The sequence below is a fragment of the Vigna umbellata genome, chromosome 1, assembly GCF_029865625.1.
Source record: "Vigna umbellata cultivar VRB3 chromosome 1, Vumbellata_1.0, whole genome shotgun sequence".
Taxonomy (NCBI): domain Eukaryota; kingdom Viridiplantae; phylum Streptophyta; class Magnoliopsida; order Fabales; family Fabaceae; genus Vigna; species Vigna umbellata.
In genome coordinates, this window is record NC_142165.1 from 54,021,432 (window position 1) to 54,074,702 (window position 53,271).

A 53,271-nucleotide genomic window follows, 5' to 3' on the forward strand; every position below is an offset into this window, starting at 1 on the left:
TACCACCTCACGCCTCTTGCCACGTCATCTATGTCTTCTCCACAGAAACCTTAATTTCCAAACCCTAGCTACTATGCGCTGCCACTGCCATCCTCGTCGACAGTCGTCCCCTCAACCTTTGTCGTGAACCTCCATGGTCGTTGCAAGTCCTATGTCACTCTCCTCCTTCGTCAATCGCAAGCAACCTGCAGAAGATCAAACCACAGAACCCAGAATTGCGCATCTACTTCTCGCGCGAGAATCTACTTCATCATCTTCTCCATGGCAGCCACGCGAATCACACATCGCAATCGCGATTGAGCCACGTTTAAGCAACCACAAAATCATCACAGACGACGAACCAATTCGCTAGTCACCGCTGTCCGCCACTTCGCCAGCCACAAACAACCTCTGAAAAACGTGAAAACGAGAACACACAAATCACAACAATTAAACTCCCAAATCATGAACCTCCTTCAGTTCGTTCATCTCTGCGCCATTGATGAAGCTAACCTACAAACAGAACAATCAAACCCTAAATCACAAAATCCCAAAATCGAGCAAGCAGAGAACATGAAATCTTCGCATCACATCTACACCAGTAATGAGAGGCCATTAACGCAAATTCTCAGTCTGAACCCTAACCCCAATATCGCAACAGAACGAAGGGATAATAGGAATAATCCAATCCTCAAATTTACAGCAGTTTGGGACCAACAAATTACCAATTCGATTCAACCCTTTTGAGCGTAGATACGCTCCAAGCAGAGAGAAATATCCTATAAATGTTGGTGCAAGGCACTTAATAAGATCTTCTTCAATGCCACTTGTAATTGTAACAACTACATCAACCTGCACATTGCAAAACACATACAAAAAATAGGAAATTTAATAACTTGACTTTAATTTACTATTTAACCATGATGGTGTGAGAAGCATTGAAGAATACCATTGCAAAGGCTTGAATTGGCCTTCGAACAAGGGCAAGTAACTCACCATGCGATGTTGAAGAAGAAACCGAACAATGTCTCTAACACCAGAGGAAATAAGATTAGAAGTGAAACCCAAAAACACTTTACAAGTCACAGATTTTCGGTACTCCAAGTCCCTCTCATGGTCACTGCAATCCTCAGTCACAGCTTCATCAACTAGCCTCTAATCTAGCTTCAACCCAAAAATCACAACTCAATACCTTAACATTCTCAGTCATAAAAGGAAGAGGGGAAGGAAGCTTCCTCCTTGCCCCGCGAATCAGAACGGAGGGATGAAGAAGAAACACACCCTTGTCGCGTCCCGCCACGCCTCCGTCGGGCTCTCGTCGCCTCTGCCGTCAACCCGCGTATTTTAAAATTGAAAATGATATAAATATCCACGTAATAATCTCATACTGTGCCACGTCGTAATTAAAGGACACCTCAGCATGCCACATTGTAAGAAAATTAACGTCGTCCACAGCAATTAACGGCAAGGGCATTATTGACTCAATTTTACCAAAATAGGGACCCAATTGAGAACTTTCAAAATACGAGGATCCAATTGATACAAATCTTCATAAATAGGGACCTCCGAAGACATTAAACCTTTTATTTAATATTAAATTTATTTTTTCAACAATTAAACTTAACATTATTTCTCAACTTAATGTTAATTAGAGTTTTATTTTTCAACAAGAATGTTATTTCTCTTATCAATATTTTTGGGATAATTATTTTTGTTGACATTGATTAATAATTCGCTCAAATTAAAAATACATACATATAAATAAATTTGTGTGAATGAGTATGGATGTGCATGAATGGGTGTGGGTGTGTGTGAGTGTATGTGAATGTGTGTGTTAGGAGTGAGTATGCTCTTGTGCATGTGTGTGGATGTGAGTGTGCGTGCGTGTAGGGTATATGTGTGTGTGTGCAAGTACATGTGTGTGTATAAGATAAGTTAAAGCTTTTAGCTCGCTTAACCTTAATAAGTTAATTAATCGTCCCATGTTATTTCTGTAGGCCAATGATAAACTAGGCCAAAATAGGCTAAACTAATATATCCTCACTTCTTTATGTATGTTCTTTATTATCCATGATTACATTAAATAAAAGAACACAATAAGGTGAGGACAATCCATGAAGGTTATAGTCGACATTCTTCTATTTATCTTTGTGATCGCATACGAACTTTATACGATTCTTACACCTCTTTTCCTTGCGGCACCTATCACACCTTATGTGGTGAAGTGCTCGAATATTGTGTTAATGTCCCTTCGTAGGGTCCATTTGCCCTTGTGTCCGAACTCTAGCGACACTGAGTCAGTGTTGATTGAGTGGAATCTCATTTTCTTCTTAGGGGTAAGCTTTGTGTTGGCTCTTATCCTCTCGATCATTTATGTCGTTTTGGACAAAACAATTTAGGTGACTAACTTGAATTAGTTCCTTAATATTGTCTTTAAGGGCCTAACACTCCTCAGTGTTGTGTTCGAAGTTTCAATGGTATTGGTAGTGCAAACTTTGGTCTGTGCTTGGAGGTGTTGGTGTGCATCTAAACAACGATAGGAGAATTCACGCTTAGGGCTTCTTTTAATATCCTTGCCTTATCAGCATTCATGGGAGTGTAACTAAAAAATCACAAGCCTATTTGGATGGGGGACTACTAAACAACTTCTTTTAGTGGGCTTCTTCTTGATCTATATCTTGTTTCTCACTTGACTTTAAACCTTTTTTTATTCCTATAGTTGCATGAATTTGGGTGCGTGTTGTCGTAACTCATCTAGGCCTGCAATCAACTTCTTAAACAAGTTGTCTATGAAAGGTCCAGATCTTAAGGGCGTGACCATATGATGCATGGCTACATTTGGGTTGAGACCCTTTATATTAAGGGCCACTTTACTAAATATTTCCATAAACGACCTGAGCGACTTAATACGTTTCTATTTTATGTTAATCAAAGATATAGATGTCAAGTGGTGTGGTCAACTTGTTGTTAACTACGCCCCAAACTTGGTGACTACTGTGTTAAACCAGTCTATGGAGAGCGGTGATAGTTGCATGAACCAACTTAGTGTCGCTCCCTTCAACGATGTGGGAAAGACTCGACAAAGTATCACATCCTTTGAGGTTAACATTTTATATATATATATATATATATATATGTGTGTGTGTGTGTGTGTGTGTGTGTGTGTGTGTGTGTGTGTGTGTTTATATTCACATGCTAAATCGAGTTAGTGGTACCATCGTATCTTTCTAGCGTTGACATCTTCCATCCGCTTGGGAGGGGGACACCTAGTATACCTTCAATGAATGGATGTCGATGTACAAGACTCCCATAGGTCCTATTAAATGTTGATAACCGTGGGTTGGAGTGAAGGTGGCTCTCAGCTTTGGTTTGAGGCATGGTGTAGTGGGACCTAGTGGGTTTATGCTCCCCGCTTGTCTAGACACGGTCAATTTGGCCCTCCTCAACTATCCTTCTAAGGTGCATGTTCTTCGCCTACAAGGCCTCTATTTCCTCAGCATTCTTCCTCTTCAGTGTCTCAAACTCCTTCCTTAACTCCCACATCATGTCTAAGTGGGTTGGTTATTTGGTTGTCCCACTTCCAACTAGGCTACCTCCATTCCTCTTACCATGTTCCTCGTCGTCACCATGTGGTCTTGTTAGGTATTCCATGAGTCCTACGTAGAATGCCAAAATGTTCTTGCAAGACCTTGAAATTCCTAAGACCATTTGACACTACCTTTTCTAGATCCTAGTGTGTGGTCCTATAATGCAATTATACAATATCAACCTTTTCAATAGGTTTTTGGTCAATGTCGAAAGAGGGAAGGAAGGGAGAGATGAGTACTTTCCAAAAGTGCTCCCGTGATAAGTTAGTAAGGGTATTGTAGGAGTTCAAACAATACCAATTCACTAGAAGAATATAACCTTTTAACCATTACTTATTAAAGAGAGTTTGTGGGTCTTTATTGTAAAAGAAACCCAATCACTTATTAATCTCTTATTATTATTTTTCCTATGTTTAAAATAACTATAATCTAAGATTGGTCTGACTACAACACATATGTCACCGAGGTAGAGAAAATTGATTGTCATGTTTAGTCCGAATAGTGTCTAATTATAGTACAACTATCACCAAGATCTGGACATATTTATCTTATGCTGAGATGTAATTAATCACTTAACAATTCACTTTATATAAATTTATTTCAATATAACATTACATTTTGTTCTTAATAAAAACTAGTGAGGTTATATTAATAATATATTTTATATAAATTTATTTCAATATAACATTACATTCCATTCTTAATAAAACTAGTCAAGTTCTATTAATAATTTTTAGAAAAATGTTTTTAACAACTTTTTTTGACAATTTTTTGATAACAGCTTATGTGGTAGTTTTTTATTGGTCCGTTTCAAATATACGGACCAATAAAAAAGTAACACGTAATTCATTGTCAAAAAATTATTAAAAAAATTGTTAAAATATTTGGATCCTAATTTTAAAATATAATATCTTTTATTATCACTCTTAATCATAACATGATTATTCTTTATTCTTTATTTGACTTCAAGCTAACCTATAAGTATCTTTTCATAGCCAAATATTGTTTATTTAACTTTTCTGTTTTTTTAATAACCAATTTTTCCTTACGTTCGGAGGTATTTATATATAAAGAAAAAAAATGATTTAGATCACTTATAGACTATATTTTCGAAAGAAGATCAATACAAAATGAGTCGAGTTAAGTTTAAGAGATATAAAAATAGCTATAAAACTATTTATAAAAAAATAAAGAAGATATTTGCTAGGTTGTAATAAATATATTTCTTATAACCTTTATATGTTATTATTTATCCCCTTTAACCTAACTTCTATTTTATCTTATGTAGTCTATATTGTAGCCAATGCAGAATGCATTATTGTTTTGCATTAGATGCATCACGAGTCGAATTTAAAATTATATTACATACATTTCATAAATTGAATTCCTTTACTAATTACTCTATTTGCATATCTTTTTTCCATATTGTATTGTCATCTCTTTAATAAATAAGTTATTTAAAAATCAATTTAAGTTTTAGAAAAGTAATAATTTATTTGTTTAAAATGTTCAATAAAAATAATATTTTTTTCTATTATAACATAAAAGTGATTTGATAAAAATATTAGAAGCTAATGTTACTTAAAATAACAAGTAAAAAAGGCCACAAGTTAATAAATTTGTTAACAAAAAAAAATAATCAAATCAAAGAAATTCTTTTAGTAAGAAATTAAAAAATTATACATGAAAAAAATCTTACGTATAAATTATATAAACTCTAAATAAAAATAAATTTGCATTTGCAATTCAACATTCATATTAAATTTTACAATCACTTATCATAATTTTAAATTGGTTATATAATTGACATGTAACTTACAACTAAAATGGAATAAGTTTTTTTAGTATTTTAAAAATATCTAAAAGTTAATGTTTAATCATTTCATAAAATACTACTTAATTAAGAGAGAAAACTGAGTTTTAAAAGTTTTAAATAAATACAAAAACATGATTTAGCAATTATAACTTAATAAAGTTGTTCAAATATAAATATAAATATAAATAATTTGTACAGAATATTATTTATACAATTATTATAAAACTGTTTCAGTCAATTGAACATAAAGAGTCCCTATTCCTACGAGCCACGTCTCATGTGCCCACTTCTTATTAGTTTAATCAGAAAAATCACACCATGTTTTCATAAGCCAAAACTCAAAAAATTAAGAGTGTTTAAGTTTTGGAAGTTGAGAATTATTGCTTTGATAGGGTTGGTAGCAAAAGAAGATACTCTCCCTCCTTACAAACACTGGACGCCGCAGCTTTGTAGTTTTGATCTAAGCATTCTCTGCACTTCAATTTAACAATGTCTATAACCCATAATTTCACCACTTCACTCTCTTCTACTTCTTCTGCTTTCTTAGCACCCTCTTCTTTCAATTCTAGGTATTTTTACTTTCACTTGTCCCCTTCCTTTTTGTGACTTTTGCTTGAAAAGATAAATAAAATTGGATCCTCCTACCCACAAAAGGATTTTTTTGCTGGGTTGATTCAAAATTGCATCTTTCTTCACTTTACTGTTGAAAGTGTTGAGTTTTATTTATGGGATTCCTTTGGCTGCTGCAGGGGACATGTTTCGTTGCCTGTGAAGAGCGTGGGCATTTGCAAATGCATTGCGACACCCGAGGCTGAGACTGGTACCTTGAAAACTTCTCTTTTCTATTTGGAAATGGAAAATGATGTATGGATATGGCCATGCTAGTTGATACTTACTGAGAGAAAGAGAGCTATGGAACAATGATTGGTGTTAAGGGAGAAATCATGATGTGGAAATGTGCACATATTTTCCCTTAAATTTTTTGGTTATTCTTGTGATTAACCAATGCTATAATGGGGTGCATACCTCTGCTTAGTGGTTCATTTTTTACAATGTTTTGGTTGACAAGTTTATGAAATCAAATTCTTGATGGTCATTTCCTGGCATTTAGTTTTATAGTAATGTCTACGTTAGAAGGGTTGTTAAATAGTTTTGAAAAGGGCATACTAGCTGGTGTGTTGACTAAATATTAAAGATACGATTGAGTGAGATATCGTTTATATGTCTTCCTTTTTTCACTTTGAAGGCTACAAGACAAGGGTCACTCGCAATCCAAATTTGGGGAAACTTCAAGCTGGCTATCTATTTCCTGAGGTATGCAATGCTACTAGACCTTTCTTGTTTTGTTATAGTTCTCCTTTCTGGTTTTGTTATAGTTCTTCCTCAGATATGTCATTTGATGGTCTGATGGACAGAGGAATAAGGATAGGATTGAAATGTACATTATAGAAAGAAATTTAAGAATAACCATAGTTAGCTGTGACAGATAATGATTATGGGGCTGAGAGTTTTGTAAAGTCTGTATATAATATTTTTCCTTGGGGATGCTGGCATAGGAAGGATTGTAGTAATGTAAACAGGAATGCCGTGTGAAAGGAAGATTTGTTCCTTTTTAAACAATTGTTGAACAATATTAATTGAGGTTTATTCGATGGAAAAAGTGTTCTATCTATGCTTTTTGGGAATTATTCTGTTTTTTTTTATCAAGGCGCGTATCAAGTTGGGTCCGACCTGCTGGATCCCCACTGTGAGGGATCAGTATGGAAAGTTGTGTCACTGGTTTGGAAAGATGGGTCAGTGAACAAGGAAAGGTTATGGCAGAAATGAAGAAAAATCTATACATTGTTAAGGACAATCTGCCGAATATGAAAGAAATCAAAGAACTCCTTTAGGAATTCAAGAAAGGAGAGAAATCCTCAGAAGGAGGGGCAATATGAAAAGGTTGAAGACTACATCAAAGAATTTAGACTATTGGTTGTTATAATTCCAATTGAGTTCTAAGTCCCACATTGGGTAAAAATGAGAAAATAGAGCACCATATAAGGATGAAGATTCATTAACCCATTGCCTTAAGGTTTTAGATTGAGAGTCAATTCTTTATGTGGTTGTGCTCAGGTCTCATTGGTGTTGTATCTCCCTAGTGAACCCCTCCATTGATAAACCTAACAAGTGGTATCCTAGCCAGGTTAGGCTCAGATGTGTACAATAGTCCTTGTATCGAAAGTAACCTAACAAGTGGTATCAGAACCAGGTTAGGCTTAGATGAGTACAAAGGTCCCTGTATCGAAAGTATTTATGGCAAAATGTTCTAAGTAAGTGTGTCAAGATGAATGGCGGTACGATAATGTGGAAGGGACTCACTCTTGAAAGGGGAGATTGTTAGAATTCCAAGTGTGAGTCTAAGTCCCACATTGAGTAGAAATGAAAAAGTAGAACACCATATAAGGATGAAGACCCATTAACCTATTGCCTTAAGGTTTTGGGTTGAGAGTGGTATCAATTGCTTATGTAGTTGGGCTTAGGTCTCATTAGTGTTGTGTCTCTCCAGTGAACCTCGTCCCTTAATAAACCTAACATTGGTGTCACAAGTCCCTCCAACACCAGAAGATCAATTGTTGGAGTATTTCCAATATTTGAAACTAGATTCACCCATAAGATCCAATGGAAATTGCTCAAGATGTGGAAGATGCTATGCAAGAATCATGACAGTAGGTGGATCATGTTGTAGCAATACCTTAAACTTTCGATATAATGGAGGGAGTGGGGTTGTATCATGGATTGAGACCTTGAAAAACACTAGTAATTCACAAGGGGCAAATGGTATGGGCAACACAACGAGGATGAGAATGCAAGTCATCTCACAAGGATCAAGAATTGGGGGAATGGAACCACATGATTGAAAAACAGAGGAATTTGAAACTTGCCATATGTAGAGCATGTGAGGAGAAGAAAAGAAGGAAGATGTTTTCACTATAGAGGGGCATATAGCTTAGGATATCATTGCCCAGAAAAAGAATTTGAGAGTTATCATCTTGGCTGAAGATGAGGAATTTAGGGACTTCATGGATGAAAAATCAAATGAGGTTAGGGAGTATTTGGAGAAAAAATTAGGAGGATTTTGATCACGAATTTCATTGTATATCTTTTCTACAAGCGGTAAGATCCCACACTATGAGGCTGCAAGGAAGAGTTAAGGGAAGACTCATTTTGATCCTGATTGATAGTGGAGCAAATCACAACTTCATTTTGACAAGTTTGGTGCAATCACTTGGCTTGTAATTTGAAATCACGCCACCCTACAACGTGAGATTGGGAGATGTCAAACACAAGGGTGTTGCAGGGATGTGGAAGTGCAATTGGAAAGATTCAAGGTCTAGAGGCATTTTTTTTCTTTGAATTAGGAGGGGTGGATCTGATCTTAAATGTAACATTGCTAGGAAAGTTAGGCGAAGTCAAGGTAAATTGGAGAACTCTAACTATGAATTTCAGTGATCATGGCTCACTGGTTAAGATTATGGGCAACCCAACTTTGGTAAATCTCTTGTAACCCCACAAGCTTTGAAAGAAAGAAACAAAAATTGAGGTTGTTTCAATCATATGGGGACTGAAGAATGCCGAGCTGGAGTCTGGAGATGAAAGGACGAATCACCTTAATGAGAAACAACAGAGAGAGTTGGGAAAGATTCTAAAAGCTTGTAAGGGAGTTTTCTGTGAACCTAAAGTGTTGCCACCTCATAGGATTAATCTCCCTTGTATCTAAAACACACATAGGATAATATATTTATAATGAAGAATGATACAAATATATATGGCAACCAAACATAAATGTGGTAAATAGAAGATATTGTTAAAAAAAATATCAACAATATCTACCAATATCAAACAATATAAAAAATCTGTTTTCCTAATTGACATAAAACATAATATATCTAACAAAGATGAAAGAATGCATTTCATTTATAGGGAAATAACAAGTTATTGAGTATATTAATGATAACTTTTGAACATTTTCTACTGCATTTTTCATAATCAATCTCCTCTTTTTTCTTTTCTCTCTAAAAGTCAAGTCATTTCTATTTCATAAGAATTGATGCTCTTTTGGGGACACACATGTTACGCTAACAATAGATCCCCTTTGTCAACATCCAATAATATAATTTTTGAAGGAAAGACTGATTTTGTGAAATGAGTTGTCGTAGCAGTATTTTGCTCTTGAAATTTACACTGTTTGCTTATTTTCATTATTGTGTTTTATTTGTATAGAATTATGTAATGATTAATGAATTTTGTATCTCTCTCTCTCTCTCTCACACACACAGACACGCAGTTAAACTTTGAGATTAATTCTCTAAACATGTAAACTATGTTTCTTCCTTTCATGTCACTGACCACAGATTGCTAGGAGAAGGTCTGCACACTTGCTGAAGTACCCTGATGCTAAAGTTATAAGCCTTGGAATCGGTGACACTACTGAACCTATTCCTGAAGTCATAACTGATGCAATGTCGAAGGTAAAACTTTGGTGTGAACAAGTTGATATATCTTTAATGCTAGCACATTCGACAATGAACACTTTTTTTTATAGTAATTATCATTTTCCCCTTTTGAGGTTGGAGCTCTATGATTAACGATGAATTTTGTTTGTAGTACCATGTGTCAGTTTTTTAAGTAGCTTTAATTTCGTCATCTTTATAATTCCTTTCATGTCTAATTGCATTTGTTTCAGTTTATCTTTTCTATATCATAAGTAATATTTTGTAGGTATATATATTTTTTAATCTTAGAAGTGTTAATTATGCATAATATTTTACTAAATTAAATAATGCCCGCGCTTCACCTATTTCCATTTAAATACTTGAAAATGTTGTAATTTTCCTTTTTGTTCAGAGATCACAAGCATTATCAACTATTCAAGGATATAGTGGGTATGGTGCGGAACAAGGTGAAAAGGTATGTTGCTTTGACATCTTGAGGAGGTCTTTTCCATTTTCCATTTTGGGTCCTTCCTCCCAATTCGTCAAATTGAAGGCCAGTTATACAGTTTTCCACCCTTGTAAATGGTTTCTAGACCTACATGTCTATTTTTTTGAGTTTAGTTTACTGTATGGTATCAATTCTGCATGCGGATTCCTTTCTTTTCTTGGTCCTTGAAATATTTAAGGAAGACAACTCGATATTTTCATCTCATGTGTGCCTGTTCAGCACTATATCTTAAAGAAATTTTACTGGAAGAAGTCATGCCTTGAGCCTTGTAATAAATTCGGGTCAGAAATTTGGCCATATTGGCTCATTTTTTTAGGATGGGTGGTTATAAACTTGTTTTTCATTTAATCATTCATTATTTTATGTTTTTTTTAATTTATATATTACCTTTGAAAATTCTGAGAATTGGGATGACAGGAAAACCCATTCTTTGTGATTATATATAAAATGTTTTCTTTGTAATGAGGGCTGTGAGGTCACTAAATTCATTGCTTGCAATTGGTGTTAGTGTTTACCCTTGGGGGAATTTGGTTGGATAAAGACATCTCTAATCTATGCAGCCATTAAGAAGTGCAATTGCTTCAACATTTTACAGCGATCTTGGCATAGAAGAGGATGATATATTTGTGTCAGATGGAGCAAAGTGTGATATATCTCGTCTCCAGGTTCATTTATCTTTTTCTTTTTAATTTAAATATATTTTGTGCCTATCTTGCTCTCACCTGGACTACTTATTCTGATTCAATTTAAAAATTCTCCTATGTGGGGAGTAGGGTGTGGATTGCATGTTAATTGGGCATCTTCTACAATCAGTAACTAAAATTTTCTTTTATTTTCATTTTTGTGACAGATTGTCTTCGGGTCAAATGTAAAAATGGCTGTACAAGACCCTTCATACCCGGTAATTCATATTTATGTTGTTGGTTACAATTATTGTCTCGTCAGGTGCTTAGCTCTCTCATTTATGCTTCAGTATGCAAGAAATGGTCACTTGGGTTTTGTTCCTATTGTTACATCTCTTTGTTTTACTAGGTCAGATGCTGACTGAGTTTAGCTTATGCATTTCCATCTTTGCTCTATTATGAAGAATCAACAAGTTTCTTCATTTTTCTCGTCAAATAGGAGGACTGGGAACAATGATTTTTTTTTCAAGAAATGCTTTTCAATGAAGTTACCAATCCTTGACTGAGAAGTTTGTCTATTACTTAAGCAAAAAGGGCACTTGGAACATAAAAACACCAATTAATGTCTTTGATTAATGTTTCATCTTTGATTCATATTTTCCTTCATTATGAAATTATTAACATATATAATTATCTATCTTATTATACTGGACATTGTTGTCGCTCTATCTGATGTTGGTAGCTAGTTCTTTGACAGTTCGCTGGAATGAAGATTGTAACTATGGCTTTTGCTGCAAACAAATTTTAGAAGAGCAAGAATAGCCTTTACGCTACTGCATATCTAAATAATTATGAATATTATACGCTTATGAGAGCTTTTAACTTTTTATTCTTTTTCTGTTGGAATATTTTATTGTTACTTCATTTTTACAAGTTACAACAAATAATTACAGGGAATTGGTGTATTGTTTATGTGGGCTTATTTATTATTAGCCATGTTTGGTAACTGATTATGTTTGAGAAATGGTTTTTTTTTTTCAAAATCCTCTTTCAAGAAGCTATATAATCAACTGTGTTGAAACTTTGGTTGAAAAAGGTTTGTAGACATTCAGTTTACTATCTAGAATTATGCAACACTATATTGAATTCTTTTGGAAATGAATTAGATGTAAATTATGAATGAAATAATATATAGAAAATTGGGAAGTGATGAAACACCAGTTTTATTCTGTTCATATTTCTAGCTCTTTCTCTTGTTTCTGTTCTCTGTAAATAGTGGAACTTTTATTTGCAGGCCTATGTAGACTCAAGTGTAATTATGGGCCAGACTGGCCTCTACCAGAAGGATGTTGAGAAGTTTGGAAACATTGAATACATGAGGTGTAGTCCGGAAAATGGTTTCTTCCCTGATTTATCTTCAATTTCTCGACCAGACATAATCTTTTTCTGTTCGCCAAACAATCCTACTGGTGCTGCTGCAACAAGGGAACAACTGACCCAACTTGTTCAGTTTGCTAAGGACAACGGTAGTATAGTAATCCATGATTCAGCTTATGCAATGTATATTTCTGGTGACAACCCACGTTCCATCTTTGAAATTCCTGGAGCCAAGGAGGTCAGTCTGTCACTGATAATTTGATCTTTAAAGACTGGTATCTGTTTACTCTTTAACAATGATTATGATCTGTGGAATGCATATGGTGGGTTCTTGATTAGAAATTAATTGCCACCATAACATGACATGAATATTTGTATCAGGTGCTAGATCCTAAGATTCACATCCTGTCCGAATAGCATTTTACTCCAAGTTTATTTTGCCACAAGTCTCATGCCTTCTAGATTTGGTTCTTGCAATAGTTTTTTACTTCATGAAAATGTCATGTTTTACGTACGAGATTTATCTAAATGATGAATCTTTTTGCTTGCACTGTGGTATATGTAGGAGGCCTTGATTGCTCATTTCCCTACAATATTGTTACAGTTCTATTTAGATTTCATCTCGATAAACACTTACAAAAGAAGAAAATACCATAAATGTGTATTTGCTTCTGCAAATGATTTCTACTTTTGTCTATGATGCAAACTATATCCTGGATGATAACTATTTGATATGCCAAGAGGATTGCTGGTCAAGGTTTTTTATATGGCAAAAAATTTGTAAATCAACAAATAGTCTTCTTTTGATGTCTGGTTGAATAATAATATCCATAACATCTTACTGACAATTGCAGGTTGCCATTGAGACGTCATCATTTAGCAAGTATGCTGGATTCACAGGAGTCCGATTAGGTTGGACTGTGATTCCAAAGGAGTTGCTGTTTTCTGATGGATTTCCTGTTGCCAGGGACTTCAACCGTATTGTATGCACTTGTTTCAATGGTGCATCAAATATTTCCCAGGCAGGTGGTCTGGCTTGCCTTTCACCAGAAGGTCTTAAGGTCAGTTATTTTGTTTTCCTACTAAATTTCTATAACAGACAAAATTTCTGTAAATTATTGTTTGAAAGGATCTGTCTTCATCCTCCTACTATTATGTCATTCTCAAACATTAATCTTCACCAACTTTTTGAGCTACTAACTTTATTACTAGCCTTTGTTGAGGTATGCAATTTGTGGTATTCTTTAAAGAAGTTCCATAATGGGCTTAGCTTTTGGATGTGAATGCAGGCTATGGGAGAAGTTATTGGATTCTACAAAGAAAATACGAACATAATTGTGGAGACATTTGATTCTCTTGGATTCAAAGTGTATGGAGGAAAAGATGCACCATATGTGTGGGTTCATTTCCCTGGCAGAAGCTCATGGGATGTATTTGGTGAGATTCTTGAGAAGACTCATGTGGTTACAACTCCTGGTAGTGGTTTTGGACCTGGTGGTGAAGGTTTTGTCAGGGTTAGTGCCTTTGGTCACAGGGAAAATGTCTTGGAGGCATGCAGAAGGTTCAAGCAGCTATACAAGTGAATTTATAATATCTCTTTTGCTTTTATAACTTGTAATCTCTTGGACTCAACCTAGTTCTCTCTTTAAATAACTGTTTTTCCTTTGAATTTAGATTAAGATGTAAGACAGTGTTTCGCTATTTAGACCATCTATTTTGTTACTGTTTTTTCTATCTTTCACTAGCACTTCTTTTGGAAGGTGTTAGACTTCTCTTTCTTTGAAAGATCTCAAACAAAACCATTTTTATCTATTATCATTACAATAGTAAATCAAATTCTGACATGATTTTCCAATTAAAAAAAAAGCATCTAAAATTGTGGAGTGTTTTAATTTTTCAAAAATTATTTAATAAATTTTATGCCAAGTATTAAACCAAGTTAAATCAATAATTAATATGTATTTTCATTATTATTAAATTTATGAATTTATTTATGTACATTGTGTTGTATTTTTAATTTGAATTTGTTGGTTCTTATCTTAATGAATGTGATATTTGTATTTTTAATATTCATTTTAGAATTTCAATGTGTTATTTCAACATCAAAACTACAATTGCTTATATATTCGAAAAATCAAATACAATTTTAATATTAACTCAAATCATTAATTTATGTTATAACTTAACTTTTTAATTTTTAATTTTTATTATCAAATAATCTTCTCACTATTAAACAACTCAAAATATCACTTATTTTAAATAACAAAATTTCATTAGATAAAAAAATCATTTTTAAATAATTGTATCATGTCATCTTATTTCCTACTATATCACAACTAATTTAATACGTTATTTCGTATATTACATAATTAATATAAAAACATTATTTCAATCATTAAAATATTGAATGAGTTTGTAAAATATTAATATTTTTAATTAATTTACTATTTATTTTCTATTTTGTAAAAAAGAATTCTTTTTTCTCTTTTTCTAAAATACTCCTTTGTTATTTTTCTTCAATGAAATAAATTTTCAAATGTCATTAGACCAAAATTAAATCTTCAATTTGAAAATATTTATTACACTTTAAAAATATATATCTTACATAAATTATTTATTATAAAAAAGTATATTACAGTAATTTTAATTTCTTAGATATGTATATATTATTCCATATATTATATAAGTTAAATTAATATTAAAAATTTTATGGCATTGTAGGAATTTATTCTATTTTATAAAAAAATAAAATTTATTTACATTGCAAGTAATTAACGGTTCAGTTAAATTGTAAATTAGTTAAATTTTATAGTTAGGTCACAGGTTAAATTTATTACTATTTGATTTTGATTAAATCATTTATTACATTTGAAAAAGTTATTTAAAAAACATATACATTGTATTAGCAATAGTACATATATATATATAAAATAAAAATAGGAAAAAATAATTAAAAAATTGAATGAACAAATCTAGACATATACTAAGTAGTGTGATATTAGGATTTATTTTAAAAATATTGTCACTTTTGTAATTTGAAATTTTGTTTAGTGGCTTTTGGTAGAGATAAATCAATTAATCTTCTAGGGATTATTATTGAAAGGGTTTGAGATACGGCACATTGTTAGATTATTTTGATTTTGACGAGGTTGATGGGGATGTTTTTGGCGGCGGTGATTTTTAATTGAATACTTGCAACAAATAAAATTGTGTACGGAAAACAAGCTGCATTTTTAACAAAAAAACATGGTTTATTTTTTCAGTCTCTCTCTAAAGTCATGGTTTAAATACTCCCAAAAGCACAAACCAACTTCATTTCTGCTACCCCAGCGGATGCGATTTAATACATACATATCTATGCTACATTATCTGAATCTGAGGTATGTCCCTGTAGATGTTAATAAACTAAACTAGTTCTTAGGTGAACTACATAATACAAAATCAGACAATTAAAACTGCTCTATACTATTAATCATTTCTGCTTTACAGGTTCTCTTGTAATGTCCAGTTTGGTTGCACCGACTACAGTGCACTGTATGTTTCTCACGACTAACCTCATCCAGACACATCCTTTTTTCAGGGCGTCCCGGTGGTCGCCGTAATTTTGGTGGCCGTACAACTAGGATATTATCATCCATAGAAGACTTGTCTGTTTTACTCCATTCAAGTTTTGCTGGGATGTAGTGTATACTCTCTGCATAGGTATTCCTGTAACTTGAAACAGTAAAACTCTTGTGGGTAAATGCATAGACATCCTTCCCACACGAGATAAGAGCAGCAGCAGCATGGGAACAAGGAATACCATTTAGCTGCCAATCGCGGCAGGAACAACTATAGCTGCCAATATTTACAATGTCAGATCGATCAGCTGAAAGAACCTCAAATTCTACTTCATCTGATCTAAGGACTTGATATATAGATGCACGGTTGATGGCTTCATTCATTAGCTTCTCGGCAGAAGGGGCGAGTACAGAGCACCATGAGCTGCTTTTTATCCGCCTGTCATCAAACTCAGTTTTAAGCTTGCTATGAATCCGCTCCATCACCTGGATAATTGGCAATTCTCGAGCATCAAGAATCCATTTGGTGAACTCGTCAATGTTAGAGGATAGATGGCCAAATCGTGTCCCTTTAAAATGCACAAGGGCCCATTGAGAAGGATCAAAATGTTGTAACCATTTAGCAGCTTCAGGAGATACCTCCTCTATTTCAGCAATTTTTTCTTTAAATGCAATGGTTGTGGTAGCATATGCAGCCTTCCACAGAAGATGGACAAGCCTAGAGTTCTTGAACTCTTTACTAATGCTTTCAGCCAAGTGACGCATGCAGAATGCATGCGAAGAACTTGGGAACTTACTTCTCACTGTATCCGTAATACCCTGTTGCCCATCTGATAAAAATATAAATTCTGGCATGCATTCAGTATTCCCCTCCAGAACCCTATGCAACTCAGACAGGAACCATGTCCAGCTATCATCATTTTCTACATCAACAACACCAAAAGCAAGCGGAAACAATCCACCGTCAGCATCAAAAGAAGTTGCTGAAAGCAATGTGCTAAGGTATTTGCTTTTCAGCTGGATTCCGCCAAGTCCAACAATTGGCAAGCAACCATTAAAAAAACCATAGATTGATGCACGAAAGCAAACAAAAAGTCTCTGAAAACGGTTATCTTCACCAGCGGTAAACACCTCTGCAACACTTCCAGGATTTGTTTTCTTAATTTCTTCACAGTAAGAAGGAAGTAGGTAATATCCTTCTTCAGAAGATCCATATATAGCTGCAAGACCCCGCTCCTTTGCACGCCAAGCTTGCTTATAAGGTATAGTTATACCATATTGTTTATGGATGTCATGTAAAATATCCTTTGGTTTATAATTAATATTGTCTCGCAATCTTTCTTCAATGAAACTCACAATCCAGTCAACAGAAGCCTGATGGTGCCCATTGTTTGCATTCCTCCCACAAGTATGAGTGCCATCAATACTTCTAATAGTAAAAGTTGGGGCATTAGGGAGCTTGACAGCACGAATCCGCCATGGACAACCATCTGAAGCACACTTGGCAAAGTAGCGAATCAGGTCACTTTTAATAGTACGAAGCTCAAAATGCTGTGCAATGGCAGCTTCTTTAATTGCATTCCGGAATGCCTTCACATCTGGGAACTCTTGACCAACAAAAAAATTGTAATCTTCCATAGAGTCAAGAATTGCTCCTTCTGTTATTACGTTCTAACTTCTACAAGGTAATGATCAATCACTCAAACCTGTAATAAACTAATAACAGTACCATTTTCTCTATTGTATATGCAACGAAGCTTCCTCAATATAACAATCTGTAATTATCAAACAAAAAAATATTAAATATGTGTAAAACTCAAAAGGTTCTCTTATAGGTAAAAAAGAAAGTATCATCAACCATGCAGAACTCTACAGAAATACAATGATAACTTCTACCAAAAAGTATTGCATTATAAATATAACAATGAGATATAAAAAATTCCACACGAGGACACTGACACAAATATATGGTTATGTTTGCCAATCACTAGAAGCCTTTTTGCAGTACATGGGTTGGGTACAGGACCAAATGACGCCATCATGTTTTATCAAAAACCAATGCTACTAACCAACAATGGTTGGCACAATTGGTAATGCGAGACTGCATGAATTAAGTTAACCAGGGTCTAAATGCAACCAAGGTCTATTGTTGGTGAGTTATTTTTAAGGACGCTCCTACAAGTAAATCTTAGGGGCATACATGACCTAAGAAGGGGGGCCCTGAACCTAAACTTTCCACCAGCCAAAAAAAATGCCATAAAGACCATTTAAATCTAAATACTTTTAAACGGTTCCATTCAATTCTTAGTCTTCCTCTACCTCTAACTATTTACCTGTATTTAGTTACATTAATTGGCTTCCAGTACAATTCTTACAAGGTTAAATCTTTTGGGGATCTTACCATCTCTCAGTATGTGCCTCTTTTACTCTGTCTCTATTGCATTCATTCCTGATCTTATTTTTTCTTGTATGACCTCTGATTCTTCTTGTCCTTTTACTGCGTAACAGTAGGACTAAAACACTTTTACATCACAAATAACACCTTTATTTCACCCACCCTGCTTGATTCCAATGACTTGCGTCATTCTTGATTTCTTCATTGCTTTGTGCTAATAAAAATACCTAAATTGAATGAGACATGGTAATGTATAATCTCTCATTTTCACCTCCGAAGTATTGAAGGAAGCCACGTGGTACCAAAGCTTCCCTCCATAAGGATCACAACACAACTTTATTTTATCATTTAATTCCTCTCCTGAGACTCCCACTACAACTATATCATTTACAAAAAGGAAAAGATAAAAGAGAATCTAGGAACTGACTCCTCAATATTTTGGGTAAGAACATAAAAGAAGTAACAAGATAAGGACTCGAGATTGACTCTAGATATAAATCTATAGTTATATGAAAATCTTAAGTGACTCTACAAAGTGTTCGCACACTAGTTTCAATTCCATCACACATACCCAATCATAGGCCTTTTTTCAAATTTATTGAAAACTATAAGCAAAAAGTATAAGTTTAACTAACAGTAGAAAATTTTATCTGATAAGTATTAATGGGAAAAAAATCCAAACTGATGTACAGCAAATACCACAAGGAGTGTTAACTAGCATCTCTCTACATGTATTTATCTAAAAATTAAAACAACAACTCAATATAAATTGGCATGGATATTGGTTTTAAGCAACAGAAAATTCAATCGTCTGTCATTGGTTTTCCATTCTCAACCCTAACTATTCATGTACTCCTTCCTAATCAGAAACAAAATAATGTAAACGATACTCTACGAAAGATCCAAGCTCCTCTGTAAGAGGCAGAAGCCAACCAAAAAAGATAATCCAAATTTGTTAAGTATAAAACTGAGCAGAAAGGGCTACGCAACTGAAGATACTTTGTTGCAGCAGAACAAGAACAAAACAAATTATATTACAAGAGCTGAAAAAATTGCATGCAAATTCAGAGAATGAAACAACTCAAGATACCCACATGCACAAAGAGCAAAAAGGAACAAAATTAAAAGCAAAAAAATCACTAGTAAAAGGGGAAAAAGGGAATTTTGACTTGTACCCAAATAATAACAGAGAAAATAAATTCCAGTGGAGACATGAAAACAAATGTAATTGGGAGAAGTGGAATGAAAGGAGAAAGAAAGAGAGGAAATTGGTGACCTGAAGATTTGACTAAGAAGAAGAGGATAGTGAGATCCGATGCAATAGGAATGGAGAGACAGAAAGCTTTGCTTAGGGTTGAACATGAAGTAGCTTTCTAACACTGTAATGAATATTTTCACCCATTAAATTTGCTAGTATTAAAACTTTGATGTCCATCATTCAAGAGAATCTCCATGAGTCATACATAATATTAAGATCGGAGATCATAAATATGCTGAAATCACATACTTTAAATAAGAAAATAAATTCTTTTAACATTTAACAACCATTTCACATTTATGAAAATATAAAATTATCATAAAAATAAATCAACTTTTATATTTGTAAACAAATAGGAAAAGTGAAAAAGTAATAAAGAATAATATTAAATAAATATAAAAAATTTTGAAGAATAGAAAAAAATATTATTATCTTTCTTATTTTTATTTCGAAGAGTTATAATTTTAAGACATGTCTTATGCAAGATCTCTCTAGTGGAATCTATGACACGTAAATTTAAGATATGAAGATAAATTTATTTTTTTAGGACCGAGTAAAAATCTATTTTTAATACTAAAAATATTTTTTGCTTTAATAATAAATAATTTTTTTTGATATGTAAATAACATATAAATAAGGTCATATAAAACCTATTAAAGAAATATATATATATATATATATATATATATATATATATATATATATATATATATATATGAGATATTAAAAATAATGTAGTCTAGTAATACTCACTCACAAAAAGTAACTTAAAATCTTATATTATGAAGGTATCTTAATACTCTTATTTCTAGAAATAAAAAAAGTTATAAATAATTTTTGTTTTAAAAATATATATTTTATCAATAAATAAATAAAACATGAACAAAAGAGAGTGACCTTTATAGAATCATTGCAATCGGGTGGAAATTACTCAAACATGTGATATAATATAATAAAATCCAAAATAATTAAATTAAGAGAGAAATAAAGATGTTAAATATGAAAATGAATAATATTGAAAGATGATAGTATAGGAAAAATTAATTATTTTTAAACAAAATTATATTTTTGAAAATTTGTTTCTATTAAAATTTTGTCATTTGCTTGCATAATATTATTTTATATAATTTGACTAATGAATTTTTTTTTCCACTAATCCTTTTATGTTTCGAAATGGTAATCGACTGGCTAAACAAAATTATTGTTTACATGGCTTTAGCTCAATGGGTGAAAAAAAAACACATGGTAAAATATTAAGGGTTGATAATGATTTTGTCCTTAAATTATAAAATGATTTTGATTTTGATTTTTATATTAAGTTTTTTTATATAAAAATTAATTAAAGTTTAAGACGTTGATAAGAGAGAAACTTTCATTTACAATGTAATAGAATCTCGATTTGACAATCATTTGAAAAAAATCAAACATAATAATCAATTTGAATTAATATAAAAATAATAATTAGCGTATCTAGTTTCCTTTACCTTATACAAAAGCTCTACAAAGATTCTAAGATATGAAAATTTCTTAATTTTAAATGTTATATTTACACATAAACATATCATAAAAATAGTGAGACCATACTCTTATAATCATTGATCAATCAAGAACCTTAATGATGACTTTAGAGTCACGTGTAATAAAAGAACATTACATGTAAAGGAAAAGACATATTTAGTCAAAGAAAAGAGAGAAAAATGACTTACTTAATTGAAGAAATTGATTAGGAGAATGAAAAAAGTTTGCCAAGAGGATCACTCTATCAGTCTCTGAGTCTCTGATCTTCAAGAGGATGAAAATGGAGTGAGAAATAAAAGAGAGATTTTAGAGAGCTATAAATTAGTTATTTCTAAAGAGATTGTGAGTTTTACAATTATGAAACTCATTTATAACAAAATTATTTATACTAAAACCTTAAATTAATAAAATAATTAAGTCTCACTTTTTTAAAACCATTACAATTCTCACTAATGCCAAATAGGTATATTAGATTGATTATAGAGTGCATATTAGATCGGTTCCACAACCGATTTAATATACATTGATATAATATGTTAAAGACATTTTAGATTAGTTTTGGACCAATTGATCTAATATCCAAAAAAAAGAATTTTCGAATCACTGATGATAATTATCGATGTTTATTTCTAAATCTTCATCATGTCTATGATCTTGGATCCCAAATACACCTTAGATTCGTTAAAAGAAGAAATGCGCATGGACTTTGAGGACTCGTTTTTGGTAGACATGATTTGACACTTAGGAGATAAAAGAGAACAATAATGGTGTCATTGGGAATAAAACTATGCATATCTGACAAGAGAGAAAAACAAAAACAAAAAAACTCACATATCTAAAGAGATCAAACAATTTTTGGTCGTGGTTATGCAAAAATAGTGGAACTAAATCTAATATCTTTATCAATGTAACTTGGTGACCAATGGAGGAGGAGCTTGAATGGCCTAGGGTGGAATGGTGCACTACACGACCTAGAGTGGTGCTGCAACACAGTGCGGTGACAATCCAATAGAGGAGTTTTTATGCATTGTATTGACAACAAGAGGTAAGGGAAAAAGAACAAAGAAAAATGAAAAGGATTTAGCATTGCATTTTGAAAATAACATTGATGAGTTCATATTTATGCTTTTATTAAACCTTTAATCTTGGATTCTTAATTGGTTTTTGTGTTTTAAAATAATGTTTTGATTTTGATTTGTTATAATTTGGTTTATTTAGTACGATATACAAAAACATATTAAAAATAGTTTTGTAGTTGCATAAATATTCTATGGATATTTTGATGTATCTTCGCACAATTATAGTTAAGTTGAGAGCATATAAAGGTGTGAAAATAAATTGATTAAAGGTTCATGACACTTTACAACAACAAAAAAGAGAAAAACAAAGTTCAATCTAATTTCTAAATAAAGAGACATAGGAAAACACCTTAAGAGGAGCTTAGGAACCCTTTTAGGGACCTATTTTCGTCCTCTGCACCATCTTTCACGTTCTTCACCATCTCTTTTTCTATTTTTATGTTATTATTACATTCCATGTTATTACATTCCATGGTGTGTTAAGTTTCTAGAGTCAATTCTTTTGTAATTTATTAACTGCATTCTAAGGTTAGATGAATAAATTTGTTTATTCTTTTAATTCTCGTTGTGATTTATTTTTATCTATGTCTTTTGTCTTTTAGTAAGTAAAAGCAATCATTTTTAATTTACATAACATATCAATCGTATGAGTCAAAGAGTTTTTAATTTTATTTTAGAATGTACTTTGATTAAATTTAGAAACTTTCATGTGATTGAATGAGTTTTTGACAATAATTGAGAATGTATTTTGATTAAAGATGAAAATTTTAACAATAATTAATAGGTTTAATCATTTCGGAGGTCCCTAATTGTGCATAATCGTCTTTAATAGGTCCTCGTATTTTGTTTGATCCCAATTATGTCCCTTTTTCTGTAAAATTTAGTCAATTTTGACCTTGCCGTTAAATTCAGTGACGACGTTAAAATTTGTGTGTTTTAGCTTGGTGACTGCACAATTTTTAATGATGTGGCAAAGTTACGTGGAATTTGATTATTTTAAATGTTGAACTCCATGAATTGACCAGCTAGCGCCATGAGTAACCCAAGGTCACCACCAACCTCGCCATTGCACCACCCAAACTGCCCAGTCCCTGATGCAGAATCGAGCACCACAACTCCTCAACCACCTAACGCCAACACAGCGCCACCACATCAACATCTTGCCGCCACTGCCTAACTGTCACTTCCGTCTAGCAAACCCAAATTGTGTCGCCCATGCTCACAGCCAGCCACCAGAAACCATCCCCAAATCGCGTCGCAATCTCCTCCATAACCAACCCAAAAACGCGAAGCTTCCTCCATTGACGCACCTTCACAAAGCTTCATCCATCACCACTTGCGAATCAAACACAAGGAAACCCAACAGAAAACTGCGCCGCCAGTAGCCAGGGCAAAACCACCATCTCCCTCTTGCTTTCATCAACCTGCAAAGAGGGAACCACAATCATGAATAACAAAAATAAAGACCCTAACCCGCGTGTTCGTCCATTCCAGAACCACCAACCTATCTTCGTTCTTGTGCCGTGTTAGGATGGTAGAGAAGAGAAATTGAACCAACGGTGTGACTAGGGATGGCAAAAAAATCCGCGCCCGCGGATATCCGTGGATAAAATTCGCGATGGATAGTTGATACCCGCGGATATTTACTACCCGCAATTCGCGGGTAGCGGATATTTTAATACCCGCTTATAAACGGGTCGGGTGTGGGTAGTATACTATCCGTACCCGCGGATACTCGCTACCCGCAAAAAATAAAAATACAAATTTAATTTATATTTTATTAAGTTAAGTTTAATTAAAATTAACATTAATTTACATTTTACAAGATTAAATTTAATTAAAATTGAATTTAAATTTAAATTTAATTTAATTTATATTATATTTTATATATTTTTTGTAATTCTCTTTAAATTATTTTAATAATTTATTAAAATATATATTTTTTTAAATATTTGCGGGTATCCGCGGATATCCACGGGTATCCTCGGGTTTTAAAATACCCGCGGATATTTTTTAAGCGGGTATCCGTGCAGGTAGCGGGTCGGGTAACGGGTGGATTTTTTTTTGTCGGGTCAGGTTGCGGGTAGACACTATCCGTGCCCAACCCGACCCGTTGTCATGCCTAGGTGTGACCGAGACCGAGCGAGTGCATGAATGAAGTGAGCGACCGAATGGTGTGAGTGACCGAACGGTGTGAGAGAAAGAACGAGCGAAAGACCGAACGACTTGAGTTATATACTCCTAACACGCCTCACCACCACCAACAATCCAAAACCTGCAAAGCATTTCCAAAATCACCGACACCACAGTGCCTTCATCTTTCATCAGCCAACGCTTCTTTCTGCTTGTGTAAAATCCCAAATCGAACCTGTAAGAAGCACCAACATCACCACGGGAGGAATTTCCAGCGCCTTCATTATCCTTCGTGTGCGGCACGACGCAAGCTCCTTTGCCTCATCTGCAGAACCCTAATTTGGGAGAAAAGGGGTTGCCACATGGCAGTCCCTCATCGACTACGTCCATCTGGTCAAAGCTGGTCAATCCTGGTCATTTTAATCTTTTGCTTTTTCATTTGTAAATTACACGTAATGAGACCACGTCATTAAAAATTGCGCAGTCAGCAATCCAAGACACAAATTTTAACGTTGTCCACTGAATTTAACGCTAAGGTCAAAATTGACTTAATTTTACAAAAAAAGGGACCTAATTAGGATAAAAAAATACAAGAATCTATTTGAGACGATTCTGCACAAATAGGAACCTCCGAAATGATTAAACCTAATTAATAAAAAAATGTACTTTAGTCAATTAGTTTTTTTACTTGATATAATAGGTAAAAAAATAAACTTGATTATGCATAATAATATTTAACTGAGAATGTACGTTAAATTTACTATGATTAATCTACAAAATTTTTGTTTTTAATTGAGAATGTACCCTTTGGTTAATAATGAGAATTTATATTATTTAATTTAAAAATAAAAAATAATACTTAATTAAGAAATTACATTGATTAACTGAAAAATACAACAATACTTAATTGAACATAATCCTTAAATAAACTAATGAATCCTATTTTTTGAAAAAGGGCGGAATCAATCTATTTTCTTCATTAATGTTCTCTCTTTTTATCTTTTTCCAATTTTATTATCTAATCTTTTATTTAATTTGTTTTTCTTAATCTTCCTTTATTATTTTTTGTTGTATTCGATTAACCCTTTTTCATAGCTTTTATAAAAACTTATTTGTTAGGAATAAATTTTGTATTTGTTGAAAGAAAACTTAGGATTGAATTTACCTTTTATACTTAATTATTTTTAAAATAATTAATAAAAAATTTATTTATAATAAAAAATTAACTATAAAAGAAATAAATGTTTTTTATAATAAAATTATAAAAATTATTTATCTTTATTTTTATAATTATAAATAATAATTTTATTATTGTTATCATAAAAAAAATGCTCTTATTATAAAGAACTCATGAATATTTTATGTAGATATTAAAGAAGTTATAGAACGGTAACAAATGCAATACGAGGGAACGATGGTATAGTCTTTGACAAATGCAATACGAGGGAGACATTATGCATTTCATGTCTTTCTTCATGTGTGTTCAACGAACAGGAGGGGCTCTGTAATATGCAGGCACAGTTGCTGGGAAGAACATTTGTCTCACTCCTTCAGCCTTGATAATGGGGAATATGATCCCTGATGCACCCTGTCATATCAGGAAAAAAAACTTTTGATTCAAACTCAAATTTGTTGCACAGGCACCACTAGCAGTGATGTGAGGAATGTTGTATATGTTGCTGAAGCAGAAAAGGAACAGGGAAAAGTACTCACCGAAATCAATCTAGCTCCAATCCACAACCGTTTGGGAGAAGGAAATGGTATGAGCAAGCGGCCAACACCATATATAGCAACCGCAAAGAAATGCAGAACCAAACTCAATGGACGAGGATTTAGACCAGAGAGCAGAGATATTGGTCCATTAGAGAAAACACCACCAAGGCTCAAGTAATCAAAACATGCTTGGCGCATTTCCTTTCTAGCTGGATCAGGAGATGCACAAAACACTTTGTACAATGCCCCAGCTAGTGTGTTTATTGTGGATGCCACTGGCTGCAAAGAGAATCAGTCATTGCACTAAGTTTTTGTGTTTTTTGTTTGGTTTTAAAGCTTTGAACTAAGCTACAAGGTGGAAGGCTAAAAGCTGTGTTGATGAAAGACTTACCTTGCGTAGGGTGTAGAATGACTCAAGGTATCTGCAAAGAGCAGAAGCATCATGCAGATTCCTAAGGGGTTTAAGTAGATCCCTTAGCACAGCAATGTCAGATAAAGCCACTGTCATTCCTCCTCCTGTTAAAGGGTGACGCATATTGAAGGCATCTCCCATTAGAAGGGCACCAGGTGTGGGATGAGGTGAGGCAGGCATGCTTCTATTTGGCATCGTTCTTATGCTTCCTTTGTCAACTGCTGCTATAAATGAAGTATACAGCTCTGGAGGAACCTGAAACATACAATTTCTTCAATCACCTTGAATTTGTTGGAATGTTCATCATTTGGAAACACTTGTATGTGGTTTACCTGAGGAGCTACCACACTTTTCAAATAACTTGCCATTTCACCATTGCCAAGGGATGGTAACTTTTGGCCAGGCACATCAACCAAACAGCGAATCTCAGTGCTACTGATGGGATAAAACAAAATGGGTGAAGGATCACCTAAGATCACGTGTCCATGATTTGCATATGGAAGATTGCAATTCTCCAAGACCAGACCAACAAAATGAGAGGGTACGTCAACCTGCCAGAGTAACGACATTATAAACTACCAGTTTCATATGTGAAGTGTTACTTTTCTCTTGAGTAGTTTCCTTTATATTGGTCCTAAATCTCGCAAAAATACATCAATTTCTCTTCGAATTGGTCCTTAAAAACAACTAGAAAACCCTGAGTAAAACTAAAATATGATCATATTACTGAAAAGAAACTTACCTTAGGATTGCAAAGAGAACGCCTAAGGTTGGAAAAACATCCATCACATACTATGGTGAGGGGAGCCTTGGCTGTGAACTCTTGTCCACTTTTGGTTTTGTACTGCACCCCGATGACAGTTCCTTTTTCTTCAATTAGAGATGTCACAGTTCCTTGTTCTAAATTTACACTGCAGAATATTAGGATGAGATTATGAGAGGGCCAAAACTAAGGATTCGAATGCCATTGTTTGAACTTAATAGTGTAAATAAAACATCAGAAAAATGGTTATTTTAATCAAAATGAAAAGAGTGTTCATTAAAAATGTGTACTTAGGAAGAGATGAGGCCTTTTCTCGCATTCTCTGTATGAAACGGCCATTATGAAAGCTTCTCCCAGAAACATCAGAGCTAAACTTTTCCAAGGGATAAGATAGCTTGGTATTTTTGCCATCCTTATACAGAGCATACCCAAACACTTGCTGAGCATCAATTTCGCTTACACAATCTGCAAGTATTGAAAAATTCCATCTGTTAAAAGCCACGAATTTGGCCAGCATACAATTATGTATTGTCATGGTAAGATTGTTGACTTTTCTAATAACTGTTTTACAAGTTTGATGGTGATTTCTATTGAATTGAAGATCTAACAATCTCCACTGTTACACTAAGAAAATTAAACCGTGTCATATTTTCTGGTTGCTTACCCTGAAGACCCAGCTCAATTAACTTCAGATATCCCCCAGGTTGTAGCAATTCACCCACGATCCTGTCAGGTTCACTCAAATCCCTTTCAATCACAAGTACTCGGCGTCCATCCTACAAAAAAGAAGCAAAAAACAAGATCATTTGATCATTCAAGCAAAATTTATCAGTAGAATAAATGTTCTATACTGATAGCCTATAAGTGTACCAATAGCCATATCATCTGCATTTCTACCTAAACATTGGTTTCACTTGAAATTCACTCAAGCTTTCTTTCATCATCTTGTCAAGCTTCTTTTCATATATTAGCATTATTTGTACCTGGCACCGATCTTCTTATAAAGATCTATATGTGCTGATGAAACTTTCATACTGATGAAAAACAGACTCAAATATGTGCAGGAAGAGAAGCCTTTGTACCTTTCCAAGCGTGTAAGCAAGAGCAGCACCAGCAACGCCTGCACCCACAATGATTATGTCAGCACTTTCTGCAGCCTGGTGTGAAAATGTTCCATTTTCTGATGATTTCTTCTCGCACTCATTACTTTCTACATGAATCGAACTTGAATCTGTGACCTTTTTTGCTCCAAAACTATACACAAAATAGAAAAATGCGAAGCTACAAGCCACGATCCCTCCTAGAATATACTGATAATCCATCATCTCAGAGAAATGGTTGAAACTTGGACAGCAAAAGATGGATTGAACGAGTATAATGGCAATTATGAATTAGAAAGCCAGTTTTCTTGTTTCTTGGAACACCTCGTTGATCCTGTTTACGTGTGACTTATGAATTATAACAATTACTACTATAAGCCAGCATTTTATTTTATAGGCAAAAGTTGTTGCAGATACTTAAGTAATAAGTATGGCTTGGGAATTCCTTAACCTTTCCTTTTAGTTAATTTTGCACGATATTTTCCTTTAAAATAAAGAAAGCAAAGTTTGCTTCTTACCTACCTCAATGCTTTTCCTTTCGAGTTTGTGTTTTTCTGTTTCACATTCATATGGTTCAAATGGTTGGACGTTCATTTGGGCACGATAGCACACCAACATTGAAAGATTTTATTCTATATTTGATACAATTACTAATTTTTGTAATTATAATTTATTGGTATCATAAAATCTCCATGCTATCAAAATTAAACTTAAATATAAATAATTAGGAATTCACGATGAGTTAAAATAAAAATAAATTTGATAACTGAAATATTAATAGAAAGTTTTTCGGACTCATGGAGTCGAGTTCACCTATTTTCTTTAGTTTACTATTTCAACTTTAAGCACAATTTAAGATTTTCTTTTTCATTTTGTGTTTACTATTGGTCGATCGAACTTGGGAGTTACTTACATAAATCTTAACTTATCTTAATATTTCAAAGACTTTGAAACAAGATTCAAATTATTTAATTACGGCCCAATTAATAATAATTTTGTTTAGCTTTAACATTAATTTTTGTTTTACCCGATTGTTCTGCTTATCGACCAACTTTTTTGAGATTTCAGACTAATAGAACTGTTCTATCTTCTGTTAATCGGACTGTCATATTATATAAAAGGATTCATATATTTTATAAGATTTTGAGTTATAAATAATATTTTGATATATTATATGAAATTGTTTAATGCTTATTACTGCCTAAAAACAATACCATAACTAATTATTCATATCGGTTACGGTTGTTAATTTATTAAGATTTTGAAATAAATTTAAATATTTGAAGAGATTAGATGTTGATTACACAAAAGAGGTAACGATTTTGATATAGATTCAGAATTTTCTTGGTGCATGTTCATTCAACCATAAAAAGTTAGAAAAATATTCCCTTAGGTTGTGTAATTCTGGTATGCATCCAATGAATGAAACGCGTTGACTTGCGACAAAGGCATCATTGATATAATTGTTTTACAGATTAAAATTACATTTGTGGTTCCTCTCTTTACATTATTTTTAGGAAAGGCAAATTTAATATTATTTTAAGAGTAAACAATTCAAATAAAGTTTACTTAAAAATTTGTTTAGCTTTATCCATAAATTTTTATTTTTATTTTAATGAACCTTTTTTATACAAAATATTTGATTAGTTATTTAAGATTTCGTTTTTTAACTAAAAAACGAACCTGTTGAAAACTACCATTAAAGATGTTCTTAGATTTGAGGTGTAATTATAAGACCAAATAATCATATTCATTCGTGTTTGAAATATTATGTAAAAGTAAACGACATAGATAAAATTTTATTCGCCAAATTCGTTAGATATATTTGAACAAGTTAATTGATAAATATTTTGAAAAAATAAGTAAAACAAACTAAAATAAACTTCTTTGAAAGCTAAAATTTAGTTATGCATAAAATTTATATGTAAAAATTGAACATTCGTAAACGAGTATTTTCTTTGAATTAAAATAAAATTTTAAAAAAATATATTAAAACTTTTATAAATTAGTTTTTTTAAAAAAATATATTTTATTTTTCTTTCCTAATGTTACTTATTCACAAGTTTAAGGTTCTACGATTGGATTTTCAAGCGGGTTATGTTCGAGAATGGAATTTTAGAAAAAAGACACTTATTTTTTAGTTAAGAATTATATAATATTTATACAGAAAATAAAATTAAGATTAATATTAATCCGTTGTTTAGTTTAAAATTATAAAAATTAAATATAATTATTTAAATTTCTTTTTCAAATTATAACTCGCAAAAAAAAAAGAAAAAACACCCACACACACACTCTCTCTATATACATATATTTTGCATAGTTGATATATAATATACATTCGGAATATTCCAATTACACATATTATGCCATCATGTCTTATCATATTATAATTGGCATTATTTCTAAAAAAGGTTTTAAAATTTTGTAAATGTCTAAAGTTAACTTTTTTTTATGAACCTATGACATCTATAATCGGGAATTAAATTAAAGATTTTTTAAAAAGTTCACTTGTTCTGACGTGTTTTCATACATCCAAAGTTGATGTTGAAATATATGAACTCTGCAAATATAACTCATTAAACTGATATTTACAGTAATTTAATGAAACAACCATGTTAAATAATTTTGAAATATAATATTATTCCGTGCCATTTCATTTATATTAAAAATATGGCCTCGTGTTATACGTGGCCAATGCAAAATTTATATTAACTCTTCTCGCATTACACGAGTTGAACGCACGTGCTCACATGAAGTTATATATAATATTAAACCTATTTTTTAGCATTTGGTAATGTAGTTGCAACTCGCACTCAGTTTCAAAAATGGAAAAAAATGTCTTTCTCTCTCTCTCTATTATTATTTTTAATTGATTTTGATTTTAAGGTTAAGGAATTTAGTATTTTAATATTTAATATGCGTGAATTTAGGACGAATGAAATTTAACGTATATTTTAGCGATTACAAGTTGAGAAAATATATATAATAATTTATGCATCTTATCAATTTCAACATATAAACATCAAAACACAATTCAACAAATATTTAAAGACCAAAAATAGTTAAACAAATTTTCAGACAGTTGTAGTATTTGATAAATAATATATAAATTTAATAATATATATATATATATATATATATATATATATATATATATATATATATATATATATATATATATATATATATAATAAAATGTAAGGATAGAGAATTTTGGTATCCTAAAGATTGATAGAGGTAGAGATGTCAACGGGTTGGGTCGAGTCGGGCACGAATAATATCTATCCGAATTCGATCCGACAAAAAAAAATCTATCCGTTATTCAACTCGCTACCTGCACGGATATCTGCTTAAGAAATACTCATAGGTATTTTAAAACCTGCAGATATTTGTGAATACTCGTTGATACCCACAAATATTTAAAAAAATATATTTTTATAAATTATTGAAATAAAATTACGAAAAAATATAAAATATAATATAAATTAAATTAAATATAAATTCAAATTTAATTTTAATTAAATTTAACCTTATAAAATATAAATTAATGTTGATTTTAATTAAATTTAAATTAATAAAATATAAATTAATTAATTATTTTTATTTTTTGCTGGTAGTGGATATCCGCAAGTATGGATAATATAATACCCGTACTCGACCCATTTATAAGCAGGTATTAAAATACTCGGTACCCGCAACCCACGAGTAGTAAATATCTGTGGGTACCAACTATTCGTCGCAGATTTTATCCGGAGATATCTACATGCGCAATTTTTTTTGCCATCCCTATATAGAGGTTGTAAAAAATGATGAGATTTATTATTTTAATGTTAAGAGATCAATTATAAATATAAGGTTTATAATCGAGTTTCATTATTTTAAATCATATAGTTACTTTAGAAACCACTTTTTCAAAGATATTTGACTTTTCTATTTTTTTTTCTCATTTCTTGTTCATCTTATTGAAGATTCGAGGTCATAAAAGTGATTCTCATGGTAAGTTTTTCAATTTTGATTGATCAATTTGTTCGTTCACCTAAGTTAGTTTTTTGTCAGTTTTCTTTTAGTCTAATCTTTTTTTTCTTGCATGTAATCTTCTTTTGGTTACATGTGTCGTTTAAATCATCAATACGAGTTTTTATTAATCAGTGATCATAATGGTATGAACTTATTATTTTTGTGATGTTTTTATATGTAGATAGAGTATCCTATGGAACTAAAGAAGTTATGGTGTTTTTGGAACTATTTGAGTTGTTTAAAAGGTAAGGGAAACTAATTTTATTGCTTTTGCATATGACTGTGTATTTAAATTGTTGACTGTAATTTTAATTTCATAAATTGGAGTATGAATTATTGCTTACTTTGTATGCATTGTATTGGATTACTGAATTTGTTATAAGTTGGTATATGAAATTTGTGCTTGAATTAGTTGTGTTGATTTATATGTTGGGCTTTTAATTGAGGAATTTGATACCATGAGGTGGATATGTTGACATATTTTGGTTTGTTTGTGAAATTGTATGAAATATGAAAATCTTGGTTTGATTGTGGTTATGAATATCCATGTGATATCTTTGAATTGAACTAGTTTGACACTCCCTAAGCTAAGAACCTAAACTTTAAAAGTATTATGAGGTTTGTTAAGTAAAGATTAACTTAAGGAGAGTCAAATTACTCAATCAAAGAACAAAATAGGAAGTTTGAGTATTTTTTTTATAGCGCTTGACGCTACTATCATGTCTTTAGGCACTACTTAGCTGGTGTTGGGCGTCAACGATTTTTCTGGTCTAAGTTATCTTAGGAAAAATGGGATTTTCACTTATTTAACCGTCAGATCAATATGAAAGTTTTACAGTAGGTCCTACACATATGATCCTTAATTAGTTTTGACCTTTGGGATATTTGATTAGATATATGTAATTAGAGCAGTTTTTCATATAAAATTGACATAGTTTAAGTTGTTGACAACTTTAACATTTGTTTCTTGTTTGGTGCATAACATTTTCCATGCTTACCCAATTGAGTTGATTATTTTTGCATTGTATTATTGATTAAATTATATTTAATTTAAATATAAGAACATAATTTTTTGATTTTTGTGAAAGTAGTAGTTTTATTCTTTAAAAATCCTGAATAATGTGCATATGTGTTGTTAAGTTGTTGTGGAATATACTTGAGAATGTGTGATATGAAGTGTAAAATATGTATGTTGATAAGGTGTGAACTATTGAGAACGTAGGGGATTTCGTGGAGAAAATCCTTTGATGTATGTATTTAGGTATGGATTCAAGCAAGGAGATATCTTGACACTCCAATAATCATTCGTATATAGTCAAATGAGTTATGTGGCGAGAGTAGTAGGAGATCGTAGTTTAGGAGTTTTTTGTTGGCCTAAGGCGCAAACAGAATTAACCATGTGAGTGGTAGAGAGAAACCTTTTGACAATGACTCTACAGTAGTAGAGGCTACTACAAGTACATGTCTATGGAGAATGTGATATTAATGCATGTATTTATGGTTTATATCTATATGATTTCTTGGAGTACATTATGTTGTGATACAACATGTTTTATTACTATACGATGTTTCTTTTACAAATTAGCTTACCCTATTGTGATTATTTGTCTTGTTTGTAGTTGTTTCTACATTTTGTAATGATCAACTTATCAGTGTGAACATATGAAGATGTAGGTATAGACACATCTAGAGGATGAGGAGCCAACAATTAAGTTGTGAGATGCTTAGAGAACATGAATGGTTAGTTTTGGTATATGACTTTTGTTGGTTTAGTGTAACTTGTATAAAGATTATATTTTTATAGTCCTATCTCTTGGACTATTTGTTTTGAATATTATTATGAAATATTTTATTTTATTAGTTTTATATTAATAAAATGAGAGGTTAGATTTAATATATATAATATATATAGTTGAATATTTTAAAACTAAATAAAATAAGACATTTTTATGAATAGGTATCATATGTTATTTTTATACACTCTTAATTATGTTCTTTTTTCTAATAAATGCATAATATAATAGTGTAATTTATTTCTAAATATTAGTCAACTATTCACAAAAGTAAATTATAAACCCAATCTATTAAACTTAATTTTGTTAAGTTAGATTTTGTTTTTCGGCTATCCAACATAAAAACCTAATCATAACTCAAAATAATAATTAGGTTAATTAATTTTCTTTAAAAATAAGTTTAATCATTCATAAAGTTTCTATTTCTGGTGAATTTCTCAGATAGGTTCCTCACTTGTTTTTTGTCTCAATTGAATTTTTATTTTTAAAATAAATTGAAGCAATTAAGTCCTTGTCACTAACACCGTTAAAGAAGGTGCTACAAGTTAGTTTGTGTTTTTTTTAATTATTTTTATTTTATTATATATATTTTTAAAATAAAAGAAGGGTCACGTGTCAAGCTAACATTGTGTCACGTGGCAATGACAGTGTGACATGACATTGATAGTTCAACGTGTCATTGTCAAACCACTTGTCATTACATTATATTCAATTTGATCCTTATATTTTTTTTGTTTCAATTTAGTCCTTGTATTTTTATTTTATCTCAATTTAGTCCTAATTGTTTTTAAAAATTAAACAATTTTTTTTCTCCAAATTCAAACCAAATTTAATTTGTATATAAGTCTTTACAAATATTTTTATTTAATATTTTTAACAAGATTAAGTTTATTTATATTTAGTTAATTATATAAATGTTAATTCATTACATGAAATTTCATTTTCTTAAAATAAAAAATTGAAGAAAATTTGGTGAAAATTCTAATTAATGTGGAAGATCATGGAAGAAGAAACTAGCTTTAATTATTGTTTCCACCAAAATTTTCTCCAAATTTTTATTTAAAAAAAAGTGAAATTTCAACATGAATTTTCATTTTCACATCAATGAACAAAATAATGGCATGAAATTTCATTTCCTTAAAATAAAAAGTTGGAGAAAATTTTGTGAAAATAATGTCACTATGCTTTTAAAGAACATAATTAACATTTATATAATTAACTAAATATAAATATAAATAAACTTACTCTTGTTAAAAATATTTAATAATTATATCAATTTTAATAAAAATATTTATAGAGATTTATATGCAATTTAAGTTTTGTTTGAATTTGGGGAAGAACAAAATTGTTTAATTTTTAAAAAACTAGGACTAAGTTGAGACAAAATAAAAATACAGAGACCAAATTGAGATAAAATAAAAATACAATGACCAAATTGAGACTAATGTAATGACACATGGCACTATCAGTGCCACGCTACATTGTCATTGCACATGGCACAATATTAGCTTGACACATACAATTTATTTTATTTAAAATAAATAAAAAATAAAAAATAAAAAATAAAAAATAAAAATAAAAGTAATTAAAAAAATATTTAAAATACCTCTTTTGGTCCTTCTTTATAAGGGAAATGTTCAAGTCCGTCCTACCTTTTTTAAAAAGTTCAATGTGGTCCCAACTTGTGAAAAAAGTGTCCAATTTAATCCTTTTTTGTTATGACGTCAAATTTTTAACGGTGCAGCTGCCACCCTAGACAAAAGTTAATGACGTGTACAGTTTCTCTGACTGCGTGGCAACCCTAATTCCCAAACCCTAGCTTCCTTGTGCCTCCAATTCCCCAATTTTGATTGTAGACACTTACCTTCGTCCCTCCCATCCTGCGAGGGGCTAATTATAGCCCAATTCAGCACGAACTCATCACAGCAGCTCCAAAACACAATTCCAGCAAAATCAATTTCGATTACTGCCTTCTTCTAGTGCTTCTGTGCCTCGAAAACCCTATTTAAACTTCATTAACCCTATTCCACTCTGCAATTTTTCCCTTCGTCCCCTAAAGAAAACAAAGCCCGCAAATTAGGTTTCCTCGCCGCGGACCAGATTAAATTCAGCATAACAGAATACTGCCTTGGCCTGTTGGTGAACGAACGAAGGGTTTCGGCGAATCAGCCTTTAGAGTTTATCAGAAATTTCCTAATTGAGTTGCAGCTTGTTGTTATTGCACGGTCTGTTATTTAATTGAACATGAGATCGTTCATTTCATTGGGTTGTCGCGGCAGAGGAGGGAGGCAGGAGCATGCAGACATGGCAGAGGAGGGCGTTAGGCTGAGAAGACCCTCAAGAAGACGCTCGAGGTCTGCGACCACGTGTTCGACGCCGTCCAGGGTGTTCGTCGAGAAGACCCTTTATTCCGAAATGAGTTGCATGTTGTTGATGCCGCAAGCTGTGTTATTTATTTTGAAAGTGATACCACCAGGGTGATACCCAATTTGGATTTCCAGTTCCTCCAAAATGCTTATCCCCAAATCGCGATTTCTGCAATCCAAACCCTAACTCAGAATTTTTTAATATTTTTTAATCCAAACCCAATTTAATTCTTATATAATTTATCTATGAACTATGTGTTAGCAGTACTATAATTTTTAATTATCCATAATTTTTTGTCATTATCTACAAATTTTAGCTACAAGTACATACAATTTTTTTTATAGTGAGAAGACTTGATAAGAATTGATAAACATGTCAAACCAAGTTTTAATACGATAGGATTAGATGACATATTTAATTGGTCAAGTTGCACCTTGTTCGCCTAGACCCATGCCACACGTAATGTCTCACTAGCCTCTGTTTGCATTTTTTATTTTATTTTATATTATGTGTAAAATATTAAAATTAAAATAAAGAGAGCAATGAAAGAGCTATCATTTTTTACTATGTTGTTTGAAATATTCTAATATCATAAGATTGTTATTTAAATAATAAGTACACACAGATTAAGTTTTTAATTATAATAATTGTAATGGAATACGTTATATATCATCTAAAAATAATATCTTGCAAAAGACATTAATTAATTAATTATTTAAGACTTATAACATAACGTATTTAACATATTTTTTAAAAATTCAAAATTGGTGAATTTATAAGATAATGTGTCAATCACTCTTTCACATGGTGGATAAAAGCTTCTAACTTGCATTAGCTATAATGATTCGAGTCAATCTTCCTTTTTTTTTGTTGAGTATAATGAACCTAAACAAACCATGTTAACTTGTTTTGTCTTTTGAATTTCTAAGACCTAACAATTCTTCAAAGACGAAGAACTAATTTCATAATTTTTGGTTCACAATCAAGGTATTTTTGGATCATGAAAAATAAAATATTTTTCATATATCCCATCAGAATTGGCTTTTAACGTCCCCCGTAGACGTCCGTCCAGAAAAACCCCAACGTAAATAATTGACCGGTGGCATATTCGTAAATAAGTGAAACTCTAGATGTCCGTTGTGGTGGGGGACAGACGTCTATAATATTATAGATGTCCGTTGTGGGGGGGGACGGACGTCTATAATATTATAGACGTCCGTGGGAGGGGAACAGACGTCTACTAGGTTGAACAACTGAACGTTTCAACTCCCCATGTCAGCCCTTAAATGTCTGTCCTGGGAGGGCACAGACGTCTATAATATTATAGACGTTCGGCCCCTCCCAAACGGACGTTTAGGGTGCTGACAGGGTGGTTGGAGAACTAATTGTCTCCAGCCCCTTAAACCTCCGTCTTGGGAGGGGGCGGATGTCTATAATATTATACACGTCCGTGGGAGGGGGGCCAATCTACTAGGCTAAACAAGTGAATGTTTCAACTCTCCATGTCAGCCCTTAAACGTCCGTTGGGCAAGGCCCGAACGTCTATAATATTATAGACGTCCGGCCCCTCCCAGGACGGACATTTAAGGGGCTGACATGGGGAGTTGAAACGTTCAGTTGTTCAGCCTAGTAGACGTTCGTCCCCCTCCCACGGACGTCTATAATATTATAGACGTCTGTCCCCTCCGCCACGGACGTCTAAAACCCCCCGCGAATATCAATTTTAAATCCCCAAAGACGTCATATTAGTGACGGGCCGGACGTCTATACTATTATACACGTCGGGGCCCTAGTGTACCAGACGTCTAACAGTACTAATATGCGAAACGCGAACCCGCAAGCAATACGCTCACTGTTCATCGTCTTCCACGCGAACGCTGTCTGCGCCATTGATTTTCCAGGTGCGTTTTCTCTCTTCAGGTGTGGTTTTATTGCAAAAATAAATTAATTTTAAAAAAAAAACCCGCCTAGTAGACGTCGGTTAGTGCACAGTCAGACGTCTATAGACGTCTGGCAGTGTACAAACGGACGTCCACCCCCCCAACCCCTACCACAAACAATTCAGCCAGGTAGACGTTCGGGGAGGGAGGAGCCGGACGTCCATATAGACGTCCGTCTTAACACAGCGGACGTCTATATAGACGTCCGGCCTGACACAACAGACGTCTGAGTAACGTCACCCACATAGACGTCGGGGGAACGTCAGACGTCAAAAGACCAAAAAAACGGACGTCTAAAGCCCTTTTTGCACTAGTGTCCATGACTGATAACTTAGCCTATTCTTATTGTGTTATGAATTAACTATAATTCATGCATAAAAAGTAGGACAAATCCAAATATTAGCAAATTATTCTTAATCACACTGTCTTGTAGTTTTTCTTTTTTTTCTCTCTATCTTTTTCTTCCTCAACAAAATTTTCATTCCTTTATCTCAAACTTTTATCTTATTTTGTCGTAGTTGAACATTTAAAAAAAATTTCCATTTAATTAGATTTTCAAACAAGAGTAAGTTTTTATTTATTCCAAAAATTATTTGTTTTCTATTTTTTTATGTTTCTTTATCAATCTTAACGATGTAGTTGAAAAAAAGTGATTTTCCAAATTTGTTTTACCTTGATTCTATTATGTTTGAATATCTTATTCTAAATCTAAGTTTTGAATGACTTCATCGCTTGAATTTTGGAATTTTGATGTGAGGATAATCTTGTAAAAAAAGCTATTATGTTTTAATAGAACCTTAGGTTAGATGGTCTAGATATGGGGTAACATGGTCACACTTGATAACCGTTAAAAATCTCTCTTGTGTTTCTCGGATAAAATTTTATGAAATTTGGATAAATGACTTTCAATACATTTGTAGCATAGAGATGCTTGTATGCATGTTAAGTTTTACTTTTTTGAGTATTGTTTGAATTTATTTTTAATTGTTTGAGTTGAGATTTATATAATTGAATTAATGATATTTGAATTAGAAATGATTTGGATTGATGATTATGGATCTTTCAGAATTTGTTTGATTAAAATGCTTTTGAAAGAGATATTAAAAATTAGTTTAATTCTAGTGTTTTGGGTTGACTTTTATGGTTGAAATTTGCATGTTATATGAAAAGAAGATGATAGATCTTACACACCATGATTTACAACTTGAGTTGTAATGGACTTATCATAATTCTTTGTAGTCATATATATGTGATGATATTCGAATTGTTGTTTCATTAGTATAATTTTGTAATATATGGTCTAAGTCACATAAACTAATATATTAGGTAGTAAGAAAGTGAGGAAGGAGTTTGCACACTAATATATGTGACTTGGATTATATTTTCTTATATTTGTTTGTAAATATAAGTTTTGGATATTGGATCATATGTTAATCTCTAATAAAACTTATTTAATATATGTTTTTTTAAGACGTTAATTAATATTTTTCTTGTTGAATATTTTTGATGAATAAATATATGTGTGACTTATATGATTATTTGGTATTGGATTTTAAATAAAAATGAATTGTTAATTAAGACGTGTCTATATATATATATATATATATATATATATATATATATATATATATATATATATAAAAGATATTTTTTTCTCAACAACTTACCTTACGCGTGTTGTTGTGGTATTACTTGCAACGATATGTACAACAATAGTATAGATGTGCAAGATGAACATTTGAAGAAGAACGAAGATTTGTTATTTTAGATTATCTTTTGTAAATTTTCGTAGTTATATATATTTTTGTGTAAGTTTAGATTGTATTCTGTATTGATAAAAAAAATTGTACAAGTCCTTTGATAGGTTTATATCATAGTCAATAGTTAAATTTAAGGGTGTTCTATGATTTGTGAAATATAATTCCACACATAAAATATGACTCAATAACACGACGAAATATCTTTTATTTTATCATTTTCAATTCTGCAAAAGGATTGTCAACATCCAAAATTGGTTTTTATAAAATAAAATGGTAATTAAATAGGAGTAGATATTCAAATTGGTCATAAGAAATATAATGTAAATCTACAATTCTGTCATACCATTTATATTATTTGGTTTATTAATAAAATTTTGTATTCCATCAACATATTTCACAACTTCGTATTTCCACTATACTTATAGAAAAAATCATTACATTTACAGTGCTAGTGAAGTTTTCGCACTCATGATTTTTTTTTACTTGAAGCATGTTCTCCAATAAAACCTTACTATCGCTTTATAGTCTCACTCAAATGATATTACTTAAATAAAGAACTCAATGATTAATTAAGCGAGGTTTAGTCACTTGAACAAGTAAGTTTAAAACTAAAAGTTTTAATTACAACCCATATATGTAGAACCAAAACAAAGCTTCCTTCCCTCACTATACGAAGCAACCTTGTTTAGTCTATCTGATCCATGACTATTATTGTCCATGTCGTCCTGGTTAGCTGTGATATAAGTCTGTCATTCTTTCATTTTGAAAAGGTTGTCATACCGTAACTCATTCTTGGTATTCTTGCATTATCTAGGCCATTCATTCTTGTAATATGTTGAAGTTGTAGTGACGCATCATTCAGAGAGCTTACTAATCAGTAAGTGTGACCATTTTTTTCTTTCTTTTTCGAGCTCTAATTGAGTGATGCATAGAATATCTTTATGTGTAGTTTCAATTTTCATGAATGATGTTCACAAAGAGTCACATTGCCCAAATTAACATATATATATTTCAAAATGTATTATTATGTGTACTATATACATGTCATGTCTCGAACAGGACTGTCCATGTCGTGTAGTAGATACATTATACGAAAAAGGAACCTTTTTACTATAAGTAGTTGGTTGTTGCAAGTGTGTTGTGTTTTCTGAATTATTGAATATAGTTAAAAGCATTGATTCCAGTAGAAATTGACACTTACACATGGTTGCTATTGGTATTAAAATTTAATGTCCTTAATATGATTGTCATTACAGACTTCATATTTGAAGAATGAGTATTAATTGGTCCCATCCATGATGTCACGTGGATACCCTTCTTTCAATCAATCTTATATTTCCACCATTGCTGATTTCCTTACCATCAAAGAATTGGTGCAATGTTTTCTTTTATGGATGTTTAGAACATGATGGTATGATCTTAGGTGATTCTAATGTGTATGATTAGAATTTTCCAGTGTTATAAATTTGTGATCGTTAGGGGTTAGCATATCATATTGTATGGTTCGTATAGTGTTAAACTTCTGATTTTTTTTAGAAAACTGGTGCAGTGGTTTATTAGTTTATTATAACCAACTACAAAAATATTCTTAGTTTATTTTTACTAAAAATGTTAAAGATTTAGTAATTAATTAATAATTAAATTATAAAATTCAAAATAATATTTAAACTTCTGTTAAAATTTTATAAAATACATGAAAGTAAAGAATAACGAAATTTTAAAATAATTTTATATTTCAATATAATTTTAATTTATTTTATAATGATAATAATAAAAATCACTAATCTTAAATTAATCAAAATGATTAAAAATTAGTGAGCTGCCGGATGGGACTAAAGAGCTTGGCCTAATGAGGTGTCCAACTTGTCCTATCGACCTGAGCTCTTTATAACGAACTTTTGTAAGCACTCGACCTGTTGGGCTATTATGATACACAACCCATCTGGTTATGAAATAGATCAAGGCTAACACGACTATTATAGTACAAAGTTCATCCGATTTCACAACCCAAATGATAATGCTTATTTTAATATGATTTTAGAGATTTCGCAACCTATTATGAAGAACAATGACTCAAAATTTATAGTTTATTTTATATTTTACCGTTTAATAATGATATATAACAAAACCCGAGCCTCAAACATTGAGAAGCTACAAACACCTTAAATCAAAACTTACCTTGATAATTTGTGTGGAAGCTAACACGACATGGCCATGCAACAAACAACAACCATAACAGCTTCCCTCGACGATGGGAGGAACAAAAACTCCAGCAAGGACCTTTGACCGAAAGATCCCCAACACAAAGAAGACATCAAGACAGGGTCATGTCCTGACAACATGAAGGCAAGGCAGGGGCAGGGTCACTAGATTTTCGATTTTCGATGGAGCGCTAAAATTGATTTTGTGAAGGGTAAACTAAAATTGGGGAAGGGAAATCCCAAACATAAACCTAATTTCATTGAACAAGTTATCGACAAATATATCTACCAGTAAATTAAGTCAATAATTGCGCATACGACCTTACCGATAGATATATTTGTCAATAAATTAAACAGCTACATCCGTTGATAAATCTATCAGTAAATACAACTTGTTAACGAAAATTTTCGTCGATAAATCAAACAAGTTGGTAACTTCGTTGATAATCAACATCTTTCGACAAATCTTATGCCATCGATAAAAAATTCATCAATAATTTACGTTTTTCATATAGTGTATTGAGCGAATGAAAAATAACAATACAAAGGATAAAATTGTCTTTATATTTTTTTATTTATTTTTTCGCACAACTAATATTGTGTTCTCATATAGGAATTTATTGTTAAGAGTGATTAGAAACAATAAATTTGAAAGAGAGTAAGTGAATGAATTTATGAGAATAGAAAAGAAAAAGTAGAGTTGTTTGTTTTAAGGGATGGAAAAGTGAAGTCGTTTGTTTTAAAAAACTGAGTAGTTAAAGTAAAATATTTGAATGTAAAGTTTGTGAATAATTTGATGAATATGATGTATTATAAAAAATATTTTAATAGATAATATTATTATATTATAGATTTGTTCTTATGATTAAAATTAATATAAAATAAAATGTATTAAGTAAGTATTCTCAAATTAACTTATTTTAAGACTTCAAGTTTGTAAGGTAAGCTACTTTACCTAACTTATAAGTTATTTGATGTTCTTCTATTATTACTACTTATATTTTAATATATTATTTATTATCCTTAATTTCTTTTTACTTATTACTGTATATTTCAATTTTGTTTTAAACAATTAATTAATTTACTATTTTATTATTTATTAAGTTATTTAATTTTTTATATAGTTCAATATATAACTAGTATAAACACAAAACTTGTGTACACAAATATGTATTCTTTATATATAAATATAGATAAAGAGAGATATCTTCTTTGTATATAGATACGTATGGATGAAACTTGTAAAAAAATAAATTCAATATAAAAATACTTTAAATTAACAAATTAATAAAATTAAATATATAAGATAAATAAAAACTAAATTTAATTAATACTCATTATATCAACTTATTTAAATAAAACGATTTATCCAAATAAAATAAAAACTATATAACTTTTAAAAAATAAACATAAGTACTAAAATGTTTAATAAAAAGTTCATTATCTCAAAAAGAAACTACAACTATAACTAATTTAATCAAACAAACTAGTTTATAAATTTGAAACTCATCTCGTAATAAGTAGACAGTTTTGACAAATACAAACCTTCTTACAAATTTTAAAAAGAAGATTAATTTAATTTCGGACTAATAGAAAAATGTGACAAAAAAAATACCATCCTTTTCCAAATATTTCTATTTTTTTTTTAAAAAAAACGAGTCAATATATCAGGAACTCTTCTTATCTGGTTAGATAACCCAATCTCAAGTAACATAACATATTTTTTATCCATCCAGCGTTAGTCAGGTTCTGACTTAAAAAAAACAGCCATCTTAATCATGAACCGAATAGTTAGCAATCTGCTTGAAGCTTTGTTAAAATTGTGAGAGCCACATTCAATTCAGACCTAAGAAGATGATAGGATAAGAATTCAGAAATCTGGATTCCACAAAAAATTCAATTTTTCGTGAAATTTTTTTAAAAGGGGAAAAACATTGGACGTATATGTCAACTTCCTCATTCTCATTATCCCTTCATTTTATTTTCTGTTCATAAATTTATATTCTTTTGCTCCCATCGTTTCTTTTCAAATTTTCCACCCTCAGCTTCAACACACACTGTTTCTCCCTCTCTGATCGTACCAGTGATACAAAAAAATGGAGGCACGTGCAGGAGCCAATCAGCGTATTGCAAGAATCTCTGCTCATCTTCAGCCTTCGAATTTCCAGGTTTTTTCCTCTAATTCACGTCACATCTGGATCCGTGTTTCTTGCATGATCAATAAGTCTTAGCTTCCATTTTCTGAAACAAGTTTTTAATTTGTTGTGACAGGAAAGGGGCGATGTTATTCTCAAGAGAGCTGAGTGCAGAGCAAAGGGTGGGGCACCTGGATTCAAAGTGGCAATTTTGGGGGCTGCTGGCGGAATTGGTCAATCCCTTTCTTTGTTGATGAAGATTAACCCATTGGTTTCAGTTCTTCATCTTTATGATGTTGTCAACACCCCCGGTGTCACAGCTGATATTAGCCACATGGACACTGGTGCTGTGGTAAATTTCTTCTCATTGAATTATTCATTGTCAATTAAATCAGAACAGAAGACCGAGTTGTAGTTTTTGTGCTAATGCTTAAGGCTGGTTACAATAGTTTTCCCCTTTGGTACTGATGGAGATTTTTTTGAGGGGGGTTTCTTTTAAGGATCAAGGAATTTTTTATTGAAAATATTTTTATGTTGGAACTTAACGATGTTTAGCTGACATTTTTTCAAATAATGTGTGTTCTTTTTTTTTTTGGATTTTAGGTTCGTGGCTTTCTGGGACAACCACAACTCGAGAGTGCACTCACTGGCATGGACTTGGTAATCATACCTGCTGGGGTGCCAAGGAAACCTGGGATGACAAGGGATGATTTATTTAAAATAAATGCTGGAATTGTGAAGACCCTTAGTGAAGGAATTGCCAAGTCCTGCCCCAATGCAATTGTCAACTTGATCAGTAATCCCGTGAATTCCACTGTTGCTATTGCTGCAGAGGTTTTCAAGAGAGCCGGTACATATGACCCAAAGCGACTTCTGGGTGTTACAGCTCTTGACGTTGTGAGGGCAAATACTTTTGTGGTAAGCATTTCTTGCTGTTCTTATTCAAACAGTCTATAACTCATTTAAATTTCCTTCATGCTGTGCTGTAGAAATAAAATATAGGAGACTACAAGCTAAAAGTATAATCAATTTGGAGTTAACTGTTAAATTAAATTGGTTTGTTTATGTGGTTATGAAAAGTATTACAATTGGTTGAACAAAGCAGATATTTCTACATGTGAGATTTTTATAGTGTATGCTGGAATTGTATGAATTCAGGCTGGTGTGTATGTCCGGCCATGTTTTCTTCTTGCAGGCAGAGGTACTTGGAGTGGATCCAAGAGAGGTTGACGTTCCAGTGGTGGGAGGTCATGCTGGGGTCACTATTTTGCCTCTTTTGTCACAGGTCTTGTAGAGAATACTCCCTTAATTTAAAAAGTATCATAGAATCGTCAGGTCTTGAAACTTCTTCAAACTTGCTTTAACAGGTTAAGCCTCCCAGTAGTTTCACTGCAGAAGAAACTGAATACCTGACAAATCGCATTCAAAATGGTGGAACTGAAGTTGTGGAGGTACTTTCATTTGAATCTATAACCTCAACAGTTAAACGGAGTAGAAGAGGGATAATTAATAAGATCCATTGCATATGATATGTTGATAATTTACGGTCATACAAATATATACTTGTTCCTATGGTCATTTCTTAGTTGATGACAGATTGTGTCACTGTCAATTTTTATGCATCCTTCTTTTCAGCGTTACCAACATCTGCCTGATGCAAGATTAACAGTGAAATATTAATAGAGGTCAGAGAAAAATATAATATGATGCTGCAACTATAAGTTGTTTAAGGTGCTATGATCCAAGATAATGCAAGATTTGTGCAACTTCTCCAATTTCCTTCATCATCACCGGAGACTACAGAGGACACTATGAATTTTGCTTTAGATGTTTAATAAGAGGAGCGTATAAACTTGACCATATGAATTTTGCTTAGATGTTTAGACAAGTGAAAATACCCAAACAATGCTTGACAATTAGAGGAGACTATACACTTGACCGTATCATTTTTTAGTTAAGATTTTCAAATAAGTGAAAGTACCCAAACAAAGGTGCATACTATAATCAGAAAACATAGAAGAATACAGAGAAGTATAGTAGAATATAACTTATCATTGAAAGAGAGTGAAAATTCCTCTTTGGTATCACAAAGAGTTGTGTTTAAACTAGTATCAACAAAGTAAAACTTGTCAACTTTAAAATAATGACTAGTAGCAATAGTTCAATAGTTCAGCTGTAAAGGAAGGGCTAATAACAGTAGTTATTTGTATCTTAACATATTTTTCTGGTCTGAATAGATTATCTCTACTGCTCAACCATGTTTTCGTATCCATGACTTTAGCTTTTAAAGAAATCTAAAATTTTGTTTTTCGTTTCCTGGTCTCTATTTGGTTGTGATTGAATGTTCATCATAATCAATTGACAATTATATTCATGTTACAGGCAAAAGCTGGTGCTGGTTCGGCCACACTATCCATGGTTAATTGTTTATCAACTTTATCTTCATATTCTACATATATATCATCAATCAAGTGTCAATTGTGTCATAGTAGACAAACATGCAAAGTTGAAATCTCACTCCTGATTGTGTAGGCATATGCAGCTGCCAAGTTTGCGGACGCATGCCTCCGTGGCTTAAAAGGAGAAGCTGGGGTGGTGGAGTGTGCTTTTGTTGATTCTCAGGTTCCATTTTAACGTCCTTTTCCTTGCATTGTTCTCTATCTTGTCTTTTAGATCTTATTTAACAGTATCATATGCCTTGCCTTCGATAGGTTACAGAACTTCCCTTCTTTGCAACGAAGGTACGTCTCGGTCGTGCTGGAGCAGAAGAGGTATATCAATTAGGCCCCCTCAACGAGTATGAAAGGTATCATAGTTTATGAATCTATTCCCTATTTTCTTGGATACAGTAAGCAGTACAGAAAGTGAAACTTTTGGTGTGTAATGCTTCACAGGATTGGGTTGGAAAAAGCAAAGAAAGAGTTAGCAGGAAGCATCCAGAAGGGTATAGACTTCATCAATAAATAAATGTGACCAGGAAAAACTAGTTTCTGTTTCTTTTAAATAAAGACCTTCTGTAACGCTTCCCTTTGTTCATAGTAGATTTTTTTGTCTTAAAAATATCTTTTAAATTTTCGGTGTCATCCCTTACTACTGATGATCACGGATATCGTGGAACCGTATAATGATCTGAAAGATACTACAATATGGGTCTTTTGTACTAATTCAAAATCTTATTTTACTCGCAACACATTTTAGTATTTGACAGTGCATAACAAATAGTAATGGCTCTTTTGTTCCTTTAGATTGTGCTGTATATGCAGAAACTGAGAAGGTTGATGATAGAATTTGTGGTCATATCTTTTCTCTAATCAATGGTATGAGATCTCTAACACCAATGGTCCACTCTTCTGTCACCCATCAGAGCAAACTAATCTCCATAATCAGGGATAAAAAAATGAAATAAAGGACAGAATTTTGGAGAAGACAAAATACATACGTCCTCTGTCAATGACATGATGGCATCAGGTTGTGCAAGAACCATCATTAGATTGTCTTATTGCAAAGTGGGAAGTTGTAAGATGAGATGCAGCAGAAGATTTTTTTTGGGGCCGTGGACATAAATTCACTCTAGTGGTAATGTCTAAGAAGTGAGTAAAGATGTAGAAGCATCTATAAATAAAGTTGAGTGATAGAAAATATATTCAGTTTCTCGATTGCATGTGCTTAACTCAACTCAGCAAGCTGTAATAACTAGAGATAATAACTGGTCGACTAACGGATGGTGTTTATCTGCAATTCAATCAATAAAATTAAATTTGAGTTGTAACTCGTTCGCTACTTATGTAGATATTTATTCAAAAAATACTTGGAGGAATTTTAAAACTCGCAAATATTTACAAATACTTGCAAAAATTTTAAAAAAAATATTTTATATATTTTTAAAATAAAATTTAAATAAAGATACAAAAATTTATATATAATATAATATAAATTAAATTAAATATAAATTAAAATTTAATTTCAATTAAATTAAATTTAATAAAATATAAATTAATTTTATTTTTAATTAAATTTAATTTTACAAAATATAATTAAGTTATTATTATTATTTTTTATGAAGAACGAATATTCGTAAATCAGATAATATATAATATTTGTATTCGACCTGTTTAGGACGAGTATTAAAATATCCTGTACATGTTATTAGTTGGTAATAAATATCTGTAGTAAGTATCCGTCTGGGATTATATCTGCATATACCGCACGGATTTTTTTTGCTTCCCTTAACCTATTGGATTCAATTCTGTTAATTGAAATAGCCATGTATAAGTTATTCGGATTAAGGCAGGAGTGAGAAGATACACAGCTGGTTTGAGCAAGTGGATTTACAATGGTTGATCTTTTACCACTGAGTTTTATTATGTAAATCTGCAACAATTTTGCTACTGATGATGCTTTGTTTCCCAAACTCGCCCTTCAAGAATGTTTCATATGAGGAAAGATGTGTTGTTCCGTATAAAACACATTGAATGCCTCTATTTAAAAACATTTGAACTCTCAAATTTACACTTCGAGCTTCTTATTTAGAACTCTTATTCGAACCATTCTCATGAGCTTTCTCTTCTCTGCAATTTTCAGTAGTCATCCTTCTTCTCTTCAATCCACGTATCCTTCTATCTACCACGTCTTTATTTTCTTCTTCGTTTTACGATTCTTTTATGGTGATAGTCATAGGCTATCATCATCAACAAAGATTATAAAAAGACACACAAAAGTATTATTACATCATGATAACATTCTTAGTGCAACCGACATCATCACTTTGAATTAAAATTGTAATTATTGTCATCATCAAATATTGGCTAAAAATTTAAATAAAAAATAAAGAATAAATACAAAATGGTGTTTCCATCTTGTCCTTATTGAAGTACAACCAAAACAATAACATAAAACTTTCTTTATCATGTTCTTATTGGAACAAAAATAATCACCAACGTAAGTGTATTGACGAAAGTCAGATGCAAAATGTTATAGATATGGTTAATTAAGATAGGTAGAAAAGATATGCAGATTTTAACATTCCAAAGAAGATATCAACATTGTAATGGACGAATAAGAGGATCAATACTTCTTGCAACATTACTTCTTGCAACATTATATATTACAACTAACCAATATGCAAAAGGTTAATTTATAGATAGTGATAGTAAAAGCCACATAACTTATGATTTTTTTTTTTCAAAGAACTTAAAAAATTAAATAATTCTAAAGTAAGATTTGGAAAAACTATATTAATTGATAATGAAATTTTATAGACAAAAATAAATATATTAGTAAAGTCAAATTTATCGACATACTTTAGAATTTTAATTATTGACGAAAATAATCGTCAATAAAATTCGTTAGTAAATTAAAATTTGTATTATCAACGAATATTTTTTTCAATAATATATTCTTTGGTAATTTATAATTCCTATTATCAACAAAATGTTCCAATTTTCTCATTTTGGGCTTGACTATTTTGCGATAAAACTATAATAATTGTTTTTTTAAATCCTTCAACAATTGAATTTTTAAATTTCGTTAATCAATTCGTCAGTGATGGAAATTTTAAAAACAAATTGTTTGTAATTCGTTAATAATTTAGAATTTTTATTATCGATAAATTTTTTTATTAGTAAAATAAGCACGACAAAATTTTTCATTAGTAAAATAGGCATCAAATTTTTGAAACATTTTTATAAATACAATGGAGATGAGTAAGAATAAAAAGAGAAAAATAAGAGAATGAGGAGAAGGGGAATGAAAGAGGATAAGTCAAAAATGATTATGATGGTAGAGGAGAAATGATAGCACAACGGTAGTGCAATAGGGGAGGAAGCCACAATGACACTAGTAGAGGTGGAGGTGGAGAAGGAGGAAGAAGAGAATGAGAAGGAGCATGGGAAGAAGGAAGAAGAGGATGAGAAGGAAAAGAAGGAGCTAGTGACGGTGGACACGACAGTGTCAACAACGATGAAGGAGAAGAAAAAAATAAGGATGGAGAAGATGATAACGTTAATTTTTACCTAGTTTGTCAAGTTTCATGAATAAAATTAACTCTTCTTTAACATTTATCTTGTTTAGTCCTTAAATTCATCTTGTTTTGGTAGTTTGTTATGCTTTAGTTAATTTAAGCTAGTTATAGCTCTAATCCTTATTTAGGTGTTTTGTAATAAGCAAATATGAAGCAATTTGGTGGAGCTAAGGAAGTTGAAATTCAAGGAAGCATGCATTACTAAAAAGTGAGTTTGAGGAAAAATACTTGTGTTAGGAGCCAAGAGAAACACACCCAACACCACAAACATAAAGAGCAAATTCAACAATAGAGCTACCTAGTGTTGAGCAACCACAAATGGCATTGGGCGCCACTCGTTTTTCATAGGATGTCGTTGGGCGATATAATTCGACATTGGACAACATAAGATATGAAGAACTACCATTCGACAGTGGAAAACGATGTTGGGTGCCACATGGTTTTGCAAAACTAATGTTGGGTGGTACTAAGCTAACGCCAAGTGGTGATATCGTAGAGGCTGGCTATTCTCGATCTGGATGATTGTGCCCAAAAGTCCAAAGGTTGCATCTGGTGGTGTCGATGTTGATATGACATATTTGGGTATTTATTTGTGTTTTTATGAGGATTTCAACTTTTTCTTTCACTATCACAATTTCTCTCCACCTTGTGTGACTAGGAAAGACCGTTGGAGGCTACTAGGAAGATCTCCCTTATCCTCTTTGGGTCTCCATCTTCATCCACGGTGATTTCTCCCTTTAGGGCTTGAAGAAGGAGATGAGTTGCAAAGTGGAGGGGGAAATGAGAAGGGGATGTATGATTGGAGCTTGGAGAAATTGTAAGGTGTCTTGGTAAAAGGTCTTCATCTTCTCTTTGGTTCCAATTTCTTCCTTAGTTCTTCATTTTGTATGCTCTAAGTTCTCCCCTAGAATGGAGAGCTAAATTTATTTGTTAGGATTAGATGTAGTAAACTAAACTTTTATTTATTGTGTATGATTAATAAATATGTTTTTTAATAGTATTTTTGTTTCTTTGCTTAATGCTTATTATGGCTTGCTCACCTATGGCTTGATGTTGATTCATAGGGTATTTAGAAGTATCTTGTGTAATATAAAATTGAAACAAAGTTCCTAACTGAACTTGCATTTAGGGATGGAACACGATTCATTTAGTAATATTAGATTATTGATCTTAAGATGCAATTCTTTGTTGAGGATATGATTAGCTCAATCATAATCATAGGCTCAAGTTGCTAACGAAGATTTGAGTAAGATTGTGAGTTTATTTTAACATGAAATTGGAAGTGAGATGATTGAATATGCATGAGAGTGAAGTTGGTGATTAATGTTAACAATGTATACAATCCTATGTTAAATATCATTTGCACACCAATTATTTGTCCAAGATTTGACATTGTGCTTCACAAATTCATTGGAAGAATGATAATTTATTTATTACTTGTTATGTTGTGACTGATGACATTTGTTTCTAATAGAAGAAGAGGAAGAAGAAGAAGAAAAGAAAAAATAAGAAGTGGAAAAGGAGAAATAAGAAAACCTAATTGTGACATTTATTGACAAATTTTTATCAAAGGCCGAAATATGTCACTAATTATCTATCAATAATTACTAACAGATCTTTTTCATCATAATTATTGATGAATACTTACCGAAAAATTTGTGATTGTCAATAATTATTGATGAATTTTTTTATCCATCTGTAAAATTTATCAACAAGTATTTTATCAAGAAATTTTTTATCATCGATAATTGTTGATTTTCTTAGTGGGATGGAGAGTAACTTGTTGTGAAAGGTACACAAACAATTCTAATTCAAATTGATTCTAAGTGTCAAATTAATTTTTCATGTATGTTCTTAAAATTACTCACAATTTGTTAAGTTTTGTTCACTTATTAGAGAAATGTTATAAAGTGTCGTTTGAAAACAACTTGTATGTAATTAAAAATGTAAATAACCTAGACATATTCAAAATTTATATGAAAGAGAAAACTTTGCTTTTAGATGTAATGAAAAAGAGGAGTTTACTACAAATAAATAAAATATAAAAGAATAATGAAGATAAAAAGAAGATGAATATATTTGAATAAGTTTGATAATTGAAAAATAAGATGATTTAGATAGAAAAAGAAATACAAAAGAGATGAAAATGTGAAATTAAATAAAGATGTTATCCCACATAAGAAAGATACAAATAAAAGTAACCAGCCAAAGAGAGGAGAAAATCAAGAAGAAAAAGAAGAAAATCAAATTTAAAATTTGAAATTCAAATATTAAATATTGACAAAGAGAAACATTGAAAATATTTGTTTAATATTATTTTATTTACATTATTTTTTTTTGAAAATATTTCTGTTTTAGAAATATTTTTCATGTAAAAATACAAATATACTTATTTATTATTTAATTTTAAAAAGCCAATAATAAGATAGTGTTAATATTTGATAATTGTTTTTACAATATATATATATATATATATATATATATATATATATATATATATATATATATATATTTATAATATATAAATAAAATAAATTTCAAATGGAACTCTAACTCCTAAACTCTAATTATAATGTTCTATTTTAGTTTTAAGTATGGATGGTTGAATGAATGCTAACACAATATGTAAAAATGTACTAATAATTAAAATAATTATATTTAACACAGGTATATAATAACTTTCCAGAAAAAAATATTAATAATTACATTGCTATGCTATAAATTCTCTTGAAAGAAAGAA

General features: G+C 31.7%; 4 protein-coding genes across 5 annotated transcripts; 2 read left to right on the forward strand and 2 right to left on the reverse strand.

The window, feature by feature from the left end:
- Positions 1-5,720: 5,720 nt before the first annotated feature.
- AGD2 (Pyridoxal phosphate (PLP)-dependent transferases superfamily protein) lies at positions 5,721-14,087 on the forward strand. The gene is made up of 10 exons (XM_047326274.2): positions 5,721-5,951; positions 6,132-6,202; positions 6,629-6,696; positions 9,777-9,893; positions 10,270-10,332; positions 10,926-11,030; positions 11,216-11,266; positions 12,283-12,603; positions 13,220-13,426; positions 13,655-14,087. Exons 1-10 carry the CDS (start codon positions 5,872-5,874, stop codon positions 13,946-13,948), a joined length of 1,377 nt encoding a protein of 458 aa, XP_047182230.1. The 5' UTR covers positions 5,721-5,871; the 3' UTR covers positions 13,949-14,087.
- Positions 14,088-15,647: 1,560 nt separating this feature from the next.
- Positions 15,648-19,749, reverse strand: LOC124848567 (uncharacterized). Of its 2 annotated transcripts, none has more exons than XM_047326275.2 (2): positions 19,597-19,749; positions 15,648-17,700 (listed from the first exon to the last, which is right to left on the reverse strand). In XM_047326275.2, the coding sequence occupies exon 2, from the start codon at positions 17,561-17,563 to the stop codon at positions 15,815-15,817; it is 1,749 nt and encodes a 582-aa protein (XP_047182231.1). In that variant the 5' UTR covers positions 17,564-17,700; positions 19,597-19,749; the 3' UTR covers positions 15,648-15,814. The 2 variants fall into 2 exon arrangements, with proteins under 2 accessions (XP_047182231.1, XP_087959895.1); XM_088103769.1 differs by lacking the exon at positions 19,597-19,749 and adding an exon at positions 19,496-19,583.
- Positions 19,750-25,642: 5,893 nt separating this feature from the next.
- LOC124848568 (squalene monooxygenase SE1-like) lies at positions 25,643-28,666 on the reverse strand. The gene is made up of 8 exons (XM_047326276.2): positions 28,279-28,666; positions 27,861-27,972; positions 27,487-27,661; positions 27,176-27,344; positions 26,766-26,984; positions 26,413-26,688; positions 26,022-26,300; positions 25,643-25,896 (listed from the first exon to the last, which is right to left on the reverse strand). The coding sequence occupies exons 1-8, from the start codon at positions 28,519-28,521 to the stop codon at positions 25,792-25,794; spliced, it is 1,578 nt and encodes a 525-aa protein (XP_047182232.1). The 5' UTR covers positions 28,522-28,666; the 3' UTR covers positions 25,643-25,791.
- Positions 28,667-44,313: 15,647 nt separating this feature from the next.
- Positions 44,314-47,756, forward strand: LOC148205757 (malate dehydrogenase 2, peroxisomal). The gene is made up of 9 exons (XM_088103771.1): positions 44,314-44,545; positions 44,649-44,864; positions 45,116-45,430; positions 45,708-45,797; positions 45,880-45,963; positions 46,895-46,930; positions 47,045-47,134; positions 47,224-47,318; positions 47,407-47,756. The coding sequence occupies exons 1-9, from the start codon at positions 44,474-44,476 to the stop codon at positions 47,477-47,479; spliced, it is 1,071 nt and encodes a 356-aa protein (XP_087959897.1). The 5' UTR covers positions 44,314-44,473; the 3' UTR covers positions 47,480-47,756.
- The last annotated feature ends 5,515 nt before the right edge of the window (positions 47,757-53,271 follow it).

Bases quoted from the DNA above. Each gene is read 5' to 3' on its own strand.
- LOC148205757 (XM_088103771.1), top strand. From the start codon at position 44,474: ATGGAGGCACGTGCAGGAGCCAATCAGCGTATTGCAAGAATCTCTGCT. The intron at 45,798-45,879 runs GTCTTGTAGAGA...TTGCTTTAACAG, and splicing joins TTTTGCCTCTTTTGTCACAG to GTTAAGCCTCCCAGTAGTTT. The intron at 47,319-47,406 runs GTATCATAGTTT...AATGCTTCACAG, and splicing joins CCCCTCAACGAGTATGAAAG to GATTGGGTTGGAAAAAGCAA.
- LOC124848567 (XM_047326275.2), bottom strand. From the start codon at position 17,563: ATGGAAGATTACAATTTTTTTGTTGGTCAAGAGTTCCCAGATGTGAAG.
- LOC124848568 (XM_047326276.2), bottom strand. From the start codon at position 28,521: ATGATGGATTATCAGTATATTCTAGGAGGGATCGTGGCTTGTAGCTTC. The intron at 27,662-27,860 runs GTAAGCAACCAG...CAATACTTGCAG, and splicing joins AATTGAGCTGGGTCTTCAGG to ATTGTGTAAGCGAAATTGAT. The intron at 26,301-26,412 runs GTAAGTCTTTCA...TTCTCTTTGCAG, and splicing joins CATTCTACACCCTACGCAAG to CCAGTGGCATCCACAATAAA.
- AGD2 (XM_047326274.2), top strand. From the start codon at position 5,872: ATGTCTATAACCCATAATTTCACCACTTCACTCTCTTCTACTTCTTCT. The intron at 5,952-6,131 runs GTATTTTTACTT...TGGCTGCTGCAG, and splicing joins CCCTCTTCTTTCAATTCTAG to GGGACATGTTTCGTTGCCTG. The intron at 13,427-13,654 runs GTCAGTTATTTT...ATGTGAATGCAG, and splicing joins TTTCACCAGAAGGTCTTAAG to GCTATGGGAGAAGTTATTGG.